Raw genomic sequence first — 60948 nt, 5'->3', positions numbered from 1 at the left:
CAATGCAGTTCAATAAATGGAATTAAGAAAATATTTACTAAATAAACTAAAGTGAATTTTAAAAAAATATTATCAAAAAGTAACAAGAAAAGTACATAACAATAACAAGGATATATACAGGGGGTACCGGAGGTGGAAAGAAAAAGTTCATATAAACGCAGCAAGACCGCACTACTTAGTGCGGATGACAATATGGTACTGTAATGGCAAATGGACGACTTCATCTCTATAGCCCTGGGACAGACAGGACCACAGGTGTGTCCAAGATGTGAGCAGCGGCCCTGGGTGGTGTCTGCTTTGTGTTTGACCTGGGCCTGGGGGTCAGTGAGAGACAGATAAAGCCTTTATTTCTTCGATTATCTGAAACAAAAAAGGGAACATTTATTCGGGCTCAACAGCCAAATGTACGGGCCATTTACTGAAGAGCAGGTCCATCAATAGTCAACGAAACACAGGCTCTATGTCATCCCTCTTGCAGCGGTACTGCACCCCTTCAAGTTGCGAGTGGATTTCATAAATCATGAAAGCTGATTACAATTAAGTCTGTAGAGTTAAAGTGGGAATTCTTTCAGAGGGAAACCAGTGAACTAACAGGGGATTTCCCACACACAACCAGATGGTTCTCCTTTTAGCAAGAGAGGGACCATGACTGTATAATAATCCCCAGAGCTACTTTGAAAATGTTTACTCTTGGAAGACAGATCCCTAATCTGTCCTGACCTAGTTCTAAATTCTTATCCCCTTCCCAAATTGCACCCTATTCCCTTTGTAGTGCACTACTTTTGCCCAGGGCCCATACACTATGGCTGCATCTTAAATCACCCATAGTCTTTTCTCAAACGTATACAAGTAATATTCTACAAGATTCCGATGGATTTTGAGCTTCTCTTTATTTAAAAATGTGTAAAATTCCTATACATCAAGAGTCTTTTAAAGACAAATAATTTAATAATGAGGGCATGTAAAACCATATTAGTATTATTCTATGTGCTGATGTTGACACCTATGAGGGTTGCAATCAGATCTAAACCATATTGCATGTACAATCATCACAGTAAACGGTAATGTGCGAGTCTCTCCTGTAAATAGCAGGGTTACGAGTCCTTAAAAATACTTTTGGTTAAGATAGTAAGATGATATGGATGATTGGGAAACAGTTATTTAAACACCAGCCATTGTTGCTTAGGTCCCCTGAAATCGTCCTCATTTCAGCAATATTGGTTATTTTCTGTATCATTTTGAATCTTTTCATTAAATCGAACATAATATATTTAGCTATGCTTATCAAAACTGTTTGACATAAATTGTCATTGTCAGCGCAGACGATTTAAAGTCCTTCATAGCAAAGTCTTTTTTTGATGAGTGAAAAATGGCTGTGTCACAAAATGGTGGTTGAAATGCAGCTAAAACATGGCCTTGAATGATGTCACAGGACAGATAGCTACCAGTTGGAAAATGTATCTTTACTTTGCATTGACAGTGATTCAAAGGCTCTCCAACATCATGTGGATGGATGAAAAGTATTGGCTGTGCTCAGCTCCTTTGGCAGTTTCTTGGGCATATGATGAAAACCTATTTGTCTAAGGCTAATCAGAACACATGTAGATAGGTGGCTTTAGTATCGACCCCTATCACGTTCCTGGCGGTGCATTTGTAGAAGCCCTGGTCTCTCTGCGTGGGGTTCTGGATGATGAGAGAACCTTGTGGGTGGAGGTACTTGTTGCCAAAGAGGCGTGGCTGGGCACTGACCGCTAGCCGCGTCCTATCCGGCGTCTCCCAGGCAATCTCAGCTCGGGGGATCCCCGTGGCAATACAGTTCAGCTGGACCGCTACGCCGTGGCGAGCGTATATCACGGGAGGCGAGCCATTGGTGATGCGAGGCAGGTACGCAATGACGATGACGGGCACGGAGAGCAGGGCGCTGCCGTACTCGTTGGCCGCTCGGCAGACGTAGGAGCCGCGGTCGTAGACGGACGCCTGCTGGATGGCGAGCGTCCCATTGGCTAGGACGGCGTAGCGACCGGCTCTCTGTGTCCGCCCCAGGACCACTCCACTGGGCAGGGTCCACGTCAGCCGGAGGGGGTCCCCCGTGGAGAGACAGTGGAGTTGGAGGCTCTCCCCATTCATAATACTGATGGGGGAGTTGTAGCGGTTATTGATCTCTGGTTTCCTCTCCGGGGCTAAAGTAATAGTACGTTCCACTAGCCCGGCGACATTCCTCACCAGGCAGCGGTACATACCACTCTCAGAGACAGAGGGGTTAGTGATGACCAAGGAGCCGTCAGGTCGGTGGAAGAACTTGGAGAACTGGGCACCCCTCATGAGGGGGGAACCATTAGGGAGGATCCAGGTTACCGTTGGGGGTGCTGGGCCTCCTTCAAAGGAGCAGTTCAGGGTCATGGTACTGCCTACCGTTAGAGAGAGGCTCTCTGTTTTGGGCCCTCTGAGCTGCGGCCTCTCTACCATCTCTCTAACCTCCAGGTGGACCATCAGCCTGGCCTCCCCACCCTCGTTGCGTGCGATGCAGGCCAGCTGAGCCGAGTCGGTCCCCTTCGGCGAACGTATATCCAACGTACCGTTACGATGCACCGTCATTCTGCTGCCGTAGTATGGCGCCGGGAGAACGATGTTCTCCGGTAACACCCACATGATCTGGGGGATGGGTGTCCCCATGGCCTCGCAGGCCAGCATGGTGCGCTGGTCCCTTATAGCCATCACTCTGATAGTGTTGACCATACCTCTCAGTCCGTTGATGGTCGGCGGCATCACCAGGACGTCCACCCTGGTGACTTTGCGGTCCTGACCGGCACTGTTCCTAGCTGTGCAGGTGTAGTTACCAGCATCAAAGTGTTGTGCCTTCTGGACCACTAATGTACCATCATTATGGACCTGGTACTTAGCGGGGGAGGAGGCAATGGCCCGGTTAGTGGGGGAGAGCCACGTGATGACTGGGGTCGGCTCTCCCTTGGCACTGCACTTCAGAGACACGGTCTCCCCATAAAGAACCCTGACGACTTCAGGGCTTTGAGTTTTGTCTCTGATGATCGGAGGGTCCGCCACCACCTTGACGTGAACCTTCATCTCATCCTTCCCTATCTGGTTCTCAGCGTAGCAGGTGTAGTCTCCTTCCTCTCTCATCCCCACGTCGTTGGCGTACAACGTCCCGTTGTCGAACACCACGTATCTGGGGGGTGGGAGGGGTTGGGGGATTGTTTGAAAATTGTACTGGGATCCTTATCGACTATGCAGTTAATGTGCTTCAATAACAGATTGGGTGTACATACTGTATTATGTGATTCAATGACGGTATGTGTGAAGTTGAATACCAAGTACCTGCGGGTGCGCCCACCTCTAGCCCTACTATCCGTCTGTTTCAGTGTGTTGATCATGGTGCCGTCCGGCAGAGCCCAGCGGATCTCAGGGTTCGGGAGGCCAGACGCTACACAGTCCACCTTCAGGTCTCCTCCATACATCACCTTCAGATTCAAAAATATTTATTGTCTATCCAATCGTACATTATACAGAAAATCAACCAAAATATTTGCATGACAACCAAGGTTCTGCCCCATATGGCACCCTAACCCCTATATAGTGCACTCTTTTTCACTAAGGCCCATAGGGCTCTGGTCAAAAGTAGTGCACTGTACAGGGAATAGGGTGTCATTTGGGATGTGGCCATTATTTACATAGAAACCTAAGACAAAAGACAGACCTTCTGACTGGCCAGCAGCTGCTTCTGCTCGATCTTGGCCGGCTTGGTCAGCACGCCAACCCTCAGAAGCATGTAGTCGTCCCCCATCTTGTTTCGGGCCACACACAGGTAGTCCCCATCATCTTTCTCTGTCATGGCCTGGATGGCCAGAGAACCGTTGGTGAACACCTTTATTCTGGGATCGAAGCTGAACCCCCCCCCCCAACAAAAACAAGTTGTTATTGTTTGTGAATAACAGTATGTCCTGCTGTTAATAGCAACCATTTTAGGTATTTTTTTAATGGTTTTTCAGCTAAACTTTAGGGAATAGAAAATGTGCCTGTATGATTTCACAGTAAACCTTCTTATTCATGATAACACCTGATGATCTGACAGTTGACATACATTGCCATCAGAAAGTGTTCATACTCCTTGACTTATTCCACATTTTGTTGTGTTACAGCCTGAATTCAAAATGGATTAAATAGATTTTTGTTCCACTCATCTACACACAATACCCACAATGACAACGTGAAAACATGTTTTTAGAAATCTTTGCGAATATATTGAAAATAGAATACACACATATTTCATTGAAGTATTCACACCCTTGAGTCAATACATGTTAGAATCACCTTTGGCAGCGATTACAGCTGAGTCTTTCTGGGTAAGTCTCCAAGAGCTTTGCACACCTGGATTGTGCAATATTTGCACATTATTATTTAAATAATTCTTCAAGCTTTGTTAAATTAGTTGTTGATCATTTCTAGACAGCCATTTTCAAGTCTTGCCATACATTTTCAAGCCGAATTAAGTCTAAACTGTAACTAGGTCACTAAGGAACATACTTGGTAAGCAACTCTAGTGTATATTTGGGCTTGTGTTTCAGGTTATTGTCCTACTGTAAGGTGAATTTGTCTCCCAGTGTCTGTTGGATAGCAGACTGAACCAGGCTTTCCTCTAGGATTTTGCCTGTGGTTAGCTCTATTTCCATCGCTTTCTATCATAACTTGAAAATATGATGAGTGGTACTCAGTGATGTGTTGTGTTGGATTTTCCCCAAACATAACGCTTTTGTATTCAGGACATAAAGTGAATTAGTTTGCCACATCCTGCAAACAGGATGCATATTTTGGAACATTTTAATTCTGAACAGGCTTCCTTCTTTTCACTCTGTAATTTAGGTTAGTATTGTGGAGTAACTACAATGTTGTTGATCTGTCTTCAGTTTTCTCCTATCACAGTCACCATTGGCCTCATGGTGAAATTCCTGAGCGGTTTCCTTCCTCTCTGGCAGGAAGGACGCCTGTATCTTCTGCAGTGACTGGGTGTATTGATACACCATCCAAAGTGTAATTAATAACTTCACCATGCTCAAAGGGATATTCAGCGTCTGCTTTTACATTTTTTACTCATCTACTAATAGGTGCCCTTCGCTGCAAAGCATTGGAAAACCTCCCTGGTCTTTGTGATTGAATCGGTGTTTGAATTTATTGCTCGACTGAGGGACTTTGTAGATAAGTGTATGTGTGGGGATACAGAGATGTGGTAGTCATTTACAAATCACGTTAAACACCATTATTGCACACAGACCATGCAACTTATTATGTGACTTTTTCCTGCTCTAACAAAGGGGTTGAATACTTATTAACTCAAGACATATCAGCTCTTCATTTTTAATTAATTTGTAAAAAATGTCTAAAAACATAATTCCACGCTGACATAATGGCATATTGTAGGAGTAGGACAGTGACATAAAATCTCAATTTAATTATTTTTAAATTCAGGCTGTAACAAAACCAAATGTGGAAAAAGTACTGTACATACAGAGAATGGCCTGAAGGGCATATTAGACAGTGAGTGAAAAAGATGCCAGAAGATGCATACCTGTACTGGGAATCCACTAGTTTCTTAGAGGGGGTCCTCCAGACGATCCTGGGCTCTGGTTTTCCTGTGGCAATGCAGTCGAGCCTCAGCAGCCCCCCATAGACCACGTCAGTCCTCTGGGGAGACGAGGAGGTAATCCTGGCCTCGGTGGAGGATGGGAGTCTCAGTACTGTCAGAACGCTGGTTCTCCTGGAGGCTCCTACCGCATTACTGGCCACACACTCATATATCCCCGCGTCGCCTTTGCCTAGCCCACGGATGTACAGGGTCCCGTTGGGGAAGACAAAGAAATGACGGCCGTTGACGAACTGCGAGGTGAGGAGCTGGACTCCGTCAGGCGTGGTCCAGCGGATGATGGGCGTAGGGGCTCCTTTGGCGGTGCAGTGGATATAGGCCGTGCTGCCCTCGGGGAGGGACATGTTCTCATAGCGAGGTTGTTGGATGACTGGAGCCAAGGCTGCCACATGGAGTCGGACAGAGACGGTGTCGGCTCCCGCCACGCTGCTGCCGATACATTTATAGATCCCTCTGTCTGTGTAGCTGGCCTGAGTTATCCGGAGAGTACCGTTACCGAGGAGGTCCACGCGCTTGGGGCCAGACTGAGGGCCGGGCTGGAGGCCACTGGCTGGGTTGTCAGGGCTCGGGGCTGGGGGGGCAGTGAGGTGGACCCTGTCAGGCAGCACCCAGGTGACCCGGGGCATGGGATGTCCCTGTACCTGGCACTCCAGATCGATGCCATCCCCGTGGTACACGGTAGCATCGCGGTAGCGCGGCTGGAGCACTCTGGGATGCTGGGCCAGCACCATCAGGGAGACCACCATCTTGTCCACGCCATACTGGTTCTGGACCATACAGAGGTACTGGCCTCGGTCCTGGGGCTGGCTGTTACGGATGATAAACGTGCCGTTGGGATGGACCTCGAACCTCTGGACCCGAGTGTTCTGGGCTACTGTCGCTCCTGCATGAATGAAAATAACACATGTTTAAAGACATCGAGTAGATTAAAACAATGCAGATAAAGGATTATTTCTACAACATGTTGTCTGTTGAAACACAAGAATGGAGCATAGCTTATATCATTACAAATAGGATTCTCCTTTTTTTGTTACATTAACAGGCTTACATACAGCGGTGTAATTCTGGAACAGAGAGTGAAGGAGGATGTTCTATGAAGAGGGGAGAACAGAAAAGGAAGTGCTGTTATACATACCAGTGGAGACTCTCGTCCAGGAGAGGAAAGGCTTGGGCTCTCCTACAGCCACACAGGGCAGCTGTGCATCCATCTCTGCATTCACTGTCACTGTCTGCACATCCACGTTGGTGATCCGGGGCTTCCCTCTTACAGCAGGACCTGCTACGGACACCCCACCTGATAACCCCTGTGTCTGGGTAGGGGTCTCTGTCCTCTGGCCCCCACTAGATGGACTCTGAGGCTTCGACGAAGACACGAATGAAGTCTGAGAAACACTCATTGTGGTGGTGGGAGTGAGAGTGGTTGTGGTGGTCGTCTGTTTGACCATCTGAGTGTTTATGTTTGTGACTGTCCTGTGCCTGTGGGGTGTTCTGGGTTCTGTGGTGGTTGGTTTAACACCAGTGACTGGATCAGGCTTGATGTCAGTTGACTCTAGTTTAGTTGTGGTGTGGGAGTCGGCTGGTGGTGGTTGTCTGTCGGGTTCAGATCTGGTGATTAGGATGGAGTCTCCTCTGTTGAGGATCGGGTTGTTCCTCTGGTCGGGTTGAGAGATGAGGACTCTCTCTCTGTGACTGTCTGGGATGTGGTTGGAGTTGGAGGGAGCCTCCACTGTTCTGGATGACGGTTGGGTCCTGACCCTAGTGGATGGAGTGTTTAGTACAGGGATCTGAGGCTTCACCCTAGAGGGGAAAACTACAGATGCCTTAACTGATGTGGAGGTGACAGGTGACATAGTTGGAGTAACGCCCTTTGTTGTCGTAGCATCAACAGAAACCGCAACATTTTCCAATGGTGTTCGGTCTTTGCCTGTGGCGGAAGTGCTTTCTCTGACGTTATAGTGCCCATCAAAGGTTGTTCCGGGCTTAACAGTGACTGTTTTAGAAGGATCAGAGCCGCGATAAGAGCTTTCAGATGTCACCGGCATTTCAGTGGTACTAACCCGAGCCTTCTCATGTCCTGCCTCTTCATGAAAGGGCTCTTTTGTTGAGGCACCCGGGGCGTGTGTTGTGCCGTGTGCACTGGTTATTTCATGCCAGATAGATTGGGACACACTGTCAATCTCTTTGACCGGCACTTTTTTAACCTCAGTCGTACCTTCTGTATATCGATTGTCTGGTGTGTTGGGCTGTCCATCTGGTAGCACTCCCGGTCGAGTGTTGCGATTCTCTGGGGACTTGTCAGGACTTGGGACAGGGTGAAGGTCTACAGTAGCGCTGCCTCCCCTTTGCGTTGTCTCGGTTGGTTTAACTGCAGGAAGGGGGACGCTTGTAAATGTTCCCTGACTGGCTGTCGTGTGCACATCCGAGTGCTCTGGGACTGGGCTCTGAGTGTTCGGAGTCTGAGAGGCTCTTTCTGGGGCTGCTCTGTGATGGCTGCTCTGGGACGTTTGTTTATATGTTTCTGTTAAAGAGGTTGTGGGAGACGCCGGTGGGGCTGTTGTGCTCCTGAACAGTGGTTCGGCGTGTGGTGAAAGGGTGCCCTTTCGAGTTGTAGGCGTCACTGAAGGGTCACTCCTGTCTTGGTATAAAGAGACTCCTGTGTTCTCTTCGTGACTCACTCTACCTGATGACTTTGCTTGGCTGCCCGTCGATGGAACTGCGGTATTAAACCTGTCCGTCATGCTTTTGGCCTTGTGGAACGCTTCTATTTTAATCCACGTGGCAGTGGTTGCCTTGGTAGTTGTTGGGAGCGCGTCCTTAGGTGTGGCTGCGGTTGTAAAATCACTTCTCAACGGATTATTAGGCTTTGGCTTCTTTCTGCCCGTATTGGGCCGTCTTCTCCTGCCCCCACCCCCATTCCTCCTCCTGGGGTTCTGGTTTCTGAGTCGAGTAGCCACCTCACCTGGAGTTTCCTTCCTCATATACACAGCTGAAGTGAGCTCGGCCGTGGGAGAAGGTGCGGTGAGTGGAAGATGGGTTATATTCGACGTCGCATGCTGCTTTAGCTGTGTACGTGTTTCTAGCTTAGCAGTTGTGCGCCGAGTCTCAGTGAGAGAGTGATCAAATTCATCGCTCTCCGTCTCCGATTCAGAGTACCCTCTAACTGCAGTGGTGGTAAGTGACGGGTCAAGTCCAGCTCTGTCTGAATATGCGTCACCTCCTTCATTATAGCTGTTAAAAACACTGGGTTCGTTAGCGTCTTCCGCCCCCTGATTATCCTCAGACGTGGGTGAGATATCAGACTCTGTAATCGCCTCACCATCTGTAGCAGAAGCGGTGGGGGTGGTATTTTGATTTTCTCCTTGTAAAGAATCGTGGTATGAAGAACTGGTCCAGACATTCACACGCAGCTGACCCAGGATCTGGGAGTGTGTTGGTGTGACTGTGTGCCTGCCTGGCGTCTTTGTGTGTGTGACAGTGTTACTGGGCTGCTGGGGAACAGATGTGACAGGCTCTGTGACCGGCTGCGTGAAATGAGCATGATTTGTGCCTGTATCCGCATCGGAGTCTGTGGTGTAAGTAGTGTGTAGAATGGATGTATACGGTATAATAGTGGCTGTGTATAGCTCTTTCTCCTCTTCCTCGTGGAGGTCGTCTATTGACCCCTCTATGTTGCCCAGAGACTCTGTCTGCTTAGCACTGGCCGTTGTCGTTGACTCCTGAATCTTCTTTGTGGTGAGGTGAGTTGAGCTGGGTGTTATGATAATGTTACCCTGTCCGTTCTTGTCACGGATTTTGGCCAAAATGTCCGCCCACTTCTCCGGGTCTATATTTTTGTTTGCCACGTTAATCCTCCTCCTCGTCTCCACTGTGTTTTTCTTGTCTTCGCCATTTGTCCCTGTCGTGGTTGGTTTTCTAGGTGCAGCAGGTCGCCTCCATGTGTTTCTAAATGGATGTCCTCCACCCCTGTTTGAACCTTGACCTCTCCGCCGATTCATTAGCTCCACACGGCTCGGGGGTGAGGATGAGGAGGAAGAGGAGGAGGGGATTTCTTCCTGTGCGTCCTCATTGTCCCCTGATGCCTCCTCAGTGGCCTCCATGGGGGCTTTGACCCTGGTGTTGACCCCTGAAGCGGACTGTGGCCTCATTCTCCTCAGTGGTCGCATCTCTGCTCCTAACTGTCTGGTGAGAGTCACCTTAGTAGCCAGGGAATACACACCATGCTGGTTCATGGCCACACACTTATAATATCCACTGTCTGTCAGTCGACTCTCTGGGACTCTCAGAGTTCCGTTGGAATACACCTGCGCTCTAGAAGAGTTGGCTCTGTGACTCACTATGTTGCTGTCAGGAAGGATCCAGTTGATCTCAGGGTCAGGAGAGCCAGACACGACACAGTTCAGAGTGAGCGGGACACCGGTGAACCCCTCTACGAGGGTAGGCGCTGTCTCATCCCCTCCAAGAGGGGGAGGACTGGAGGACTCCTCGACCGTCAGGCGGAAAGGGAGGACACTGAGGTCGTCAGAGACCTGGGCGATACAGTAATATATCCCTGAGTCTGAGTGTCCTACAGCTTTAATATCCAACCTGCCGGTGCTCGACACTGACACCCTGTTGTCTGGGCTGCTGTATGGTGCCTCCAGCTGGGTCCCGTCTGGCAGCATCCAGCGAACCGCCGTGTCTCCTGAGCTCAACACGTTACAGTCTATTGCAGCAGAGCTGCCCACTACAACACTCAGCGCCATCCTGGTAGTGTTTGTGTTCTCTATCATGACCCATGTCCTGCGTTGTCTGCGCTCCAGCTCAGGCTCCACGGTCTGTGTGAGGTGGGTGCTGAGGATCAGCTTGACACTCTTCCCAGTGGACTGGGGCCTGTTCAGCTGCAGGTCCACAGAGCTCTGCATCAGCCAGGATGGTTGAGCTACCACGTTAGCCTTAACCCCCGTGTAGTACAACGCATCTCTCTCCAGGTCCTGCCTGTACCTGGAGATCAAGAAGTTTGAGTTTATTAGAAAAAAAACACATAACATAGCAGTATGAAATTAGATGCACTATATCACGTATTGAACTCAAGGCCCATTCAATCCGGCCTGCGGGTGGTTTGATTATTATTAATATATAGAGTAGCAGTCAAAGGTTTGGAAACACCTACTAATCTTTATTTATTTTTACTATTTTCTACCCTGTAGAATAATAGTGAAGATATCAAAATGATCAAATAACACATATGGAATCATGTAGTAACCAAAAAAGTGTTAAACAAATCAAAATAGATTTTATATTTGAGATTCTTCAAAGGAGCCACCATTTGCCTCGATGACAGCTTTGCAAACTCTTGGCATTCTCTCAACCAGCTTCGACTGGAATGCTTTTCCAACAGTCTTGAAGGAGTTCCCACATATTTTGAGCACTTGTTGGCTGCTTTGCCTTCACTCTGCGGTCCAACTCATCCCAAACTATCTCAATTTGGTTGAGGTCGGGTGATTGTGGAGGCCAGGTCATCTGATGCAGTACTCCGTGACTCTCCTTCTTGGTCAAATAGCCCGTACACAGTCTGGAGGTGTGTTTTGGGTCATTGTCCTGTTGAAAAACAAATGATAGTCCCACTAAGTGTAAACCAGATGGGATGGAGTATTGGTGCAGAATGCTGTGGTAGACATGCTGGTTAAGTGTGCCTTGAATTCTAAATCAGTCACCAGCAAATCACCCCCACACCATCCCACTTCCTCCTCCATGCTTCATGGTGGGAACCACACATGCAAAATCATCCGTTCACCTACTCTGCATCTCACAAAGACACAATGGTTGGAATCAAAAATCTCAAATTTGGACTCATCAAAGACCATCAGACCATCAGACCAAAGACAGATTTCCATGGATCTAATGTCCATTGATCGTGTTTCTTGGACAAGCAAGTCTCTTCTTCTTATTGGTGTCCTTTAGTAGTGGTTTCTTTGCAGCAATTTGACCATGAAGGCCTGATTCATGCAGTCTCCTCTGAACAGTTGATGTTGAGATGTATCTGTTACTTGAACTCTGTGAAGCATTTATTTGGGCAGTAATGTCTGAGGCTGGTAACTCTAATGAACTTATCCTCTGCAGCAGAGGTAACTCTGGGTCTTCCTTTCCTGTGGCGGACCTTCATCATAGCGCTTGATGGTTTTTGCGACTGCACTTGAAGAAACTTTCAGAGTTCTTGAAATTTTCCAAACTGATTGGCTCAAACGCATTAAGAAGGAAAGAAATTCCACAAATGAACTTTTAACAAGGCACACCTGTTAATTGAAATGCATTCCAGGAGACTAACTCATGAAGCTGATTGAGAAAATGCCAAGCGTGTGCAAAGCTATCATCAAGGCAAAGTGTGGCTACTTTAAAGAATCAAATATAAAATATATTTTCATTTGTTTAACATGTTTTTGGTTACTACATGATTCCATATGTGTTGTTTAATAGTTTTGACGTCTTCACCATTATTCTACAATGTAGAATGAAAGAAAAACCCTGGAATGAGTAGATGTGTCCAAACTTTTGACTGGTAAAGTATATTTATATATTTTTGTGGGAAAAAACAATCGCAATCATTATTTAAATGACTAAAACCAAATCAAGACTGTGTAGAAATAATAATAGACCTACATTTACAGTCTCTTCACTCTGTCCAGCTAGCTAACAGTCATCGAAACGAAAGCTAGACAGTCCAGGGAGCATCGAAAAATAGAGTGAGGACAATATTTTGCACATTTTGATGGCAAGGAAATACAATATATTTTAAGTGTGGCCCTCTGGACCTCAGTGAAGACTGAATGTGGCCCTTGGGGAAAATGAGTTAGACAACTGTGCTCTGTATTGAGGACCACTCTGAAATTACCATATAAAATCATATAAATCACATACGGGCAAATCCTAACTTCCATAAACGTTCACGTGCATTGATCTCAATGCACAACTAAGTGAAAATGTTACTCAAGTAGAAGCTGGAATTTGGCCCATAATGATCAGTTAAAAAGCGGTTTCTTAATCCAGCCTACCTGTAGCTGGGCACAGGCTCCTTAGTCAGCATGATCTCTCTCTGCAGGTGAGCGGGCGTGTCGCTATAGTAGGCGATCAGCTTCCAGAGTCTCTCATAATTGTCCCTGTTGATGGGACACTCCAGATCCACGGAGATACTCACATTAGAGGACAGCTGCAGTGGGTTGACCTGCTCCCAGCTGACCTTAGACAACTCTCTGCGGGGCTCTCCGACGCTGCACTCCAGATCCACTTTGTTCCCATGTTCGTCCGTCAGGCCTAAGGTAATGTTGCCAAATGGCCCCTTGAACTCTTCCAGGGTCATGAGCTCTGTCTCTGTGTCCTCTGGGGTCGTAGGTTGATCAGGGGAGGTGATAACAGGGCTGGAGCAGCCCAGTGTGTCCAGGCTCAGGACTTCTTTCATTCGTAAGTTCTTTGGGGAGTAACACATAAGGCAGAGCTGACCTCCTGGGTAGGCCCTGTCCTTTTTACACTTCAGCACACCTATGAAGAAAGGGAGACGAGAGGGAACATTAACATCATTATTCGATGTTTGTAATTCCGAGTGTGAAGTTTGGTTAGGTTTTGGACATACATTTTCAAGGCACAAATGTGTAAAATGACAGCTGCATTATGCTTTGAGCATTGATCCAATTGTATTTGCCATCACTGACAAATACGTACATTCACTGAGTAGCTGGTAAATAAAAATACCTAACCTGGTGAGTTTTTGTCCCAGTCGGGGAACCACTTCATCCTGCAGTCACATGTCCAAGGGTTCCCATGCAGGAAGAGGTTCTCCAGCTGGGGCATTCCTTCCAGCAGCTTCTGGGGCAGCGAGGTCAGGCTGTTCTCCGACAGGTACAGGTGCCTGATGAATCGATAAGGAGACAGGAGGGACATTATAACGTTAGCTTCAAACATCTTGGCTCCATCTCAATTACTCCTTCCGTGATTCCTCACATCCTATTTCCTTGCCTCATTTTCAACTGCATTAGAGAAGGTCCCGCCCCTCTGACCTTCTACAATGGGTTTTGAGAAGACGGTGAAGAGAGAGGACGCAAAGAATCGAGGAAAGATGAATTGAGAAAGTGCCCGATACTAAGATAAAACGGATAAAATATTGTCCAGAGCATTATGGGTACTGTAGTTCATCATGCTCGGCTTCACCGGAGGGTGGAGACGTGGAAGTGTCCCATCATGGAAAAGGTGGAAAAGGTAGAGGGGTGGAGCTGCTGCAGTCTGTTCCCCTCCAGCTGTAGGAGACGTAGGGAGGTGAGGCCCTGGAAGGTGTCTGGGTGAATGAACTCCAGACGGTTGTGGTCCAGGTGGAGTCTGGTCAGAGACCACAGACCCTGGAGAGTGTGTCTGTTGATCTCCTTCAGTTTGTTATAGCTCATCTTCAGCATCTGAGGGGAAGAAAGGCAGAGGTAAGGGAGTTATCATCCTAATACAATAGAGCAGGGTTTCCCAAACTTCAAATAACCAATCATCAAGCTTTGATTATTTGAATTCAGCTGTGTAGTTCTAGGCCAAAAATACAAAACGTGCACTCAGAGGGGCCCTAGGGTGCAGGACCGAGTTTGGGTAACTCTGGAATAGATTATAGTAAAGTAGAGTAGAATATAATAATAGAATGGAACAATTGCCTGGTACTATACTGTATAACCTACTTTACAGTACTGAGGTGATATTTCATGTTAATCAACATTTCCTGTTTATTACTGGAAGAACAGCCACGAGCTGCCCAATGACACGAGCCTACCAGACGAGCTAAATTACTTCTATGCTCGCTTTGAGGCAAGCAACACTGAAGCATGCATGTGAGCATCAGCTGTTACGGATGACTGTGTGATCACGCTCTCCATAGCCAATGTGAGTAAGACCTTTAAACAGGTCAACATTCACAGACGTAGTACTAGGATGTATACTCCAAGCATGCGCTGACCAACTGGCAAGTGTCTTCAATGACATTTTGACTACCGACCCGTAGCACTCACGTCTGTAGCCATGAAGTGCTTAATAAGGCTGGTAATGGCTAACATCTACACAATTATCCCAGAAACCCTAGACCCACCATCATTTGAATACCGCCCCAACAGATAAACAGATGATGCCATCTCTATTGCACTCCACACTGCCCTTTCCCACCTGGACAAAAGGAACACCTACGTGAGAATGTTATTCATTAACTACAGCACAGCGTTCAACAACATAGTACCCTCAAAGCTCATCACTAAGCTAAGGACCCTGGGACTAAACACCTCCCTTTGCAACTGGATCCTGGACTTCCTGACGGGCCGCCCCCAGGTGGTAAGGGTAGGTAACAATACATCTGCCACGCAGATCCTCAACACGGGGGCACCTCAGGGATCCGTGCTCAGTCCCCTCCTGTACTCCCTGTTCACTCATGACTGCATAGCCAGGGACGACTCCAACACCATCATTAAGTTTGCCGACAACGATGAGACAGCCTATACAGAGGAGGTCAGAGACCTGGCCGTGTGGTGCCAGGATAACAACCTCTCGCTCAACGTGATCAAGACAAATGAGATAATTTGGACTACAGGAAAAGGAGAACCAAGCACACACCCATTCTCATCGACGGGGCTGTAGTGGAGCAGGCTGAGAGCTTCAAGTTCCTTGGTGTCCACATCACCAACAAACTATCATGGTTCAAACACACCAAGACAGTTGTGAAGAGGGCATGACAAAGCCTATTCCCCCTCAGGAGACTGAAAAGACTTGGCAGAGCCTCAAAAAGTTCTACAACTGCAACATCGAGAGCACTGGTTGCACCACTGCCTGGTATGGAAACTGCTCAGCCTCCGACCGCAAGGCACTACAGATGGTAGGCGTACGGCCCAGTACATCAATGGGGCCAAACTTCCTGCCATCCAGGACCTCTATACCAGGCGGTGTCAGAGGAAGGCCCAAAAAATTGTCAAAGACCCCAGCCATAGACTGTTCTCTCTACTACCAGAGTGCCAAGTCTAGGACAAAAAGGCTTTTCAACAGTTTTTACCCCCAAGCCAAAAGACTCCTGAACAGGTAATCAAATGGCTAAACGGACTATACGCAGTGTGCCACCCCCCCCAACCCCTCTTTTACGCTGCTGCTACTCTCTGTTTATTATCTATGCATAGTCACTTTAATTCTACCTACACGTACATATTACCTCAATTACCTGGACTAACCGGTACCCCCTGTATATAGCCTCCACATTGACTCTGTACCGGTACCCCCTGTATATAGCCTCCACATTGACTCTGTACAGGTACCCCCTGTATATAGCCTCCACATTGACTCTGTACCGGTACCCCCTGTATATAGCCTCCACATTGACTCTGTACCAGTACCCCCTGTATATAGCCTCCACATTGACTCTGTACCGGTACCCCCTGTATATAGCCTCCACATTGACTCTGTACCGGTACCCCCTGTATATAGCCTCCACATTGACTCTGTACCGGTACCCCCTGTATATAGCCTCCACATTGACTCTGTACAGGTACCCCCTGTATATAGCCTCCACATTGACTCTGTACCGGTACCCCCTGTATATAGCCTCCACATTGACTCTGTACCGGTACCCCCTGTATATAGCCTCCACATTGACTCTGTACCGGTACCCCCTGTATATAGCCTCCACATTGACTCTGTACCGGTACCCCCTGTATATAGCCTCCACATTGACTCTGTACCGGTACCCCCTGTATATAGCCTCCACATTGACTCTGTACCAGTACCCCCTGTATATAGCCTCCACATTGACTCTGTACCGGTACCCCCTGTATATAGCCTCCACATTGACTCTGTACCGGTACCCCCTGTATATAGCCTCCACATTGACTCTGTACCGGTACCCCCTGTATAAAGCCTCCACATTGACTCTGTACCGGTACCCCCTGTATATAGCCTCCACATTGACTCTGTACCGGTACCCCCTGTATATAGCCTCCACATTGACTCTGTACCGGTACCCCCTGTATATAGCCTCGCTACTGTTATTTTATTGCTGCTCTTGAATTACTTTTATTACATTTTTTACTTAACACTTATTTTTCTTAAAACGGCATCGTTGGTTCAGGGCTTGTAAACTAAGCATTTCACTTTAAGGTTGTATTCGGCGCATGTGACAAATAACATTTGATTTGTACCTGTAAGGACATGAGATCCTTAAAGGCCCCGTTGGGAATGTTGTGGAGATCATTCCCATGCATCATCAGAAGCTCCAGCTTCCTCAACCCAGCCAGAGAGGTCTGAGTCACATGGCTTATGGTGTTAAACCTACAGGAAACAACAACGACACAAAAGCAATTCATGACTGACTATTAAGGTACTTGACTTGTTCTTTGTGGATCAAAGTTCATTTCTGACTGTATAAGAAGAAAAGAAGAACTAAAGAACTTAAGACCTCTGGATCAAAACATTGTCAATGAAGGTGGCAGTTGGGAACATATACAGTAGGTGGGCCTTTCTGTTATTTTTAAGAAATGGCTCAAGCTCATGTAAAATGACTCAGTTAAAAGCATGGGGTATATAATAAGTATATAATACGATTAGATAAGACCTCACTGTAGGCATATTGCATTGTGCACATTTACTTGTGAGTTGCAGAGAGATTAATTTCAGGCACATGCTCAGCACATACTTAACTGTAAACTATTCCAAAGGCCTCTAATGAAAAGTGAATATTTGATAGCTTTTAAAAAATGTATTGGCCTACAATGCACATGCATAAATACAAATCGTATACTTTATGCACATACTGCACGTCTATAGGTATAAGTTATTGTGCATGACGCTTGTTTTTTAGGCCTATGGTCTCATTGCGGGTCATTGAATAAAGTCAATCCAACAGGCTTACCCCAGGTTCATGCGCTCCACTTGTCTGGGTATGCCGGCGGGCACCGCGAGCAGGGAACGGAACGTGCAGTGCACCTCTGTGGCCTGAGGGCACGTGCACTGGCGCGGGCAGGGGAGACTTGTAACTGGCACCATCAGCACGGACAGTATCAATATGAATGCGGCGGAACGGTCCATCTTCAGCTGCGCATCCATCCACCACAAAAAGGTTTCTACCTTCTATCACTGGAGGGTTACAGATTCATTTTGGTTCATTTCAGTAGTACCCAAACACAAATGAAAAGGTGAGCTCTGACAAAACACTTCACTGTAGAGAAAATCGTTTGACTATGCGCGAAATTAGTGACCTCTGTATGAACGCATCTTTACGCACATCAAACATGGCATGACCTGAACCGAAAGGAAAATGTTAAACATCTCACCTTTTTATAAACTTTTATTTAGATCCAGACTCACTGTATCCCATTTTACCATGGCTTTGGTGTCTCAACGCCACTCCTCACGAAGCGCATAACTCCATAGTTATACAGTCCTATAATGACAAACTCCCCAAAGAATAAAATAGTTACAACTAATTCCGATGTCAAATCCGTAGACAGAAATGCGCACAGAGCTTCGATAGACTGTTTGAAGTATCCGTTTTGTTTCGTGTGTAGCCCCTTGAGAAACTTTGCAAATAAAATGTAACTTCTGCCCAAAACTGTACAGTGCAGGATGCGCCTTCCACCGACAGCGAGGGGTGAGTGAATGGCTAATCGTTTCCAACATACAGTCAGTCTTGAGAAGCAGAAGGACCCAAGGAGGGGTAATAAAATGAGAGAGACGTAAGAGACGGCAACTGCTGAAATCGGCTACAGTAGGTCGTTACAATAAGGATATCGTTTTTCCATTCAACTACGGGCATAATCATTGTGTCATCACATTGACAGTTGGCCACTTCCAGGAATCGCTGCTTGAGGACTATCTTCATTAAATTCATGAATTCATTTATAAAAATGAAGGGAGATACCACAGGCTACATCTTTTCTCTGTTGTACTTCTCTACTGTAGATCATCATGTGAGGTAACCTACTAAGTGAAGGGAGCAGACAGACCAAGGTAAAGTTTATGTTGGTTTTACAGCCCTGTCATTTAACATCTCACCCTCCATCACACACAGTACTGTATCAGCAAGCACATGTGTCATTTGCAAGCATTCCAGGAACCACAAACAGCATGTCACACTGGCCAATCTATCCCCATATCCCCTTAGTTGATTTGGTGTTAATAGGACAGCCTTTTAGAACATGTAAATCAGATCAAGTGTGTGTGTGTGTGTGTGTGCTTGTAGGGTGAGATCTATATAACAGTTCAGAAAACCTGATCCCTGGGGACTGACCTCACAATGACCCTTTAACCCACCAGTGGGAAGCCTTGTGGCTGAGGGAGGACCCTATTGACCTACTGTGTGTGATCACGTCAACCTTGAGGAGCGAAGAGTTAAAAGTTTCCCAGGGAGTCAGAGAGCTGAGAAGCCTGTGTGTTTATTGAAATTATACCTTCCCCTCATAGAATAATTACTGGTCCAATCCCTTTGCCAAGAGTGGATAGAAATCATTGTGAATTATGGCTATACACTTGCATTGCTTTGCCTTATGCAAGTTAATACAAAGTGTTATCTCTTAACAGGCCATTAATATTATTTTTGGCTTTCTAGTGTAGAAGCAGATACAGCATAATTAAAACTCATAACTTGTATTTGGCATTTTCATTTTAAAATCCTGTGCTATGCAGAAGGCAGGGAAAACACACTGTATTTATGATACACAAAGAAATCTCCTGCAGAAAGGTATTTTGCTTGTTTAATTAAAATAATTGTGTTTATTTAAGAAACTCCAAGTGGGTAAATTGTGTTTACAGTGTTTAATCTTTGAAACAGGACTTGTTCCTTAGTCTCTCTCGCACGCGTGCACTCTTGTGCGGTCTCGCTCTCTCGCTAAAGCATCGACCACAACAGGCATTCAGTTAGCTGAGTAAACAACATCAACATCTACCCTGAGAGAGAATCCATGAACCCCTTAGGAAAGCTTTAATGCTGGTTAATTATAGAATAACTAAGATGTTATTAAGGAGAGGGGAAATCTATAGCTTTGTCGAAGAAGAAAACCCAGTAGCAAACGTAAAGGCCTTTATATACTATCATTAAGCACAGTGGGAGGATTAGCATTATAGCATTATAATGAATACATCAAGCTTACAAAACCTGATCCCTGGCGACTGACCTCACAATGACCCTTTAACCCACCAGTGGGAAGCCTTGTGGCTGAGAGAGGCAGCGGACCCTATTGACCTACTGTGTGTGATCACGTCAACCTTGAGGAGCGAAGAGTTCAAAGTCTCCCAGGGGGTCAGAGAGCTGAGAAGCCTGTGTGTTCGACCAACCGCCTGAGATTATATGTCAGACCGTGATCCTGTCCTGACATCCATCATCATGTCACTTCAACAGCCAATAGCACACGGCTGCACCAAAGCCACATGTAGGTGCGGCCAATGTCAAAGTGCCAAGAAGGGGGGCCTCAAGTACAGAGTCAACTCGGTCAAGTACCACACACATTGCGTCCTCTTGACAAGCTGGCCCAAAAGTCAGATAGCTTGTGCAAGATATCCTCTAAAGAGCGTACATACACATATAGCAGATTCCATTTGATGAGGGTTAATGTTCTGGGAGTTCCGCTCTGGAGATCTGTAAAAGAAGATAAGAAATGTATCATGAAATTAATATTGGAAATACTTCATTGATGGCGATTGGGCCTGACACCAAAATTATACCTTCCCCTCATAGAATAATTACTGGTCCAATCCCTTTGCCAAGAGTGGATAGAAATCATTGTGAATTATGGCTGTACACTTGCATTACTTTGCCTTATGCAAGTTAATACAAAGTGTTATCTCTTAACATGTCATTAATATTATTTTTGGCTTTCTAGTGTAGAAGCAGATACATCATAATTAAAACTCATAACTTGTATTTGGCATTTTCATTTTAAAATCCTGTGCTATGCAGAAGGCAGGGAAAACACACTGTATTTATGATACACAAAGAAATCTCCTGCAGAAAGGTATTTTGCTTGTTTAATTAAAATAATTGTGTTTATTTAAGAAACTCCAAGTGGGTTAATTGTGTTTACAGTGTTTAATCTTTGAAACAGGACTTGTTCCTTAGTCTCTCTCGCACGCGCGCGCTCTTGTGCGGTTTCGCTCTCTCGCTAAAGCATCGACCACAACAGGCATTCAGTTAGCTGAGTAAACAACATCAACATCTACCCTGAGAGAGAATCCATGAACCCCTTAGGAAAGCTTTAATGCTGGTTAATTATAGAATAACTAAGATGTTATTAAGGAGAGGGGAAATCTATAGCTTTGTCGAAGAAGAAAACCCAGTAGCAAACGTAAAGGCCTTTATATACTATCATTAAGCACAGTGGGAGGATTAGCATTATAGCATTATAATGAATAAATCAAGCTTACAAATCGAGGCAGATTGGCAACAGATAAGTTATTGTCCATGCCATATTTGACATGTGTCAGGCACGTGAAGGGGTTCTCATGTATGTTCTTTTGTGTTGGTTTGGAATTGTTCACTTCCTGATTTGACTGAATTCAAATCAGTCTACCCTGGTATTTAGTCTTCATCTTTGTCCACGTATCACTGAGCAAGCAATAGGTAAAACATTTTTAAAATTTTTAAATCCATCCATACGATGGCCATAAAATAAAAACTGGTAGATACCCATAGGGGCGTAGAGGTCGACTGAGCTAGACCAGTCATACACCATGACTGTGTTTGTGTGTTGAATAGACTCACAGAGAGAGTTAGGATCCGATGGATGCCAGACTATTCTAGTTCCTCGACCATGGCAGCAGTGTGGATGGATACACAGAGGTACAGTGAATGAGCGGGGTGTACTGTACCCAATAAGGCACCATGACGAACGATCCAGAACATAAACCAAGGGGGAGTGTCTTTTTCACCGGGATATATGGCTCTCTTATGTGTCCTAGTTACAGTATTCAGAATTACTCAGAAATAAAGCTGTGTGTCTCACTGGCTGCGTGTCTGAAATGGCACCCTATTCCCTATATTGTGCACTTATATTGGCCAGAGCAGTGCAGATCTTTAGGCCAGAGCCTAGGCCTTAGGAATAGAGGGATGTTTTGACACTGTCAACGCATGGGAAAAGCCTGTTAGAACTAGAAGTCTTTCGTAGGCGCTGTCCAAATGTAGCGCACTATACTGCAGGTAATAGGGTGAGATTGTGTCTTGTTAGAGCAGAATAATTCTCTTGGAGGCTACTGAATGTTTGGATTGAGCTCGGATATTACACGAACACCAGGGGAGAGGGCTGGGAGGCGAATGCTTGGAAAGAGACCTGGAATCATGCAGTCTGTAGTCTCATACCTTTTCATTGTTCCAATGGCATGATGTTGACAGGGCCAGAAAAGGATCTATGACCTGCGGTATCATTCAAGTCTTGAAGTAGATCTTCAGGGAAAGACCATGTGTATGGTTGAAATAGGGTCCAGACAAGACCTTGGTTCAACACTGTAGAGGTGTGCTTGATTGAGCTTTGCCTGTTGCAACGAAAACAATAGAGAGGTTGCTAACGCAAACGCCGAAAGTGTTTGAAAGACTTCAAATACTATTTGAACCCAGGTCTGACCGGGGCTGGTCCTTCCATGAGTTAAGTTGTCTTTAACAAAAGGGCACCGTTCTTCAGACACTCAAACCTTTATATAAGCCAGAGCCCGTCTGCAAGTCTGAGTACGCAAGAGCGATGTGATTTTTTGTGAAGAAGCATAAGTCGCTACAGAGGCCAAGGTAAACTCTCCATAAACCTGCCATGTCGTAGAAACAGCCTTTGACTCATGGAGATAACAGAACCACAAGAGATCAGTGGAAAACTCTTGCTGACCTCCTCACGTTTCAGGAAGACTTTCACCCCCACGTCCACCTGCTCAACATGTGTTCTGCCTCATCCAGAAAGGTCCAGAAACATCCCAGAACTGATTCAATTTCTCACTTCTTTCCTGTTTGGGGGTTGTGACCTCATGTGGAAAGTGTAAACCATTACCGACCACCCAACGACATCCAGGTGTAATGGGGGTTTTGACAGGTGTCATTCAGAACAGGGAGCTGCTTTGTGTTACCTGGCTGCACTAAATTGACTGAGAGGATTTCCATTTGACATGCTACTTAGTCTCCGACCTGGCATGCACCTCAGTATGTTCAACAGCAACCATTCCACATGACTATAGTTAAAACTACTTCTAACCAGGTTGGCGAGTAAATATAATTAACTAAATAAAGAAGAAATCTACTATAGTGAAATGCTCTTGCTTTTTTAAATTTTTTATGTAACACAATGTAGACCTAAGTTAGAGTATATTTGTTTAATAAAACTAGGAAACTATTTGTATCACATTTTAATTAGCACTACTCCTTATTTAATCTAATGCATTCATGGTATTCAGTGACTAATTAGATTTCCTGCACACACCGTGTCTCTAAAAACCCTTCAACACGTTTCTCGTTCCCCCCCTTCTTTTGTCAGACAATGGCAAAGTTTCCACACAACAGGCAGGGCTCTACGGCTGCTCTATGAGCTTGAAGACCTGGGTTCAAATAGTATGCGTTTTCTTTCAATGTTTAAGCTACACTTGATTGAGCTGGCGTGGCGCAATTGAACCAACGGGGAAGTTCCAAACGTGTAAACCTCATCTGACACCCCAGAAAGCCTCGATCAAATGCTCAAAGCATTTGACAAAAAAAACAAATACTACTTGAACCCAGGTCTGAGCCAGACCCAGACCCAGACTTTCAACCACTAAACACATGCTATGCTCTCCCTCAGGGGAGACATCTGCTGCCATGATCTGACCCACCAACCACACAGCTCAGCAATAATAAACACCATCCATTCTCCAATACTATACAACCAAAGATTATTGCAGCTATTCATTCAAGCCGTTACAGTATGCCTTTCTTGCACCCATGACCTAATGCACCTAATGTTGTGTCTCGATTCATATGCAGATTATAATTACCAGTGCTATAATAACTAATAAACAGATGCAAATGATTTGTGGTGGGTATTTCTTTGTGGAGAGAAGACAGACAGGTTTGTAGGTCAGTCATTCCATAGCTCTGAGTCAGTATACATCCCAAATGGCACCCTAATCCCTATATAGTGCACTACTTTCGACCAGAGCCTGTAGAGGGGATATGGGCCATTTAGTCTGTACTGCTGCCTCTTTCCTTTTTGTCTTCTCCTACTGGCCCAGAGCCCTGCTTACTTCACATGGCTGTCGGCCGGGACCACTCAGCGGTAACAACAGCCTGTTGGGCTGCAGCTGTGCTCTCCTCGGCTCAAGACGGGATGGGCGGATACACCACCTGATGCTGGGGATGAGGTATAGGGTCGAGGATGTGGCTGGGAGGATAGGGTAGGGCTGAAGCTGGAGCTAGGGCTGGGGGTTGAGGCAGAGGCTGGGCCTGAGGGGGTTGAGGCAGAGGCTGAAGCCCGGGCTGAGGCTGGGGGCCATTCTCAGCTCCAGCTGAGGTTAAGGCAGCGTCCACCCCACTAGCTGCCAGGTGTGGGAGCCAGTTACATGTCAGTAGTCTCCCTTCACCAGCGGATCTATGAATCATCTGTGAGGGGAGCCATCCCACCCACAGCTGTCAGTCGTTCTAATACCCAGTCACACACAGGGGACAATAGTGATAATGCCTATCCATCATTATCATGGCGATAAATCATTATTTATAGTTATGTTGGGAAATTATTTCATACATCAAGTATGAAGTGAGCTCAACGTCTAAATTAATTGTTGCCCCGTGTTACACTAAAAAACAGGGAACCATCTGTGTGTGTGTGTGTGTGTGTGTGTGTTAGTACAGTATGTCCTACATTTGAACAGGTTCAAAAACAGTTGAACAGGCCTACATCCAAACTACAGAGTCAAATCTCACATTTCCCTTTCTACCCACAGTCATTTTGCATCTCAATACCACAGATGGAGAAGTTCATAGTGACACAGATTCCCCCTAGACTTTACTCTGGTTAATAATTCCTAGTTCCCTCAGAGCAGTCTATAGCTTTGAGTTTCTATCTATCTATTGTCCCCAGTGTACCAGCGCCTCTATTCCCCTCACTGTGGATGGGAAACCTCTAAAGTCTGATGTCTGCATCACAGACTGATTCCCCTCTGGAGACTAAAACCCTCAACGTTCTATCAGAGCTCAGGGACGACAGTTTCCACTTCACCTTGTACCGCTCTAGGCTTACAGTAGTGGGTGCCTGTTTTCAAAGCTCATGATTTAACTGTTGGTTTTCAGGCTCGCAGAAGGATGTAATCGTTCCCTATGGCGTGCAATGCAGAACACAGTATGCCGGCACGGCGGTCTTGTTTTCCGTCGTGTGATTACGTTGGACCTCGCAAGCTCGAACCGGTCATAGCCCGAGGTAATCGGCTCTGTTGTTTCGAGAACAGAGGGTCGTCAAACGACCCTTGTTGGTTCAAAGAGGCAGGGGATATCAAGCCGCATCCTCCAGCCCTTACACAGATGAAGTCCCCCTTTGTGGTGTGTGTGTGTGTGTGTGAGCATGTATGCTTACATCTGTGTGTGTCTGTGCGTACGTGCATGTGTGTGTCTCTGTGTGTGTGACCGACCATGTGGGTCTGCCTGCGATCATTTTTTTTTACTGCTAATGAACTGGCCTGGGGAGGTGGGAGCCACACCTGAGATAATGAAAAACACAAAATGATGAGGACCATCTGTGAAATGGCGGTTTGATGCATCACTTCCATTCCATCTCTGCCTAGTAAAATGAGGTTAGCAGCAAGAGCCTCCTCAATGAAAGCTTCTAAGAAGAAAGAAAAGAAGAATATCAGCTTTCTTAAAGCAAACAGGTTGAGTCAAGTTGGTTGGCCAGGGAAAATGTTTAATATTGAAGGAACTGAAGCTGCTGAACTGACACTGTTCTGCAGTGTCAGGTGACCAGAGGTCAGGGAGAGAAGACCAGAGCGAGGGGTCGAGAGATGAAATTGAAGCTATTTGATAATAAATGTTGCAATAAGCTGCATACACCATACAGTATAAAGCATCCTGTGTACTTGTAGCTGGTCTGCATGGTATATAACTATAACGCATCCTATTTACCTGTTATCTGTGCCACACTGTACGGTACAACCATAAAGCATCCCATTTCCCTGTTAGCGGTATAGTATGGACAGTACCAGTCAAAAATGTGGATACACCTACTCATTCAAGGGTTTTTCTTTATTTTTATTTTTTTTTAACTATTTTCTACCTTGTAGAATAATGCTGAAGACATCAAAACTATGAAATAACACATATGGAATCATGTAGTAACCAAAAAAAGTGTTAAACAAATCAAAATATATTTTATATTTGAGATTCTTCAAAGTAGCCACCCTTTGCCTTGATGACAGCTTTGCACGCTCTTGGCATTCTCTCAACCAGCTTCATGAGGTAACCACCTAGAATGCATTTCAATTAACAGGTGTGCCTTGTTTAAAGTTAATTTGTGGAATTTCTTTCCTTCTTAATGCGTTTGAGCCAAGCAGTTGTGTTGTGACAAGGTAGGGGTGGTATACAGAAGATAGCCCTATTTGGTAAAAGACCAAGTCCATATTATGGCAAGAACAGCTCAAATAAGCAAAGAGAAATGACAGTCCATCATTACTATAAGACATGAAGGTCAGTCAATCCAGAACATTTCATGAACTTTGAGCATTTCTTCAAGTGCAGTCGCAAAAACCATCCAGCGCTATGAGGAAACAGGCTCTCATGAGGAGCGCCACAGGAAAGAAAGACCCAGAGTTACCTCTGCTGCAAAGGAAAAGTTCATTAGTTACCAGCCTCAGAAATTTCAGGACAAATAAATGCTTCACAGAGTTCAAGTAACAGACACATCTCAAAATCAACAGAGACTGCGTGAATTAGGCCCTCATGGTCAAATTGCTGCAAAGAAACCACTACTAAAGGACACCAATAAGAAGAGACTTGCTTGTCCAAGAAACACAATCAATGGACATTAGACCAGTCGAAATCTGTCTTTGGTCTGATGAGTCCAAATTTGAGATTTTTGGTTCCAACCACTGTCTCTTTGTGAGACACAGAGTAGGTGAACGGATGATTTCCGCATGTGTGGTTCCCACCGTGAAGCATGGAGGAGGTGTAATGGTGCTTTTCTGGTGGCACTGTCTGTGATGTATTTAGAATTCAAGGCACACTTAACCAGCATGGCTACCACAGCATTCTGCACCGATACGCCATCTCATCTGGTTTGCGCTTAGTGGGACTATCATTTGTTTTTCAACAGGATAATTACCCAAAACACACCTCCAGGCTGTGTAAGGGCTATTTAAACATTTTTTTTTTTACCTTTATTTAACTAGGCAAGTCAGTTAAGAACAAATTCTTATTTTCAATGACGGCCTAGGAACAGTGGGTTAACTGCCTGTTCAGGGGCAGAACGACAGATTTGTACCTTGTCAGCTCGGGGGTTTGAACTTGCAACCTTCCGGTTACTAGTCCAACGCTCTAACCACTAGGCTACGCTGCCGCCCCAGCGGCAGCATTTGACCAAGGAGGCATTTGACCAAGGAGGGTGAGGAGGGCGATGGAGTACTGCATCACCCTCCAGGGTGATGGAGTACTGCATCAGATGACCTGGCCTCCACAATGACCCGATTTAAACCAAATTGAGATGGTTTGGGAGGAGTTGAACTGCAGAATGAAGGAAAAGCAGCCAACAAGTGCTCAGCATATGTGGGAACTTCCTTAAGACTGTTGGAAAGGCATTCCAGGTAAATCTGATTGAGACAATGCCAAGAGTGTGCAAAGCAGTCATCAAGGCAAAGGGTGGCTACTTTGAAGAATCTCAAATCTAAAAAATAATTACATTTTTTTAACACTTTTTTGGTTACTACATGATTCCATATATGTAATTTCATAGTTTTGTTGTCTTCACTTTTTTGTAGTGTAGAACATAGTCAAAATAAATGTTTGGCAACTGAACTTTCTCTTAGTAAATCTAAAGTATGGTCATTCTTCCTCTAAACTGGGTTCTTCAGAGTATCTAAACTTCATTAGAAGCTAGTTCCGCAATGCTATAGAGGGAGGGTCTGGCTTAAAGCCCCACTCCTGAAAAAGAAAGATCTAGAGACCAAGCCAGAACGGTTGTCTGGACACAGCATCGCTTGCATAACCATAACAGTAACACATTAATACAGCGCTTCATGACAAAATATGTGATTCCAAAAAGACTGATCGAATAGGAGCCCGGTGCATGTGGACCACAATGGATGCACCTTTCAAAATATAGCCACATGGGAGGATACCTCTCGAGGAGCACTGATGGGTGAGCATATGGAAAGAGGATTGTGGGATCACAGAGAGAGAGACAGAGAGACAGAGAGACAGAGAATGGCCTTACGAATAGCCCTCAACTGGAGAGTAACACTTCATTTACAGCTGACAGGTTAATGCTTTATTACTTGTTATAAGCCTGTATGAACCTTTATAACAGCTTGTAAAGGTTTATAATACGTTACATGTTCTCCAATTTGATATCCCACTGGGCACAGATGTCAGTTCAACGTCCATTTACAACGTCTACTTACATTTGGTTGAGTTGTCAAATGTTATTTGTCACACGTGCCAAATACGATAGGTGTTAATCTGACAGTGAAGTGCTTACTTTTACAACCCATAACCAACAATGCAGTTAAGAAAAATAAGTGAAGTAAAAATAAAAAAAATAATAATTAAAGAGAAGCAGTAAACTGTAGTGAGGCTATATACAGGGGCTACCGGAGTCTATGTGCAGGGGCACAGGTTAGTCTAGGTAATTTAGGTAATATGTAGGTAGAGTTAAAGTGACTAATAAACAGAGAGTAGCAGCAGCGTAAAAGAGGGGGTGGGGGGGATGACAACAACGACAATGCAAATAGTCTGGGTAGCCATTTGATTAGCTGTTCAGGAGTCTTATGTCTTGGGGGTAGAAGCTGTTAAGAAGCCTTTTGGACCTAGACTTGGTGCTCCGGCACCGCTTGCTGGGCGGTAGCAGAGAGAACAGTCTATGACTAGGGTGGCTGGCTGGAGTCTTTGACAATTTGTAGGGCCTTCCTCTGACACCGCCTGGTATAGAGGTCCTGGATGGCAGGAAGCTTGGCCCCAGTGATGTACTGGGCCATACCCACTACCCTCTGTAGTGCCTTGTGGCCGGAGGCCGAGCAGTTCCCATACCAGGCAGTGATGCAAACAGTCAGGATGCTCTCGATGATGCAGCTGTAGAACCTTTTGAGGATCTGAGGACCCATACCAAATGTTTTCAGGCTCCTGAAGGGGAATAGGCTTTGTCGTGCCCACTTCACGACTAACGTGAAGTCAATGTGAAATCAACCAAAACAATTCACCATGACATTGGATTTAGGTTAAAAGATACAATTCCTTTACGTTGATGAGTTTTTGCAAATCCAATCAGTTTTGTTGATCCATGTTGATCTCAAACAAAGAAAAACGTTAACCAAATACAGAATTAGAGCTCATAGCCTGGCAATTGAAACAGGAAGCCATAAAAAATAAAAAAAACATTGTTAGCCAGACAGGACAGACTGTCATCCCTTTGTGTCAGGAGAGATTAAAAAATGAAGAACATTTTCTAATCTCCTGCCTCAAATATCTATTAATTAAGACACTCCCCAAATTCAAAATGAAAAGTTCTACATTCACAGAACAATCAAACAAAGAAACACTTTGTATATTTTTGGGGAAAGGTCTGATGTTACCGAGTTGGCAGTACGGTATGTCATAGCTTGCTAGAAGCTAAGGGAGGAAACATAAAATGTACTATTTTCTCCATGTATTATAAGTAATAGACAAATGACACTCAGTTTTCCATGACTGACCAGGTGAATCCAGGTGATAGCTAGGATCCATTATTGGTGTCACTTCAATCAGTGTAGATGAAGGGTAGGAAACTGGTTAAAGACGGATTAAGCATTTAGATAATTCAGACACGGCTTGTGTACGAGTGCCATTTAGAGGATGAATGGGCAAGACACAATATTTAAGTGCCTTTGAACGGGGTAGGTGCCAGGCGCACTAATTTGAGTGTGTCAAGAACTGCAACACTGCTGGGTTTTTCACGCTCAACAGTATCCCTTGTGTATCTAGAATGGTCCACCACCCAAAGAACACCCAGCTAACTTGACACACCTGTGGGAAGCATTGGAGTCAACATGGGCCAGCATCCCTGTTGAACACTTTCAACACCTTGTAGAGTCCATGCCCCAATGAATTGAGGCTGTTCTGTTTTTGTTGAATTAGTCTGAACGTTGACCCATTATTACATTTCTGTATTGTATATTTAATTGTTATATGTATTTTTCCAGTATTATAATAATAATAATAATAATAATAATAATAATAATAATATCTACTATTCTTATGGTTGTCACTGTTGTCTTCAAGTTTTGTATATCACTTTGCTTTAGCAACATTGACCTTGTCCTTCATGGCAATAAAGCATATTTAATATAAATATAGTAGAGACAGAGACAGAGTAAATCACTCAGCCAATAATAACAGGGTGATGACAGGGAGAAGACGTGTCTGGCTGCTTTGGGGAGACAACATCAACCTGCCCAATATGATACAACTATACAGGGAGAGCGTTCACATACTGGTGTATACTACTAGCCAATACAAGCGCGAAGTTCTAAACCTGCCACAACCCTACAAGAGCATTCTCTATGGCCCTAGCCCTCACCCTCCGATCCAACAGGTAGCAGACATGCTCAATGGGATTGATATCCGGGCTCTTCATGGCCATCTTAGAACACCTACATTCCTGTCTTGCAGGAAATAACGCACAGAACGAGCAGTATGGCTGGTGGCATTGTCATGCTGGAGGGTCATGTCAGGATGAGCTTGCAGGAAGGGTACCACATGAGGGAGGAGGATGTCTTCCCTGTAACACACAGCGTTGAGATTGCCTGCAATGACAACAAGCTCAGTCCGATGGTGCTGTGACACACCGCCTCAGACCATCCCGGACCCTCCACCTCCAAATCGATCCCGCTCCAGAGTACAGGCCTCGGTGTAACGCTCATTCCTTCGACGATAAACGCAAATCCGACCATCACCCCGGGTGAGACAAAACCGCAACTCGTCAGTGAAGAGCACTGTTTGCCAGTCCTGTCCGGCCCAGCGACGGTGGGTTTGTGCCCATAGGCGACGTTGTTGCCGGTGATGTCTGGTGAGGGCCTGCCTTACAACAGGCCTACAAACCCTCAGTCCAGCCTCTCTCAGCCTATTGCGGACAGTCTCAGCACTGATGGAGGAATTATGCATTCCTGGTGTAACTCGGGCAGTTGTTGTTGTCATCCTGTACCTGACCCGCAGGTGTGATGTTCGGATGTACCGATCCTGTGCAGGTGTTGTTACATGGTCTGTCCCGTGGTCCGCCACTGCGAGGACGATCAGCTGTCTGTCCAGTCTCCCTGTAGCACTGTCTTAGGCTTCTCACAGTACGGACATTGGAATTTATTGCCCTGGCCACATCTGCAGTCTTCATGACTCCTTGCAGCATGCCTAAGGCACGTTCACGCAGATGAGCAGGGACCCTGGGCAACTTTCTTTTGGTGTTTATCAGAACCAGTAAAAAGTCATCTTTAGTGTCCTAAGTTTTCATAACTGTGACCTTAAGGACTAAAGGCCAAATTCAATATTTTATCAAATCATATTTTTTTAAAATCTTTTGGGGATACCTAAAGGGACCCAAAAATTCAAAATCAAACAGCTAAATGATCCATGGTATGATCATATTAAAACAATTCCTTGTGTTAGCTTAGCTTGAGAGAGACAGCGGTAGAGGAGAGAAGGAGAAGACAGTGGGCAGAAGAGAGGCCAGGCAGGCTGTGTTTGGACCGGTTCCTTGCCTGAGGGATGATACATTTCCCGGCTGTCTTCCAGCCATCAGGTTTTGTTTAATGTTTCCTTCCTCCATGCCAGAAAGATGTATTTTTGGAGATGATTCCAAATCATGCTTGACATTTCTACATTGCACCGATGCCAGGGCGGCAGCCAAAACTGCTTATTTAGTGTGTCAATAGGTTAAAAATAAAAAAATAAAAAACTACACAGCTTTAACTTACAACAAGCGAACAACCAAACATTTCTACAGCTGCCGTCTGAGCACTGTCTAACGTAAAAACAGATCAAATAACCAATCAAAACAAATTAAAAATAGACCTCAACTAATAAGGATATCTGTGCTGGAAAAATATGCCAATATTTCAAAACACATTGAGATTTGAGGTATTTGGAGTCGTGAATGATTTAGCCCTGTGAAGCGCTCCAATATGGGCCTTCAGCACCAGAGGACGTAGCTTAGGGACAAGACTTTGTGAGACACAATCACATCCAGCTGTTCAGCTGTTTTGTTGATGGATGATTTTTTTGGGAAGCATATGTATCCATTTACTAGTGAAAGGGTTAGGAAAAATAGTTCAAACTTACAAATATGCTCTCTATCTCCTCTACCCCTCTCTCTCTCACTTTGTTAGGATTAGGAACACAAGTGAAGAAGAGAATGAGAGTAAATAAATAATCACTAAATATGGTCAGATTTCAAACTATGCAGTAAGCAAAAAAAACATCTACTGAACAAAAATATAAACACATGTAGTGTTGGTCTCATGTTTCATGAGCTGAAACAAATAATCACAGAAATGTTTCATTCGCAAAGAAAAGCGTATCTCTCTAAAATATTGTGCACAAATTTGTTTACATCCCTGTTAGTGAGCATTTTTCCTTTGCCAAGATAATCTATCCACCTGACAGGTGTGGCATATCAAGAAGCTGGTTAAACACCATGATCATTACACAGGTGCACCTTGTGCTGTGGACAATAAAAGGCCACTCCAAAATGTGCAGTTTTGTCACACACCACAATGCCACAGATGTCTGTAGTTTCGAGGGAGTGTGCAATTGGCATGCTGACTGCAGGAATGTCCACCACACAGAGAATGTGTCAGTAGGTCCAACCGGCCTCACAACCGCAGACTGTATGGTGTCGTGTGGGCGAGCGTTGCAGATGTCAACGTTGTGAAAAGAGTGCCCCATGGTGGTGGGGGGGTTATGCTATGGGCAGGAATAAACTACAGACAATCAACACAATCATATTTTATCGATGGCAATTTGAGATACCGTGACGATACCTGAGGCCCATTGTCGTGCCATTCATCCGCTGCCTTCACCTCATGTTTCAGCATTATAAATGCACGGACCCATGTCGCAAGGGTCTGTACACAATTCCTGGAAGCTGAAAATGTCCCAGTTCTTCCACCGATTTCCTTATATGAACTGTAACTCAGTAAAACCTTAGAAATTGTTGCATGTTGAGTTCACATTTTTGTTCAGTATTTTCTTATCCACCAACCTCTGAATAGTGATACTACCTGGGTCGTGAATCCTTGTAGGGAACATATGTTATGTAATTCAAATCCATACCCTTCTTAGGCCATTAACCCCTTGGCTATAAGCCCAGACATTCGCTACCTCTCAAATTAAAGTGGTTCCTGCTCCGTGCTCCCACTAAAAAGACCCGTCATTTGCTAGCTCAGTTCTCCGTCTCAGGTATTCTTTCACAACTGGCTGACTGCATTCATCCACCAATAGGAGACCTAGCAGCCATCCTCAACTGCCAGGCTAAGACATAGTGAGTGCACCGCTATAGGCTACCATCCCCAGAGAGACAAGACGCTGAAGTCAAAACCTACCAGTCGCTGACTGTCGCCTAGCATCCATGATGCGCTCATTCAGTGGTTAAGTCAAGTATTGCGTTGAGGGTACATGCACTTGTTAGCACCTCTCAACAAGTCCATTTCACAAGGCAATGCTAAACTGATGACAGGTGCCATTGACAATCTGACATAACAGCAATGTTTAAAGTGTCGTCAGAACGGACCTCCACTTGTCATTAAGGGGTGGGTGGGGGATGCTTGGAGGAGAGACTAGTCTTTTACTTGGTGGTCAGGCTTCCAGGTGGGGCTCCTGTTTACGACTGCCTGGAGGTGAGAGGTTAACACTAAAGCGTGTTGTTAGGGCTCTAGAATTGTGACAATGACAGAGCAGAGGTACCTCACAGCACGTTTGTCCTAAAGCTTGAATTTGAATTTTAGGGAACGTAATTTTTTTGTAAAAGGGTTTAATTCAATTAACTTATTCTCAACCACTCATGAGGAATGATTTATAGTTACATTTCCTTCAATGCCCAATGGGCGTCTATGGTAAGACTGTGATATGGAGTCATTGTGGTCGACTGGATCCCCTCTCCCCAGTCAAACATGAGTCACCATTAGCATCTGCTGAACAACACAGAAACATAAATGGTAAACACAGATGTACAAACGTCCATTACAGTAAATAACAGGACATGAGCTGCACTGTGCAGCAGGTGGAACATGTGATACTCCCAGAGGAACCCCCCCCTCCTTTCCTGGGATGTCAGGGAAAGAGTGTTAGTGTTCCAAATGGCACCCTATTCTCTATATAGTGCACTACTCTTGACCCAAGCCCTATGGACCCTGGTCAAAAGTAGTGCACTATATAGGGAATAGGGTGCCATTTGAAAAACAGCCGCAGGGTCTCAGTGGAGTCTCTCTGATCATAAGGGATTCATTAGTCAGTTATTACAGAGGCAGCTCCACTCTGCTGTGCGTCTCTGGAGCAGTCTTGGATGTCATCACCCAGCATGCAACACAAGGAGGTCCAGACAACACATGAGTCACTTTCCACTGTAAACACTAATGACTTTCTTGAAATAGGGCACCTTTAAAATGAGTACCTTGGTGCCTGTAGTCCGTACAGGCACCAACTATACCTCTATACCTTCTAGATGAATTTGGATGAATGAGAGCCTTTAAGAGAGGGGATAATGAAGCTCCAGAATCGATGACTGATGTGCGGTTTAAAGTGTTGGGTAGATACAGACTAGGCCGGTGAACTTGTAGACAAATTACCAACTGACGGTAACACTCCGAAAGTTCATTTGTCTGATGACTTGAAATAGTGGTAGCTAACGCTTCTAAGGCCAGCTAAGAGCTATTGAACCATAGAGAAGATTAAAGGTTTTGATACTGTAATAGCATTTGGCCAACCAGACAACAGTCAGTCACATCACTTACATATCGTCTAGATTAAATACAAAACCAATGTGGAAATAGAAAATCACATCCTACGCTGAATTACAAATCTAACCCTGGCTCCTACCACCCCAAGTACTCTGGCATGTCTGAAATGATTACATAGATGTAAGCAATATGGAGACAATTCCACCTAGCCTATCAGAAAGCAAAGTATAGCAATTACCAAATTACTTACACTATTTATACATTACAATATATTATAACCACACTTCAGAGACGAAAGAGAATCAGTTGTTGAGTCAGTGGATAGGAGGTGTTTTTAATCCTGGTTGTGTGGATCTTTTAAACAGTATCTGAAGAAGTTAAATACAATACTGCGACATTAACCATATGAAAAGGCCATGTAAGGTAGGCTGGTAAATAATAATTTTTAAAAATCTATACACTTTGACAAAAGGCATTGGTAAAATGGTATTGGGTATAAAATATATGCTTGCAAAAGGCTGAGGATTGTAAAGCAAATTCCCAAGAAACACACTAAAAAAATCAATTAAAAAAAAAAATACGTAAAAAAAGCTATACAACCGGACCAAATGTACTCACACTGAGTTTTGTTCCATGATTGGTTAAGAGATATACATAAAACATGACATACACACACACAATCAAATTGTTCAAATCAATAATTTAAGTTGACTAAAAGGGACACAAATGACTTACTGTTACGAAGTACGTTTTTCGAGAGACAGTTTGTGATTGCCTCATGATGTGCTTTCTACTAGCCAGTGATATGATTGGTGGAGAGAAGACAAGAGTTTATTGGCTGCCTGAAGCAGATGGCTAAGCATCTTACTGAGACTACTTCCTGCTTGGCTATACATGAAACCAGCTGGAGGTCTGTATTCTACAGTTCTTTAAAGTATGTGAAAGAGACCTAGAGACAAAGATAGACACCAGTCAATACACAGGGTCATTTTTTGTTACTGTGTGAACAGCAAATTAGGACGAGGTGGACGGAAGAAAGACGGGAGGAACCAGATTCCACATATAGTAGCTAGCTACACTTCTTCCACACAACAATTACTCCACATATTATGATTAACAGTCAACGTTTTCAACAGCACAGCTCAAGTATAAACAGTGTGTGTTCTATAAATAAAAGTTGAAAAAGTACCACTAGCTTGTCAGGAGAAAAGAAGAAGACATACAGTATGTCACATCCAAGCTCCTGAAGTAAGTAAGGCACCTTTTACAAGAGCTTTCTGGTCTGGCCTTGATGCACACATGCATGGATATCCGGCCGATAGATAGCCAAGTACTTACAGCTCAAAAATGACAAGTTTAACAGCCTATTTGACTAGCGGCCAGTCAATAAAATGATATTACAACGCTTGCTTGGCATGATATTGTAGTACGTTCCTGTACAAGTTTCATACTTTCTCATTGACAAATGTCAAGTACAATCTACTAAGTATGGATGTCGTAACTACACATGTAAATTCCATTTACTGTACAGCTCAATACTGAGTCTACTGTATGCGTGATCATTTTTGGATCATAAGCTTTGCTCGGTTGGTTGAGTCCTACAAGTTCCAACAAAGGAAACTGGAACCTTTTTGGCCCAACAAAGTACATAAAAAAATCCTGAATATTGCATTTTAAACATATTCATTTCAGTAACAATGCCCTTTGGTTCAAAGAGGACCATCTTTTTTTTTTTTTTGCATAACAGGAGAAGGCTCAGAGAAACAAAGAAACTGAGGACTGAGGTGTTAGTTAAGTAGAAAAAAACTTTTTTAAACTAAAGGAAATGAATGCTAGATGAATATTGTGGCGATTTGATGGCTCTTTTAGTTATTTTTAGGTCAATTCTGTCCTGCTGTTCCACCCAATGTGGAACACTTCAATGTCTTCAAGCAAGATAAAGTTCTGGGACTTGGACGCTCTTGCTGACCATACAATGGTGACATCTCAGATGATTTACCAGTCTTTCTGTTATTCAGCAAGATCCAGAAGTCGGTATTTTTTCAACATCTAGAAGTTTGACTCACCTTCTCCAAGGTCTAAAAGTTCCTGAGTCTCTCTCTACAAGACCTAAATGTTTTCGAAGTATTTCTGTCGTTACTTCCGCCTTTCTAGAAGTTCTTGAAGATTTCCAAGTCCTTTGCAGGCACAGGTGCATCTTTCTTCCACTCGTCCTCGGGGTAGGCATCAAAGTTAGACGTGTCACCTTCGTGGGACACCTTGGGAACTATGGGTGGCTGAGGGAACAAAAATAACATGACTCTGAATACATCAAAGAGCTAAAAAAGCAGGTGTTTTCTTTTAAAAGTACATCAACTCTAAAATGGTGAGTTGAATGAAAACAGTACATCCTGAAAATAAAGTGTACGTTTACATGTGTTCCCATTGATGTGTGTAATATCGCCAACGTGACAGACCTTCAGTTTTCTCAGAGGTACACCATCCCAGTCTATAGACTTGAACCATCTGTGCTTTTTCACATCGTCTGCTCCGTTCTGCAAGAGAAGACACTGTGCATCAGAGCCGTCCGTGGGCCCTCTATTCGACACAATCTGGAATCAAGATAAATGACGTTCTTCACGTCTGGAATAAAGGGTTTGAAATAATAACGACAATTAGAGCAAAACACTTCATTCTTTCTAAACACTTTGTGGTGTCTGTGGTGATTCCCCCTGCATACTGGGAGTGTGTGGCTAGACCACACCTAGAGTCGGCTAGCTAGTCAGCTAACTAGCACGTTCCTCAGAAAACCCTTTGAGGCACAAGTTAATAACAGACCGTATGGTGATTTATGTTTATTTAAATCATTGTTGTTTAATTGAAAAGAGACATCATATACTCCCACATTGACTCTTATGCCTTTGAACAGTGTAATTCAAAACACTCAGAACTCATCCTTCGATTGAACGTCAGTGCCAGATACATATATGATTCCAATGAATGAATCATAAAATTGCGGGCGACTACAGGGACTAGAAGTCTGAAACAGATAAACACTTGTTTTTTTTTCTTTCCATCTTTGGTGGCTGAGTAAAAGCCAGGCCTGCAGTGTTCCTGAGGCATACATACAAACTGCACAAAACGGAGGCAAGCAAACAAGGAATAATCAGTCCGCCATGAGAGTTATGATGCGCATGGCGCCTACATTGGACCGCTCGGTGTCTAGTGGAAAAAATAAAATCCCGCCTGTTATGACGGAGAGACAATTCCATCACAGTGGTGTAAAAAAGAACATTCATTTATTCAAGAGGAATTACAGATCACTCTACGGAGTGACACGGCGTCCCAAATGGAACCCTATTCCCTACATAGTGCACTGCTTTCGACCAGAGCCCCCCCCTGGGCCCTGTTAAAAGCTAGTGCACTTTAAAAGGGAATATGGTGTTACCAAGAGGCCCGTGTTCATTGTGGTGGGAGACTCCAGTTCTCGCTGTGCAAACACAGCTTCTCTGTTGCGTTCTACACATTTCCTGTGCAGATGGCTTGTGCATACTGGCTTCACTCCTACTACTACAGTGGACATCCTGGCTAAAAGGGAGCATCTTTTCAGCAAGATAGAATTGATATTTGCATAGAATGCCCAGTCATATTGAAATGCAGGACTAAGTAATGAGCCCGTACCCCATGTGATTAACTACTAAACTGACTTGTTGCCAGTGCAGGGGAAGAAATATGTTTCTCTGTGATCCACCCTAAACCCCTGCTGCCCCCTCCCACGCCTTTAAGGGTGCAAACTACCTCTACAACAACTCCCTCTATGTATCCAGCTAATTGGAACCAAATGCAGACATTCAGTCACTCCCTAGGCCCTTTCCTGTCTCAGTGTTGAGACGGCGACGTCAAACTGCAAAAGACTCACTCCACGACCTGACGAGTCAACAAAATACCTTAACACGGGTTTCATTAGTACTGTGTATCTGTTCTTGTGTAATGTTTTAGTATTGCTTGGGACAATAAACCTTTATAAATCTGAATCTCAGTCATGGTTTGATCTTGAAACTCACCTTCATATTGCCTAACCTCCTGGCTCGGTCAATGACGAGGAACTTCTTGATGAGATCTCTGGAAAACAATAGAAAGACGGTCAGGGAGACAGATTGTTAGTGTGAACTCACTGTGACTGTCTCCAGACAGCAGTGTGTGTGTGTGTGTTCAGACAGCAGATCGACTGCAGGTCTGCAGTTTCAGTCAGAAGTCAAGAGGTCCGTCTCAGTCCAAAAGCTGACAAGATAGATGAGCTTGGCTATTGGAACAACAGATACACTGACAGACTCATAAAGGTGCCATGGGGTAACAGAGAGGTTCATCCTGTGTGTGTGTGAGGTTCATCCAGACAGAAACATCCTCTCTTGCTCTTTCCCTCGCCCTATTTTAATTGAGGGAAAGTGACAGATTTTAAAGTGAAACTTTTCACAACTATGAAGATGCTGACATAGGGATACTTTAGGGATGAATTTGGGATGATTCACAATGCCTTTAAAAATGACCGTGTAAAGTTTTCCGATGATATGCGGCCGGCGCTGACAGAGTGAGCCTTCAATAAAGCTGCCGTATCTCACAACCAACGAGCTTGCCAGCGCAGGCGTAAATATACCAGCCGATTATTGACAGTGTGCATTTTAGTGTCTTAAACTCTCCAAAGTCACAACAACTTCACAATCCTACAGCCTCCGCTCTCATTCAGTGGCTCTCTTTTACAGTCCCTATACGACAAGGACTGAAAATGGGGAAGCAGCCCACCCCCCCCCCCTCGAAGAAAAACAAATAAATACATATAATAACAATCCTACTCCTATAATACTCCCTTGGTCCTGGAACGAACTACAAAATACTTTAAAACCGGAGGAGAGTGTCTGAGTTTAAAGCTCTGGTCAAAGAAAATAGCCTGACTTATAAAACGTTGTGGGGAAATACAACGTTCCTTAACTCCAATTGGTTGCCCATTCTGAGACAGTCCTATCTTACGCAATATGTAAGCGATAAACAATGTCACTGTACGTTTCTATGGCAATATACCAGACAGCAGAGCTTTTTTCCTGGATCAAAATGGGGCTTAGGTGGTGGGAATGGCAGGGGTGTGGCCAATGGTGATGTCACCAACCAAAATATTTGTGGAATTCTACACATTTTGCCTTGTGGTGGAGATCATTATTTACTTATTTTTTAAAGCACATTTCCTGCAAATCTACGCATTTTGCCATGACTTTATGCATGTTTCTATGCTATCGGAGGTGACTCAAACATTACAAAATCAACAGGGCCCAATGCCATGACAAAGACCCATTATCTTTTCTTCATACAGTTTCTATCTGGTTTTAGTTGTTTAAGTTTTGTTTCTTTCTTTCTGTTTGGAGTAAGGCGGCCTGAAGAAAAAAAAAAAACTTTTCTATGCAGAAAGTCCTGCACAGTGACCTTACTAAATACAGTATATTCTGAATAGCATATTTATTTAAAAATATATATTTCTCTAGGCAAGTCAGTTAAGAACAAATTCTTATTTACAATGGCGGCCTACCGGGGAACAGTGGGCTACCTGCCACCCCCTTTAACTACCTTGTTCAGGGTTAGAACGACCTTGTCAGCTCGGGGATTCGATCCAGCGACCTTTCGGTTACTGGCCCAACGCTCTAACCACTAGGCTACCTGCCAACCCCTATTTGAAAGGCATATAACAAGTTGGTCTTACACATGTTCAGTAATACTGTAACACGTCTTATCTTCTCTGCGATAGAAAAGAGTTACTGCAATGGACAGACAAACATGGACAGAGACAGGCAACTCAGGTTCAGGTTCTACCCATCAGTTCTGATGGATGGGACTGGGTCAAAGTGACAGTGATATAGCTGGAGGGAATATAAAAAAAAGAAAACCCTTCTGTCTGTCTGGGGCCAAAAGATAGACGGCTTAAGTGTTTGGGGCTCTTTTGTTAGTGTGTTATGTAGCAGTGGGACTGTGTGTGTGTGTGTGTGTGTGTGTGTGTGTGGTAGCAGTGGGACTGTGTGTGCGCGTGCGTTAGGTAACACTGTATGTGTGTCGCCCCTCCCAGGTATCCGGCTGGGCCAGTGTGTCAGGGCTGATTGAGTACTGCCCAGGTCCTCCTCTCCTTCTAAAGCCGGTAATCTCCTAACATTACTCCAGCCTCCAGCTGTTCTGAGGAGCAGTGTGATGGTTGTGACGGGTTTAAAGGACGAGTTCCAACTCAGCAGAGTGTGTCATTAGTGAGGGCCTGCATCCGACATTCAGCGTAGCTAGCTCTTCATCTTCTGCACGGGAGGCTGATTGACCCTGCCGTTTGGGAGGATGGTTGCACTGTGTGACGCAGCACACACACACACGTTCATCCACACATGCGGTGGTCACACACGCACGCACTGGAGAAATAAGTTAAATATTGGATTTGGTACATTCCTAGATGCACATACACAACTAAAAGGTATTCACAATGCAGCCCTGACAAATTCCAATTGTCAGGTCCTAATCATGAGTATTGGTAATGCATTTCCAAAACACACACTGTTTGTTATGGGTAGAGAGTGTGATGGTGGATGCGGGTGTGTTTCCAATAACAGTCTGGAGGACTTCTCAGGAACATTTTGTTTCCTGCACGCCAAGACCTAAATCTAAAAATCTGATTGAAATGTGATGTGAAAACCAACATCCATACATTCTCCTCACAAGTCGAAATTTTATAAGATGGGCTTATCGTATATTATATATCATAATGGAATACGTTTGTGCTGAGGTAGTGGTAGACTTTGGGGATTTTCCCTCCATTATTTCACCCACAATCCCCTGTGCTTGGGTGTGTGCTTGGGTGTGTGCCTGGGTGCGTGTGTGTGTGTGTGTGTGTACGACCTACTTTACATAAAAATCCAGATGCCGCGGGAATTCCAGCTTCCCGGCGAGGATCTTCTGATAAATACCAAAGGGATTGTCGTCAAAAAACGGTGGGTACCTGGAGGGGGAAATAAAAGAACATGTCATATAAACAGTCATCTCTCCTCAACCGGTGATAACTTGTCAACTCCTTCAAAATGTTTGTTCCTATTGACAAACACTAATAAAATTAAATCACAGAGGAAAAATAGAATCATAAACCAGGTTTCCATCCAATCTATTTACGCAAGTCAAGCAATGTCGGATTAAAACGTCACGAAAGGCTTGATGGAAGTTTGTCGGTAATCTTTCCAATTGTCTGCCAGGAAAAATACGCTATACAAAATGCGGATCTTTTTGTCTCTGTAAAACTGATTATGCGAGAAAAGGCAGTGGAAATGCCTTTCAGGCGCAAATATTGACAACCATTATATTTGAAGTAAACTTAGTGTCACACAATTATATTTTGTGTGGTCCTGCGTAGCCCAGTTTGAAGAGCATGGCGCTTGTAATGCCAGGGTTGTGGGTTTTGATTCCCACGGAGGTCCAGTATGAAAACGTACACACTCACTACTGTAAGTCGCTCTGGATCAGCTGCTAAACTATGTAAAATGTCCTCCCACTACGACATGGGAAAGCATGCAGTTTATTAGGCTACAGATGAAATAAGTTGTGATGAACATCACAGGGTGGTGAAAGTGCATGGTGATGAGCTTGATGGTGACATGGTGATCAATGCATGTCTGCTGTTTGACAAATCATCTGGCTTTTCGGTCCATAATAATCTCACACATGTAGGTAGCTTACCCACACTGTATCTGAGAGCTGTTGACCTGGGGGCAGGTGCCAAGACCAGAGTGGGCACATTTGCTATATAAAACAAAATGTTATTTTGTGACAAAACCATCAATAGAGTTGAAAATGCGATGGAAACCCATTTACTAGTTGTTGTTTTTTTCGGTACATGGGGATTTAACAGCAAAAGTTTTGATAAAAGCACAGCTTTTTATGAGCAACAAATCATTTTTGATGGAAACACGCATGTGGTGGGAAAACGCACATATTTTTATGCAGATTTTTGATGGAGGGAAACCTAGCTACAAAACAGGAAATTGAAAGGGCTGCAGTAAAGTACACGACAACACAACGCAGTGAAACACATGACCCTACAGTTGAATTAACTCATCTGGTGACCTGTGTGTGCTGTGTAACTCTCTGTGTGTGTGTGACCTGTGTCTGTGTGTGTGTGTGTGTGTGTGTGTGTCTGTGTGTGTGTGTGTGTGTTGCTCCTCAGACCAATCAGCTGCATTCTGGTGACTGATGGTTTAATGGTGAACGCTTCCCCAGCACTGCTCCAGCCTGGACAAACCATTAACCGTGCAGGCTGCTTTACATAACGGGCCAGGCCAGCCTAGCTAAATGCATTACACATGCAGCAGACAGGCGGATCATCACACCAGTTTGTCACAGGGGCTGCCGAGCTGAGCCAGTCAAAATGGAGACAGAGACCTCTGACTGTGGAATTGGGGCCTGGAGGCTGTTAGACGTGTAACACAGACCAATATTATTATTTTATGTAGAAGGTCAGAGAATTGTGTAATAGATTCATTCAAGTCAGACGGTCAGACGAAAGCCAGATAAGACAACTATCAAAAGGACGACTGCATCAGTGGACGACGGCACGCATCAGTCAAAACCTGTCAATAAACTGAAATGACTAAAACGGACAGGATAAGGAAGGGAGAAATAATGCCCGGTAATGATTTTTGGTCATGGCCTGAGATCAGAATAAAGTCCTTCAGAAAAGCTGCTTTCCAAGGGGAATGTAATGTCTTTAGCAGGGACAGGTCTCTACAGTGAATGTCAGAGCAGAAGGGAGGGGGGAAAAAAGAAGAGGAAGAGTCAGGGCGTTGGTAGAATACGAGGGGAGCCAAAGGATGAATCAACAGAGAGCTGCTTTCCTGATGGGTCCTCCTCTTAAAGAGGGAGGCCAAGTGCAGGCTACCACCTCGCTCCCCCAGGCACGCCCGCCAGCCTGCCGGTAGATTAGTCTAGGTCCCCAGTGATGAACAGTGAGAGACTAGAGACTCGGCTCCTCTTATGCAACAGCAACCTACGGTTTACGTAACACCTGAGGTGTCGCCAAGATTCCACAGGGAGGAGGATGGGGAGAGGAACGGACGGAGGAAATGGTGAAAACAGGATAAATCAAAACAGGGAACGACTAACATGTTTAGCAGTAGGAGTTAGGATCGTCTGTACGCAGGAGTAGGCCTCTGTGTTTGGGAGTAGATTTAAACTAGCACGGCTACAGTAAGAATCGACAAGAATGCTCATCTTCCACAGATTGCAGAGAAACAGAAATTAAAACAGTTTCTGGTTAGCATGGAACTGGAATAGGCTACATTGACCAGAGAAGATGTTGTGATGTGAGTGGGAGGGAGGACCACACACACACAGCGGTTTTCATTAAGGAGAGCAGGCTCCCCCTCCAGGCAGGATTAGATACAGGATGATACAAGCCTACTGAACTGTCTGTGTGTGTCGGTGTGTGTGTGTAAGATACAGGTGGGCTGGACTGAGTGTGTGTGGAGCTCAGTGCACAGGTGACCTCGTCATGATTATTCCCAGAAGTCAGGACCCTGGGGCGGATGGATGTCTGAGTGTGTAAACCTACCACACCTCGTAACTTTCAGAAGCCCCCCCCTTTACATTCCTCCACTACGGAAGCTACAGGACCTTTGACAAAACGGTTACACGGCAGGCAACCTTTAGGGTGCGTTGTTCTGAAGGGAGCTTTTGTTTCCTGGAGCGCTGAGTGTGTGCGCACACTTCAAAAGGCCAGTGTGACGGATGCTAAGGAGAAGGTCACATTTTTCTTCACCAGAAGCCCAAGGCCACTGAATTCTCTACTGGCACATGAATATACTAGAGTGATGTGAGGAGGCACTTCTGATTCGCTGACAACTTCACTACCACTCTAGTACAGAAGCACGTTTCTATATTCATACAGATTTAATCAATACGGTAAATAACAAAAAAATGATTAATCAAATCAAAAAATGAAAATAAATCAAATTCATGTTACAGATGATATTTCCCCAACTGTTCTGCCACGTAGTGAAGAAAAGCAGAGTGATTATTTTAAACATCTAGCTCCTAAGTGGCAGCAGGGTAGCCTAGTGGTTAGAGCGTTGGACTAGTAACCGGAAGGTTGCGAGTTCAAACCCCCAAGCTGACAAGGTACAAATCTGTCGTTCTGCCCCTGAACAGGCAGTTAACCCACTGTTCCCAGGCCGTCATTGAAAATAAGAATGTGTCCTGGTTAAATAAAGGAAAAAAATATATATACAAAAATAATAATAATAAAATTAAAAAGTACTAGGCCTATCAATGTTCACTTTATTCAAAAGGCATAGATATGAAGTCAAATCTCAGATTTCACAACATTTTTACCCATTCTGGGGATAAGGGCTGTGCTACATTTCCATAGCAAAACAAACAATACACACTCAAACCCATCCTGTGTACTGGGCTGAGGTTATAATAACTAGTGCCCTCTAGGGGCGGCTAATTCACATGATAGGCAGTGGATCCCAACCTTTTTTGGGGTTACTGTACCACCAACTGAATTTTGCTCTGCCTGAAGTACCCCTGATTTACCCCCTCATGAGTATTTTACCAGTAGGACTATGGTCTCATGAATCTTTTCAAGTACCCTGTGTGGACAGGCCAAGTGCCCCTGGTTGGGAGCCTCTGTGATAGTATACTGAACATAACACTATCAGAGCCCTTCTCTCTTGCTGGGTGGTTCGAGACCTGAATGCTGATTGGCTGACAGCCGTGGTATATCAGACTGTATACAACGGGTATGACAAAACATTTATTTTTACCACTCTAATTACGCTGGTAACCAGTTTATGACAGCAATAAGGCACCTCAGGGGTTTGTGATATATGGCCAATATACCACGGCTAAGGGCTGTATCCAGGCACTCCGTGTCGTGACAAAGAACAGCCCTTAGCCGTGGTATATTGGCCATATACCACAACCCCTCGTGCCTTATTGCTTAATAATATGGCACTTGGCAGACACTTTTATCCACTCACCTTTCAGTGAGTGCACACATAGGCTACACCCTACATATTGAGCCTAGTACATGTAGCCTATGTGACGCCTGCAGAAATGCATGCGGATTATAAGCAAAAAGCAAGCACTTAACTCATGTGTAGGATGGGCTATATAGAACAAATCATTTAACTTGGTTCCCTCGTCTCAAAGAGGAGCGGAAGAGCAGCCGGCCACGTGAGTGATGCTATATGTTGCTAGCAGACATCCACTCAGTCAGTGAGTCATTCATTCATTCATTCATTCAAGGCCAGTGCACTCCACAGAAGCACTGCTGAAATAGGATTTCTATAGGCCGCAGATGTACCATAGCTAAACGGCCCGGCGTCACTGTCAGTGTTCCAAATGGCACCCTATTCCCTATGCCGTGCACTACGTTTGACCAGGATTCTGTTCAAAAGTAGTGCACTGCATCGGAAATAGGGTGCCATTTGGAACACAGGCCCGGTGTCGTTAAGCTATGGTACAACTACGGCCCGTCTACAGAAATCCTATTTCAGCAGTGATTCTGTAGGCCTTGAATTAATGAGTGACTGAGTGGGGTTCTCAGACGAGAGAGCACAGCTTAAAGCCACCAGAGTTTGTTATCATGAAACCTTGGTCTCCACAGATCACACACAGGTGAGAATGTGTCAGAATAAGTTACCTTTGACCTTTCTTCAACCTGTAACCTTCCTTTCATCCTTAAGACCGTCCACCTCTGTCATCACAGAAACACAAGGCAGACTGGTCTTGGAATTAAGCCCACTACCGAGTGACGTAACCTCATAAGGTCAATTCTCTGAATAACAGCACACTTGTCACTCCATTGACTCGCCACAGACATTCTGCTGGATACTACCCATTATTCATAGACAGAGCCCACTGTCCATAGAGGATAGCCACTCTCATACATACATACATACTACTACTACTACACTAGCACGGGATCAATTATATCTCAATTCAGGAAGTAAACTGGAATTCCGATTCCAATATTTTTAATTTAAAAAAATCAAATGAGAATTGGAATGTTAGTTTACTTTCTGAATATAAATGAAATTGACCCCAACCCCTGCTACTACCACCCAGTCATCTTGTCCTCTGGTGGACTGGGGCCCCCTGGTGTTCAACCCTGCCCTGTCAGGAGACATGACACTAGTGTTCAGCTCAACACCAGTCCTTCCCATTCAGTCAGAAGACAGGACAATACTACTCACCCAGCCAGCATCTCAAAGACGAGGATCCCCAGGGCCCACCAGTCCACCGCCCGGCCATGACCTTTGCTCTGGATGACCTCTGGGGCCAGGTACTCTGGAGTTCCACACAGAGTCCACGTCCTGAACCGAGCGATGGAGAAAGAGACATTAAAGAGAAACAATATTGGGTTTGAACCATTTACATCCGAGAACGTTCATTTGGGATGTGTAGCCGATAATAGCTGACTGATGATCAATCCAAGCCTAGGTTTCCCCAAGGGTCACCCTGTACGCAGCACACACTGCACATTCCAATGAGTTCACCCGAGAGAGAGGAGACTTCTGTTACATACAGGGAAAGACAACCCCAGTCTTGTAAAGTGATCACCCTGCCGTTTATAGCAGTGTCCTGTATGTAGGTTGCTCTCACAACAGTATCAGCGGTCAGTCGACTGGTCCTTCCAGTCAGTAGTAGTGCAGCCTATGCAGACTGATCTCACAGTAGCATGTACACTGACGTGGTATAACTAATACAGCGTGTGCAGCCTGATCTCACAGTACTATCGGGTGGTATATGGATCCAACAGAGTGACAGAGCTTTAGTTTGCTGGAAGTATTGGTTCTGTTTGTGTTATTGGTAGATCAATGTCTTTGGTTCAATAGTACAGCTGATTAACACTGTTTGGAGGACATATACAACCCTGGATCACTATTATCAGGCCAGCAGGGAGGGTATCTGAAGTGGGGAGCAGAATATGACACAACAAACTATCATTTTCATCTGAAGAAGAAAAAAAAAACTGGCCCTTTGGAAAATAACTCTTGGTCAGTTGCCGTGGTGATGGTTAATTTGTATGCAAATGGATACTCTGTTTAAAGAGCAGGCTCGAGGTCCCAGATTTCATTCGTACATTTCCACCATTAGTATAGATTTTGATGTGAACGACAACGGGACGGACACTGGTCGCAATATGGAAAATGCAGATTGCATTGTGCATTTTTTTTTGTGGCATGCAACCTTTGTCTGATAGGCATATCTACCTCAGACTCAGAGTATTCTCTGGACAGAGTGCTACTCTACGACTGGCAAAGCTAGTCTAAAAAAAACGGTAACCTCCGAGCACATCCTAGAACCAAAGCGGGTCCATTAGGTGGCACTGTGGAAGCATCAACAGTGTGGTGTGGTATTGTTTCACCTTCTAAACTGATCGCCCGCGCACAGGAACACCACCAGTGGCAAGGCAGCCAACTCAGCTCATTCGTTTGTTCTTCACACCCTCGCCGCATTCGAGGCAATTCCTTTTGCCTTCCGTTTCTTTAAGTGGGTCACAAGATGCACATCAGAGACACATCTACTCCAAATCTGTTTTACTCTCCCAGACAGAGAAAATGTAATCTTAGTCCATTTTGTTTACATGTCAGTGGGTCAGGTTTGTGTTCAGCGAGGCACCCTGCAAAACACTAGTGCTACTGCAGTCTCACTACACTACCGCAGTGCAGATACAAAACTGTTTTAACCCGGAGTGCTGCAGTTTTCCAATCCTACGGAGGTTACTGAAGAGGACTAGCTGCTTGTAACGCGAATAGAAAAACAAAATAACTGCAATTTCCATCGCATCTTTTTCGGATTCCGTCTTAGATGGAGCGAGGATTCCCCTCCATACACTCTGAATATTATATGGGTGTAAAATGACAACTTCAGGAAGGATATCTATGTCCCTACTGTACCAATCAGGCAAATATGTCTGTATGGCTCTTACAATGAGACAGAAAAACAAACAGCATTCACTCCCGCAATTAACATGGCAGTCTAATAATATCCTGGTAATGACTTGTTAGGGGGCATAATATCTAACAATTAAGGATGTCCTAGCTGTGCAACACACCTGCTCCCAGATGGGATGATACCTGTGGGGACGAACAGCTCATACTGGGACGCTGCTCTGCGGCTGACCCTGTGCTGCTTCCAGTCTCTAGGGTGTGTGTGGTCTCAGGGAAGTTGGAAATATAATAACACAGTCCAAAGACACATTTCCGTGTCTCAATGGACAATAAAGTTGCACTCTACGGCATTACATCATACCTGTCCGAGAGCTTCTTAGCGAAGCCGAAGTCCGTGAGGCGGATGTGTCCCTCGCTGTCCAGCAGTATATTCTCCGGCTTCAGGTCTCGGTAGACGATCTCTTTGGAGTGGAGGTACTCGATGGCACACACAATCTCCGTGGAGTAGAAGAGGCCCGTGGTGTTGCTGAAGCGCCCGCGGCTACGGAGGTAACTGAACAGCTCCCCGCCTGGAACGTAGTCCATCAGCATGTAGAGTAAACGATCGTCATGGTGGGTCCAGAACCTGGAAGGTATAAACAGGAAATAAACACACCGGTACATTTGAACAAGGTGACTCTAGTCAAACACAAATATTGGTAAGGTAACAGTGGTTGGATGTAGAGAGTTAGACCACACGGTAGTCTGGTCAGTGTTTGCTCAGCTTACAGTATGTGGCATGGGCCTTGTCAAAACGGTTGTAGAGGACAAGTGGAAAGTGGCCCTGTGTGGCTTAGTGGGTAGGAGCGCGGTGCTAGCAACACCAAGGTCATGGGATTCACCACCCCTAATTACATACATATTCTAGAAACGTATACACTCACTGTAGGGGAGGTCACCTTGGATAAAGACTTCTGCTTAATGGCATATATTATTTATATATTAAATCCACTTCCAACAGATCTGTGGCTGACGATGGCGTTGAGGCGATCAGACAATAACAGTCTGATGAGGAAGGGGTGGTGGACTTCGGTCAGGACTTCCTTGTCTTTATGTTATGACAGCTACATTAGGCTATGTGTCGATGAGGTGATCAGACACTCACAGTCTGATGAGGAAGGGGTGGTTGACTTCGGTCAGGACTTCCTTCTCGTTGTGGACGTGCTGTTCCTGCTTCAGCCGGATCACGTCGGGGATCTTCATCGCCTTCAGAGCGTAGAACGCCCTGCTCTTCTTGTCTTTCACCAGGAACACCCTGCCAAAGGTCCCTGTGCCTGAAGCAACGAGAGAGAGAGGAACAGTCATTGGACAAGGCGTTAAGTTCTCTCACCCACCCCCACCCAAAGGTCATAGAGCAACATTGAATTCAGATTATTTCTGCAACAAATCAACCACCATTATTTTTTACTTCACACTTATTTTTCTTAATCATGCATTGTTGGTTAAGGGCCTGTAAATAAGCATTCATTGTAAGGCCTACACCTCTTGTATTCGGCATATGTAACAAATAACTTTTGATTTGATAATCAGGAATAGATCTCTGGATCAAGTAATTTCATGAAATCAGAATGACATTTATTTTTGACATTCAATCATGCCTGACATGACTTCCACCCTTCCATCCTTCCATCAATTAAAAGAGGTTGAACCTGGAAGAACTGTCCAAGATTCCTTGAGTTGTCTTCTCACTCTTTTACAAGTCTGACCTCATTATTCCGGTCCCCAATTCAGATTGTTTCTCTATTCCCACCCCCAGGTCTAGAGGAGTACAAAATAACACCCCATGTCTAGTCATATTTCACTGTGAGTAAGGAGAGAGGGAGTAGACAAACAGAGAGATGGACTCACAATCCCAGATAAAGTTGGCTTCTGGCACGTTTGGGCTTACCTCGCACAAGGATTCTTTGTCCTTCCCTGTTCTCAGTCTCCATAGTAATCTAATAGGAGCAAGCAAAACAAAGCCCAACCCCGTTCTTTGTCTTCTTCATCATATCATAAGACAGAGGTTAGATAACTGTCAGGTTTGACTCTGAGCTCAACTGTACTACTATACCTGAAAACATTGCTGGTGTAATATAGCGCCTCAAAGCAGATACGTTCTTGTAAAGTCAGCACAATCAGATGGATATTCTACGGATGTTTGTCCTCTCCTAGTGGGCCTAATACTACTTATCTAGAGACTCCCAACAAGCAGGCTTTAGGCCTACACTACTAAAGCACGAAAAACAGCTAGAGAAAATCTTTTGGCAAACATAGTGAGCACCTTGCTCAATATAAGTGAGTTAATAATGACATGTGTGTAGTCTTTAGACAACAGCTCAATCAATATTTTGTTTGTATTCAGAAGGAATCTGCTGCAGAAGCCAATCGTCTAGGGAGGTTAGGACTAGTACCTGTCAGCACAGTAAAGACATATGGTAATGTCCTTTTCCAATCACCGTTCGTTGCTCCCTCAAGTAGCCTAATCTTGTGGATGCAGCAAACTGATATTTTTCTTCCTCTAGTAGCTACTGTTGCATTTTTAGATGTGTGCATGTACAGTTGAAGTCGGAAGTTTACATACACCATAGCCAAATACATTTAAACTCAGTTTTTCACAATTCCTGACATTTAATCCTAGTAAAAATTCCCTGTCTTAGGTCAGTTAGGATCACCACTTTAATTTAAGAATGTGAAATGTCAGAATAATAGTAGAGAATGATTTATTTCAGCTTTTATTTCTTTCATCACATTCCCAGTGGGTCAGAAGTTTATATACACTCAATTAGTATTTGGTAGCATTGCCTTTAAAATTGTTTAACTTGGGTCAAACGTTTCAGGTAGCCTTCCCACAATAAGTTGGGTGAATTTTGGCCCATTCCTCCTGACAGGGCTAGTGTAACTGAGTCAGGTTTGTAGGCCTCCTTGCTCGCACACGCTTTTTGAGTTCTGCCCACACATTTTCTATAGGATTGAGGTCAGGGATTTGTGATGGCCACTCCAATACCTTGACGTTGTTGTCCTTAAGGCATTTTTCCACAACTCTGAAAGTATGCTTGGGGTCATTGTCCATTTGGAAGACCCATTTGCGACCAAGCTTTAACTTCCTGTCTGATGTCTTGAGATATTGCTTCAATATATCCACATATTTTCTTCCCTCATGATGCCATCTATTTTGTGAAGTGCACCAGTCCCTCCTGCAGCAAAGCACCCCCACAACATGATGCTGCCACCCCTGTGCTTCACGGTTGGGATGGTGTTCTTCAGCTTGCAATCCTCCCCCTTTTCCCTCCAAATACAAAGATGGTCAGTATGGCCAAACAGTTCTATTTTTGTTGTTTCATCAGACCAGAGGACATTTCTCCAAAAAGTACGATCTTTGTCCCCATGTGCAGTTGCAAACCGTACTCTGGCTTTTTATAGCGGTTTTGGAGCAGTGGCTTCTTCCGTGCTGAGCGGCCTTTCAGGTTATGTCGATATAGGACTAGTTTTTACTGTGGATATAGATACTTTTGTACCTGTTTCCTCCAGCATCTTCACAAGGTCCTTTCCTGTTGTTCTGGGATTGATTTGCACTTTTCGCACCAAAGTACATTCATCTCTAGGAGACAGAACCATTCCTGAGCGGTATGACGGCTGCGTGGTCCCATGGTGTTTATACTTGCGTACTATTGTTTGTACAGATGAATGTGGTACCTTCAGGCGTTTGGAAACTGTTCCCAGGGATGAACCAGACTTGTGGAGGTCTACAATTTTTTTAATGAAGTCTTGGCTGATTTCTTTTGATTTTCCCATGATGTCAAGCAAAGAGGCATTGAGTTTGAAGATAGGCCTTGAAACACATCCACAGGTAGACCTCCAATATACTCAAATGATGGAAATTCACCTATCAGAAGCTTCTAAAGCCATGATATCATTTTCTGGAATTTTCCAAGCTGTTTAAAGGCACTTAGTGTATGTAAACTTCTGACCCACAAGTATTGTGATACATTGAATTATACGTGAAATAATCTGCCTGTAAACAATTGTTGGAAAAATGACTTGTGTCATACACAAAGTAGATGTCCTAACTGACTTGCCAAAACTATAGTTTGTTAACAAGAAATGTGTAGAGTAGTTGAAAAACGAGTTTTAATGACTCCAACCTAAGTGTATGCAAACTTCCGACTTCAACTGTATATACTATTTTCATCATATTGAGTGATTACCACCAGAAATGTCCAGTGATTTCGTTTGGCAATGTGACATAGGTTTTCCCCTGCAAGTGGGTCAAGCCTGGTTTGTTCTTTTCTCTCCAATAGAGCAACGCCCGAAGCAAAGGGATATGCACCAAATGCTGCACTGAATACTTGCATGGTGTACTGAATATTGTTTCCAAAAAAATAAAAACAGTTAGGCTATATGATAAAACCAATGTGAGGTATTTTGCATGGAAACAAACCAGAGGTCTAGCTAACTTGGAAAAGTGAAGGGGAAATGACTGACCTATTTTTGCTCCACAACTGAACTGAATCAATTAGAGGGAGAAAGAGTGACACCTGTTTTCACAGCGACACTTAAAGGTGTGCTATTTTGTCAGATTCTTGGCTTGCTGGATGCTAGCCTACATGTATTTGAATAGAATAAAGAATGCTTCTTGTTCTAATTCTGTGGGAGCAGAAATAGATAGGCCTCTGTGTTTTATTTGATTTGACTGACACTACATATTTGACGGAACAAGGCCAGACGTGGACTGATAAGAGCCTAGCTTGTTGATGCTACTCAATGCACTTGGCTTAGGCCCCACCATTTTTGCCTCATCACCAAAAAAATGTTTCATATGCATGAAAGATGGGCAAAATGCCTGTAATGACTGTAAGCTTCGAATGTCACGTGAGAGCGAGGCGCCTCATTATTTCAATGACCATTAGACAAAAGCCGTCCTCAAGACGTGTAACTGATTAGTCATAAGAAGTAAATCCCTCTCATCATCATCATCAAACAAAAGGTTTTGCAAATTGGATGATTTTATCTTCGGCCTATAAGCTTCATCCTCTCCCTGATCGCGTGGGCTTAGAATGATGGGAATTCTCTATTAGCTAAGTGTCCTGCTCGTCATTAATCAAATATGAGAGTAAAAGATGAAGTGGTTTTCGTGATCAGTAGCCTGTGTTCAGTGTTGAAGTAGTGCATGTTGTTTTAACATTCTTGGTTTCTGGCATTAGACTCACCACAGAGGACTCCACCCATGTGGAAAAAAATAAACACTGTTCAACAGCTGAGCCTGCTGACACATTACCCATGCAGCGAAAGGACTTACGTGCCCATACAAGAGTGAGCAGAGCCAAACACAAACTTTGACATTCCTTTGACATTCACAGGGCACTGCTCACAATAACAAAAAGGAGCATCTGACACCTCACTAATATAGCTATTTCCTTTTTTCTTTTCTTACAAATAATACATACCTCACCCTCTCTGAACTAGTCAAAAGAGTTTCAATGTTGCAAAAGTCTGATAATGAGGGAAGTAAGAGTTTCCTCCATTAAGCTTTCACTTCTCAAGCTGGTTATTTCATGTATGCAATGTGACCATGTACCCTGCTTGATCCCTGAGATATACACAGATATTTCCCCTAATGTCATGTCAAGAAAATGTTGACCATCCCAGCAACTGTGTGGGCTGACGAATTCCTCAATGATTGGGCACAGGGTGGACGTTAAACCTATGGGTGGGCTTGACTGAAATGGAGAATGGTCTTGTCCCCATCCGGTTGACAGGTTAAGTAGCAGACCGAACAGGGTCATGACAGATTTCTTCTGACTCAAGCGTTGAATGATGTTTCATGTTCAGCACGTCACCATGTCATGATCTCATATCCCATGGAATGGCTGATCACATAGTCGCCTTGGCACGAGCCAAACATGTACCAGTAGTAGCAGCCTATATAGCCTAGTTGATAGGCAGGATAGTGTGAGAAGCCCTGTGATAGACAGACCAGTTATACCAGCGTGTGTACTGTAACATACTGGCTTGCTGCCTAAACTTACCAACTGTGGCAATGGTGTCCAGGTCATCGAGTGAGTATGTCCTGTTGTTCAACGTTAACGATGCTGCTCCGGCCAACAACATGGGACTGCTCGCGCAGGTCTTGGCACTCTCGCGAATAGAGTTGCTTTCATTAGTTATCCCAACCTTTGCCTTTGTTGATGCCATTATCCGTAAGCATCCAAATGTAGCTATTCTAGCAATCACTTTAGCCAGCTAGTTAGCTACCAAACCGGTTTCGCCGAGGATAGATAGCCAATGACGGCTTACAGTAGCCAATTCTCAAGATCAGTGTCCGCCTTATTCCCGAATACCAACTATGGTTTTAAATCAACTTCCCTTGGACAAGCGAGCATCTCGTCTTGATAGCTAGAAAACAGGTGCCGATCGTATTCTGGCGGAATCGCATGATGTCTCTCGAGCGGTCACTGCTGTCAAATGCAGACGCTAGCTAGCCATAGCAAACAGAGTAGCTAGCAATATATAGCTAACACAAAAGAAAACCATCCCACCGCTAGCGACTGAATGAATGAACAACGCTACTATAGCTAGCTAATGTCAAACTACAAACGCATACTGCACATTTCCACACGAGCCGCCGCTTGAGTAGCTAGGGGGTCTCGTGTTGTCTCGCTAGTTTAACTTCCGTCATAGGAAGCTAGTTGGCTAGCAAGAAAGACATTTGAGACATTTAAATGATTTACTCATCCGCTTCGTTCGCAAGTAGAACCTCACCCAGTTCAACAACACACATACAGAGCAAAGGAGCAGTGGGGAGTGCTTTGTGTTGACAAAAAAACGACCAATGAGTAAACACCCCATGTGCAAATTGACCAATGGTATGATTAAAGGGGCGGAGACCCGTTTGACAGACAGCTGGGAAACAGCCGTAACTGTTCTTTCCACATGTACAGTTTGAAGACACGCCACTCAAATGAAACACGGTCTGCTTTCCACTGTGAGATTAAACTGATACAGACAGTAAAGAGTGCCAGTACACAGCACCAGCTAATTGTAGCCTAATATCAAATGGCAAGGTTTTAGAAAGCGGACTGAACTCCACTCTCTCTGTAAACCCTTGATACAGTAAAACCTGAAAGCTCTGAGTAATGGGGTGTGTATTATTTACTCATGGGCTGCGGTGGGGATGAGATGCTGGGGTGTGGAGAGTGACTGGTGGAGTGACTGGTGGAGTGCCTCACTCACACTCAATTTTCAGAGGAAAACCCAAGACATGTTTGCTAATGACCTACTGTCAAAATACCCAAATGAGAACAGCTGTTTCCGGGCCTCAGATGACTTTTCACGTGACACACTAAGGGGCCTGGCTGGCTCACAGGCTCTCTCTCTCTCTCTCTCTCTCTCTCACACACACACACGTAACGGATGTGAAACGGCTAGCTTAGTTAGCGGTGGTGCACGCTAAATAGCGTTTCAATCGGTGACGTCACTTGCTCTGAGACCTTGAAGTAGTAGTTCCCCTTGCTTTGCAAGGGCCGCGGCTTTTGTGGAGCGATGGGTAACGATGCTTCGTGGGTGACTGTTGTTAATGTGTGCAGAGGGTCCCTGGTTCGCACCCGGGTATGGGTGAGGGGACGGTCTAAAGTTATACTGTTACACACACACACACAGAGTTATGTATGATACACCTCTACCCACAAGTATCATAGGAGCAATACGTGTCTGCACCTGCTTTAGTATACTACCGTTTACTATAGAACACTACAGTTTAATATAAAATACTACTGGAAGCAGAAGAAATTTGGCTTGTTTTGGCTTGTCACCTAAAACCCTCACAAACTTTTACAGATGCACAATTGAGAGCATCCTGTCAGGCTGTATCACCGCCTGGTACGGTAACTGCACCACCCACAACCGCAAGGTTCTCCAGAGGGTGGTGCGGTCTGCACAACACATCACCGGGAGCAAACTACCTGCCCTCCAGGACACCTACATCACCCGATGTCACAGGAAGGCCAAAAAGATAATCAAGGACAACAACCACCCGAGCCACTCTCTGCTCACAACGCTACCATCCAGAAGGCGAAGTCAGTACAGGTGCATCAAAGCTTGGACAGAGAGACTGAAAAACAGCTTCTATCTGAAGGCCATCAGACTGTTAAACAGCCATCACTAACACAGAGAGGCTGCTGCCTACATACAGACTTGAAATCATTGGCCACTTTAATAAATGGATCACTAGTCACTTTAATAATGCCACTTTAATAATGTTTACATATCTTGCATCACTCATCTCATATATATGTATATATTCTTATTCCATTCCTTTACTTAGATTTGTATGTATAAGGTACTTGTTGTGGAATTGTTAGATTACATGTTAGATATTGCTGCACTGTTGGAACTAGAAGCACAAGCCTTTCGCTACACTCACATTAACATCTGCTCACCATGTGTATGTGACCAATAACATTTGATTTGATTTACAGTTTACTACAGAATACTACAGTTTACGTTAGAACACTACAGTTTACTATATAATGCTACAGTTTACTATAGAATACTACAGTAGTTCCTATATAATGATGTAGTAAACTGTAGTATACTGTAGAATACTACAGTCTTATCTGCAAAAATGAACTCTGTAGTAAATACTACAGTAATGTCTGCAAAAACACTACACTTTTTGCCTGTAGTAAATACTACAATATTAAATGTGCATATACCTGCCAATTTCACTCCCCAATATCGCAATTTGTGCCACCCGAAAGTGAGAAACCTCCAGTCAAGTTTAGACCATATATTGTTTCCTATAGGTTATAGACAAGTGCAGAAGCTCTCAACTATCCATTTAGACCACAGTTCTACCTACAGCTTATGGAAAATGTGCTCTTTTAGTATTTATCCAGGATGTTTTCTGAAATAGGAAGCATTTCAAAATATATTTATTTACAAAAAGGTAATATGTGTTTTTAATTCTGGTGCCGCTCTGCACACACAAGCTTGTTAGCTTGCTGTCTCAAGTTCTAGAATCTAGACCAACTTAGTAGAGTTCGAACTAGAACATCTATCTAGACCACCTATTTATTTCAAAAGCAATCACAAACAACATTTTATATGTAAATATAAATGTTTATTTTTGGAGAGGGAAGAAGAGATGAGATGGGCATAGGAGAGGAGAGAAGAGGAGAGATGGGCATAGGAGAGGAGAGAAGAGATGGGCATAGGAGAGGAGAGAAGAGATGAGATGGGCATAGGAGAGGAGAGAAGAGATGAGATGGGCATAGGAGAGGAGAGAAGAGGATAGATGGGGAGAGGAGAGAAGAGATGGGCATAGGAGAGGAGAGAAGAGGAGAGATGGGCATAGCAGAGGAGAGAAGAGAGATGGGCATAGGAGAGGAGAGAAGAGGAGAGATGGGCATAGGAGAGGAGAGAAGAGGAGAGATGGGCATAGGAGAGGAGAGAAGAGATGGGCATAGGACAGGAGAGAAGAGGAGAGATGGGCATAGGAGAGGAGAGAAGAGGAGAGATGGGCATAGGAGAGGAGAGAAGAGGAGAGATGGGCATAGGAGAGGAGAGAAGAGGAGAGATGGGCATAGGAGAGGAGAGAAGAGGAGAGATGGGCATAGGAGAGGAGAGAAGAGGAGAGATGGGCATAGGAGAGGAGAGAAGAGGAGAGATGGGCATAGGAGAGGAGAGAAGAGATGGGCATAGGACAGGAGAGAAGAGGAGAGATGGGCATAGGAGAGGAGAGAAGAGGAGAGATGGGCATAGGAGAGGAGAGAAGAGGAGAGATGGGCATAGGAGAGGAGAGAAGAGGAGAGATGGGCATAGGAGAGGAGAGAAGAGGAGAGATGGGCATAGGAGAGGAGATAAGAGGAGAGATGGGCATAGGAGAGGAGAGAAGAGGAGAGGTGGGCATAGGAGAGGAGAGAAGAGGAGAGATGGGCAGAGGAGAGGAGAGAAGAGGAGAGATGGGCATAGGAGAGGAGAGAAGAGGAGAGATGGGCATAGGAGAGGAGAGAAGAGGAGAGATGGGCATAGGAGAGGAGAGAAGAGGAGAGATGGGCATAGGAGAGGAGAGAAGAGGAGAGATGATCATAGGAGAGGAGAGAAGAGGAGAGATTATCATAGGAGAGGAGAGAAGAGGAGAGATGGGCATAGGAGAGGAGAGAAGAGGAGAGATGGGCATAGGAGAGGAGAGAGGAGGAGAGATGGGCATAGGAGAGGAGAGAAGAGGAGAGATGGGCATAGGAGAGGAGAGAAGAGGAGAGATGGGCATAGGAGAGGAGAGAAGAGGAGAGGTGGCTGGCTGTTGGTTTTACACCTGCTGGAGGTGGGACCCCTTGGGGACCTAAGGGTGAAGAGGAAGGTGGTAGAACCAAAAGCTGCAACAAAATAAAAACAGGACATATGGGGGTTACGGTTAATATTGGGGTCAAAGGTGAGGGGTTACTGTTAGAATTGATTGATTATGTGTTGGTTTAGGGCTATAAAATGTTCTACTCCTGGCCTTAATGCTACTAGCGACTGTCACTGTACAGTTTTATTTCTCTTTAATTCTCGACCATCCTACTCACCAGTCTCTGTCTCTCTTTCACCAATTTATTTATTTTATTTTATTTCACCTTTATTTAACCAGGTAGGCTAGTTGAGAACAAGTTCTCATTTGCAACTGCGACCTGGCCAAGATAAAGCATAGCAGTGTGAGCATACAACAAAGAGTTACACATGGAGTAAACAATTAACAAGTCAATAACACAGTAGAAAACAAAGGGGGGGTCTATATACAATGTGTGCAAAAGGCATGAGGAGGTAGGCAAATAATTACAATTTTGCAGATTAACACTGGAGTGATAAATGATCAGATGGTCATGTACAGGTAGAGATATTGGTGTGCAGAAGAGCAGAAAAGTAAATAAATAAAAACAGTATGGGGATGAGGTAGGTGAAAAGGGTGGGCTATTTACCAATAGACTATGTACAGCTGCAGCGATCGGTTAGCTGCTCAGATAGCTGATGTTTGAAGTTGGTGAGGGAGATAAAAGTCTCCAACTTCAGCGATTTTTGCAATTCGTTCCAGTCACAGGCAGCAGAGTACTGGAACGAAAGGCGGCCAAATGAGGTGTTGGCTTTAGGGATGATCAGTGAGATACACCTGCTGGAGCGCGTGCTACGGATGGGTGTTGCCATCGTGACCAGTGAGCTGAGATAAGGCAGAGCTTTACCTAGCATAGACTTGTAGATGACCTGGAGCCAGTGGGTCTGGCGACGAATATGTAGCGAGGGCCAGCCGACTAGAGCATACAAGTCGCAGTGGTGGGTGGTATAAGGTGCTTTAGTGACAAAACGGATGGCACTGTGATAGACTGCATCCAGTTTGCTGAGTAGAGTGTTGGAAGCCATTTTGTAGATGACATCGCCGAAGTCGAGGATCGGTAGGATAGTCAGTTTTACTAGGGTGAGCTTGGCGGCGTGAGTGAAGGAGGCTTTGTTGCGGAATAGAAAGCCGACTCTTGATTTGATTTTCGATTGGAGATGTTTGATATGAGTCTGGAAGGAGAGTTTGCAGTCTAGCCAGACACCTAGGTACTTATAGACGTCCACATATTCTAGGTCGGAACCATCCAGGGTGGTGATGCTAGTCGGGCATGCAGGTGCAGGCAGCGACCGGTTGAAAAGCATGCATTTGGTTTTACTAGCGTTTAAGAGCAGTTGGAGGCCACGGAAGGAGTGTTGTATGGCATTGAAGCTTGTTTGGAGGTTAGATAGCACAGTGTCCAAAGACGGGCCGAAAGTATATAGAATGGTGTCGTCTGCGTAGAGGTGGATCAGGGAATCGCCCGCAGCAAGAGCAACATCATTGATATACACAGAGAAAAGAGTCGGCCCGAGAATTGAACCCTGTGGCACCCCCATAGAGACTGCCAGAGGACCGGACAGCATGCCCTCCGATTTGACACACTGAACTCTGTCTGCAAAGTAATTGGTGAACCAGGCAAGGCAGTCATCCGAAAAACCGAGGCTACTGAGTCTGACAATGCCTCTAACTCCTCCTTCCTCCTCTCCAACTCCTCCCTCATCCACTCCTTGTCAGTGATCAGCTTCTCTATCTCTCTTCTCTTTATGTCCAGGAGTTTTGCAAGAGCGTCCTCTTCTCTCCATCTCCTCAACATGGACTCCGGCCCTCAGCCTCTGCTTCTCCTTCCCTCGGTCATCTCCTTCTCTTTTGCGAGCTGCACTATCACCTTCTCCACCTCCTCT

The 60948-nt window shown here is 44.7% G+C and overlaps 2 protein-coding genes across 2 annotated transcripts; both read right to left on the bottom strand.

Annotated features, from left to right (window-relative positions):
- Nucleotides 1–871: 871 nt before the first annotated feature.
- Nucleotides 872–18360, bottom strand: LOC109890635 (immunoglobulin superfamily member 10). The gene is made up of 11 exons (XM_020482600.2): nt 17953–18360; nt 17532–17755; nt 16822–16951; nt 13832–14070; nt 13381–13532; nt 12682–13165; nt 6789–10633; nt 5579–6536; nt 3713–3899; nt 3334–3476; nt 872–3184 (listed from the first exon to the last, which is right to left on the bottom strand). Exons 2-11 carry the CDS (start codon nt 17723–17725, stop codon nt 1591–1593), a joined length of 7926 nt encoding a protein of 2641 aa, XP_020338189.2. The 5' UTR covers nt 17726–17755; nt 17953–18360; the 3' UTR covers nt 872–1590.
- Nucleotides 18361–35044: 16684 nt separating this feature from the next.
- LOC109890634 (cAMP-dependent protein kinase catalytic subunit PRKX-like) lies at nt 35045–55502 on the bottom strand. The gene is made up of 8 exons (XM_020482599.2): nt 54726–55502; nt 49823–49991; nt 49040–49303; nt 46978–47097; nt 41634–41729; nt 38779–38836; nt 37192–37269; nt 35045–37011 (listed from the first exon to the last, which is right to left on the bottom strand). Exons 1-8 carry the CDS (start codon nt 54889–54891, stop codon nt 36886–36888), a joined length of 1077 nt encoding a protein of 358 aa, XP_020338188.1. The 5' UTR covers nt 54892–55502; the 3' UTR covers nt 35045–36885.
- Between the last annotated feature and the right edge of the window lie 5446 nt (nt 55503–60948).

This window comes from Oncorhynchus kisutch, linkage group LG5 (genome assembly GCF_002021735.2).
Source record: "Oncorhynchus kisutch isolate 150728-3 linkage group LG5, Okis_V2, whole genome shotgun sequence".
In the NCBI taxonomy this organism is placed as follows: domain Eukaryota; kingdom Metazoa; phylum Chordata; class Actinopteri; order Salmoniformes; family Salmonidae; genus Oncorhynchus; species Oncorhynchus kisutch.
The sequence above is the reverse complement of the archived record's forward strand: the minus strand, read 5'-3'. Positions and strand labels throughout refer to the sequence as shown.

What these genes read in the sequence shown, in the direction of transcription:
- LOC109890634 (XM_020482599.2), bottom strand. Translation starts at nt 54,891, where the DNA reads ATGGCATCAACAAAGGCAAAGGTTGGGATAACTAATGAAAGCAACTCT. An exon ending in CATCTGGATTTTTATGTAAA is followed by an intron (nt 38,837 to 41,633) that starts GTAGGTCGTACA and finishes ATTGTTTTCCAG; the next exon opens with AGATCTCATCAAGAAGTTCC. An exon ending in GGAGGTTAGGCAATATGAAG is followed by an intron (nt 37,270 to 38,778) that starts GTGAGTTTCAAG and finishes CTTCTCTTGCAG; the next exon opens with AACGGAGCAGACGATGTGAA.
- LOC109890635 (XM_020482600.2), bottom strand. Translation starts at nt 17,725, where the DNA reads ATGGATGCGCAGCTGAAGATGGACCGTTCCGCCGCATTCATATTGATA. An exon ending in GTGGAGCGCATGAACCTGGG is followed by an intron (nt 16,952 to 17,531) that starts GTAAGCCTGTTG and finishes TGTTTCCTGTAG; the next exon opens with GTTTAACACCATAAGCCATG. An exon ending in CTGGGACAAAAACTCACCAG is followed by an intron (nt 13,166 to 13,380) that starts GTTAGGTATTTT and finishes CTTTCTTCATAG; the next exon opens with GTGTGCTGAAGTGTAAAAAG.